The following is a 65,825-nucleotide window of genomic DNA, read 5'->3' as shown; positions in this document are numbered from 1 at the left end:
TTCACTTCTGAGGACTCCATCTCACAACCCCCATCCCCCACCTCCATCTTGTCCCTCTCAACTCATCATGTGAGGAAGGAGCTACGTAAAATCAAGGTGCGAAAGGCTGCTGGTCCAGACGGCATCAGCTCCAGGCTCCCGAGGTGCTGCGCAGATCAGCGGTGTGGCATCATGGGATACATGTTCAACCTGAGCTTGAAGCTGGGGAAAGTACCACAACTGTGGAAGACCTCCTGTGTGGTACCGGTACCAAAGACCAAACATCCAAAGGATCTTAGCAGCTACAGGCCGGTAGCCCTGACATCGCATCTAATGAAGATCCTCGAGAGGCTGGTCCTCAACCATCTACGCCTCATGGTGTCGTCTTCGTTGGACCCGGTGCAGTTCGCCTACCGGCCTGGTATCAGGGTGGATGACGCCATCATCTACCTCCTGCACCGAGCTCTGACCCACCTGGAGAAGCCTGGAAGCACTGTGAGGATCATGTTCTTTGATTTCTCCAGTGCTTTTAACACCATCCAGCCAGGACTTCTGAGAGACAAGCTGGAACTGTCAGGAGTGGACCACCACATCTCCGAGTGGATACTGGACTACCTCACTGACCGCCCACAGTACGTGAGGACACAGGGCTGTGTCTCTGACAGGCTGGTCTGCAGTACGGGGGCCCCACAGGGAACTGTGCTGGCACCGTTCCTCTTCACCCTCTACACTGCAGACTTCTCCATCAACTCCCCACGCTGCCATCTGCAGAAGTTCTCTGACGACTCTGCCATAGTTGGCCTCATCACAGGTGAGGATGACTCAGAGTACAGACAGTGGACTCAGGACTTTGTGGACTGGTGCCAGCGGAACCACCTCCTGATCAACGCCGCTAAAACCAAGGAGCTGGTGGTGGATTTCCGCAGGCGCAGACCCACCACACGGACACCGGTGAACATCCAGGGAGTGGACATTGAGATAGTGGACTCTTATAAGTACCTGGGTGTTCACCTAAACAATAAACTGGACTGGACTCATAACACTGATGCGCTCTACAGGAAGGGTCAGAGCAGACTCTACCTGCTGAGAAGGCTGAGGTCTTTTGGAGTGCAGGGGACACTCCTGAAGACCTTCTATGACTCTGTAGTGGCATCAGCCATCTTCTATGCAGCAGTATGTTGGAGCAGCAGCTTGTCTACAGCTGAGAGGAAGAGGATAGACAAGCTCATCAGAAAAGCCAGCTCTGTCCTAGGATGTCCTCTCGACTCAGTGCAGGTGGTGGGAGACAGAAGGACTCTGACCAAAATAACATCACTGATGGACAAGGTCTCCCATCCCATGCATGAAACTGTTGCTGAGCTGGAGAGCTCCTTCAGTGACAGACTGCTGCATCCTAAATGCACAAAGGAGCGTTACCGCAGATCCTTCCTCCCAGCAGCTGTAAGACTTTATAACCATCACTGCTCCCAACAAAAACCACAATAACCTACACAATGTAGGATAATATATAATATACTGTAAATAGTCCGGCCTGTTAAGGTTCAACACACAGGCACATCATGTACATTGTGTATATAGTGTTATTATTAGTAGTATTAAGGTTAATCTTGTTTGTTGATTTTATATATATATATATTCTTTTTCTTAATAGTGTAAATTATTATATTTTTATTTATATTTATAATAACTGCGGCTGCTGTTACACCCAAATTTCCCCTCTGTGGGACAATAAAGGCTGTTTCTTCTTCTTCTTCTTCTTCTTAGTGTCCATAATTAACCTTAGCGGATTCAGACTCCCCATTTACATGAACAAATTGGAGTCTGTTAGATAAATATGATTCAAACCACTGCAGTGCAGTACCTTTAACACCTATAGTATCTCTGTAATAAAATGTTATGGTCAACAGTATCAAAGCAGATCTCCCTCTCCCCAGCCACCTCTACCAGCTCATCCGGGAGGACCCCAAGGCATTCCCAGGCCAGCCAAGAGAGATATAATCTCTCCAACATGTCCTGGGTCTGCTCCAGGGCATCGTCTTGGTAGGACTGGCCCGGAACACCTCACCCAAGAGGCTCCCAGGAGGCATCCTAGTCAGAACACGCTGGAGAGATTATAGCTCTCGGCTGGCCTGGGAATGCCTCAGTGTGAGCTGGAGGATGTGGCTGGGGAGGGGGAGGTCTGTGCTTCTCTGCTTAAGCTACTGCCCCCGCAACCTGGACCGATGGATGGACAGCAGAAGATGACGGATGGATGGATGGATGGATGGCAAAAGGTGTGAATATTTATGTACATGTGACCACGAATTGGATAAGAGGAAGAAGAAGGATGGATGGATGGATGGATGGATGGATGGATGTTATATTTTTGTTTTTTTATATTTGATAAATTTTCACTTCACATTATGGGATATTGTGTGTAGAATTTTGAGCTGAAAATGAATTTAAGAAATTTTAGAATGAGGCTGTAACATGACAAAATGTGGAACAAGTAAAACACTGTGAACACTTTCTGGATGCACTGTATATCCAGGAGACCTGTCATGGAAATTGGATGAAACTCAGATAGGGTGACAGGTTGACAGGTTCCTGGCTTCAACTATGATCTGATGCAATTGAGCTTACCAGCAAAAAAATAAGAAATTTTTCACAATCTTCAGACAACATGGCATGAAAACCAGACCCAGTGGGATTAAGGAATATGCTGATGGTGTAAAATGAGAACCTAGGATTTTATTGTTAATCAACCCAAGTAGGATGTTCTTGCCTCTTTTATAAGTCGGTTAAGCATGGTTAATAACTACTTTATGTGTTCGTAGTGCACATGGAGGTTCGTATTTTTCCACCTCTGTTCAGTTTTTCTGCACTCACTGATCCAAGGTTAGGGATTGATGGCTGGAGATAAACTGGATTTTAAAGTGCTGCGTTATCAAGAGCTAATGTACACATATTATTAAACCAAATAAGTGAATCATTGATATTTGAAAACTTAGGTGTTGAGATGGACAAATAAGAGAAGAGAGCTAAAAATCTAGCTGCCAAGTTCTCACTAAAGATGGAAAGATGATACACTTATGGTCAGACAGTAGCTCAAACAAACAGAGGGAGTTTAAGGATAGGCCAAGAATGAACATAAGCTCCAGGGTGTGCCCATTGTTATGAGTTGGACTGTTAATATGTTGCAAAAATTTTACAATATTAAGAAATTCGGTAGCAGTACAATTAGAGGAATCAGTGTGTAATTTAAAGTCACGGTCCAAAATGAGCTTGTCAAATTTAAGAATAACAGATGAAAGCAGGTCTGAGAACTCATTTAGGAATTCAGTAAGGGGTTTAGGAGATCAGTACATAACAATACAACAAACTAGATTTTTACACACATTTATGAATGCTAGGCATTTGAATGAATGAAGCAAATTGGAAGTAAATGGAACACAATATAAGTTGTCCTTGTAAACAGCTATCCGCCCAGTATGACATGAACACATTGGGCATTTGAGAATTTGTAATTATGTGGACAAAATTCCACCAGGGGACAGCAGCTGGTTCAAACCAATGATACAAACCCCCCCACAAAAGATTCTGAGAGGTAATAAAATCATTTAGAATAAATGATTTCTTGGACAAAGATCTGCAGATCAGCCCAAATAGTTATGCTGGATTTGTAAACAATTAACTTAACTTTTAACTTCAGAACAGTTTTTGTTTATAAATTGTGAAGTGGTTAAAAAAAAAAGGGGGGGGGGGGGGTAATAGGAATGCTAAGTTCAATTAATTTGAAAGGGTTTTTTGTACAGTGTTTTGCATCGTATTACCTCTGATGTGTTTGTCATCCACAGTACAGTTACAAATGGGCAACAAATGTAAAGACTTTGAGAATAAGATGTAGAATTTATATTAAAAATATGTATATTTTCTTCCTTTGACAGTTGTAGCGTATGAATGAGGCAATGGTTCCTTTCCTTACATTCCATTAGCGTAAAAAGAGCCCACTATACACACACTCTCCACTGCTGCCCTCTGCTGCTGAGCTGCTGCTGCACAAAATACATTTTAAATCTTAAAATTAATTACACAGACAGAAATACATCAACTTTGAACATACATCACACCTTTGCATTGAATATGTGTATTATTGTAGGGTCTTTATCTCACAATATTAAGCACCTTGAGGCGATTATTGTTGTGATTTGGCGCTATATACATTGAAATGAACACCCAGTGGCTGACTGTGTACTGCTTTTATTTTTGCACTATTGACATGATTGTGTATTGCTTCACAAAACTTCTGCAGATCTGTCAGCTGCACATTTATGTTGCAGACCTCCTGTTGTAGATCGTCACTACAAAAAGGGCAATCTGCTCAGTTTAGATCTGGTGACTAGGAAGGCCACTCATGTCCATTAAACTCTGTCAAATTCATTGTGTCATGCTAGAGGTAGCCATTAGAAAAGGGTAGGTTGTGGCAATGAAGATCAAAGAAAACTTTCCCCACATTATTACACCATCAACAGCAGCCAGACTGCTGTTCCAGGCCAGCTTGGCCCCATGGGTTCATGCTGCTGAAACCATATTTTGAGCCAAATACCTGTAGCCTCAGTAGAAATGGAAATTCATCACAGTTTCTTGTAGCTAAGGACTCCACCTCCAAGACCTCTGTGATGTCTCTGATGAAAGTGGTGTGATACAACAAAAAGCAATATAAAAAGATAAAAGTAAGGAAGCCTTGTGTTAAGGTTCTTTTACTTTGCAACATATTTGTTTATAGTCTTTTAGGTAATTTGTTCGAACAACCCAACTTAGTTTTTAAAAAGTGCGAAATGCGCTCATTGATTTAATTTAGAAAAAAAAAAGAGTTTTGAGGATTTGAGTCCAGTCGCTCCTGATCCGCTCCTGTCTGTACCTGCTGCCGACCGCCGCACCCACTTTCATAAGAGTTTCCGGATGATTGACAGCTCTGCCAGCCACTCACAGGGCGCAAAGCGTCAGTTTTACGTTCACTCGGGGTCACTAACCAATCAGTACACGTGTTAAGCAATCACGACGCAATACGGGCTCTACAAACCGCCATGTTGGTGAGGGAAGGCCGGCGCTGAACAGAATAACTGCGGTCTCGTTAGAGAACCGTCAGTGCTTTACTTTGTAGTTCCAGTATTAACGTCTTACTGGGATAATGAAGAATTTGTTACGCATTATGTAAATGTCAATGGGTAATTTGTATTTTCACATTAACATGTTCACCTCATCTCTTCTTTGAGGCCGCACAGTACCTGCCCCCCCCATCCTGCCTCTGATCCTGCCTCTGGAGCCTTGACACCAGCACTACAACTGAGAATGAAAAAGTAGAAAAACAATAGAAACAAGTCAGTTTAAAAAGTTGGGCATGGATATTTTAGGCAATGTGTCAACGTGATCTGAGCACAGTGTAACACAAGTGCACCTATAGGCTAACATATTAACAACCTTTGGAACACAGTTATTGTATATAAATGTATGCAAGTAATGATTTGTTGATGTGCTGCTGACTGAATGCTTTTCTTCAAAGGAACTCTTACTGCATGCTCAGTGAGATTCCGATAAAGATGTCCTACTTTAAGGATGTACAATAATTGATTAAATCCGGGTCAAATTATTTATAGCACTGGCAACACAAAGGCTAAAGTTTGAAGCTTATACTAATCCTCATCAACAGTCTATAATTAATTAATGTGTATGATGACAGCTTAAACGTTTAAAATGATGACAATCTGCCGCTAATACTTTAGTATTTCTACTGAAGTACTTTCTACTGCGGGATCATGATTCAGTTGGGGAGTATGGGGTATATTACCTTCACATGACTCCTTCAACTTCACACAAATCTTAGGTGATGCTTCCTGCACCACTGAAAGCGGGACTTGCAGCAGGGTTTGGGACCAGTGGGACCAGGAGGAGAGCATTTGGATGCTGAACTTTTGAAACGGTTACACATGTAGTGTGTGTTAGTAACACAGCGTGTGTGAGGTTTATAGTGTATCTGTGTCTCCATGAGCATCGGGGAACAACACACACACACACGGAGGGCTGGCTATTGTTTTCCTCTGACCAATAGTAAGCTGAATATTTCCAAAGCCAAGCCACCAATCACAGCGCAGTTCTGGGCACCTTTCTCCTCCTACCGCCTATAAAGAAGGGCTCTCCGGCTGGCGGACACGCAGCTGACAGCACAACGGTTTTCTTATCACAACAACTGGACTATATACATCTGTTTTTTAAATTTTCTATATTCTGACAGAATAATAATTTCTGTGTCTATATCAAACATGGCAGACAGTCAGGTGGAAAGCAGCGGAGAACTGAGCGCCAAGGTAAGGACAATAGAAGGAGGTAGAAGGGCACAATGCTTTTTCTAACTCTTGCTTCCATTTATAACTGTAACCTGTTACTAATTTACCTATTTTAAGAAAAGTGTCTCCAAAAATGAAGACTGGCAATTTTCTAAAGACTAATTATTATCATCTGTTTATATACACAAAATTCTTATCTAAATCTACACATTTGTAGTCTATTGAAATGTCGGCGCTAAAGCATCCCTGCAAATGGATGAGCCATGAAGATAGGCTGATTAAGGTTCTAGATTTGGCACGAGAAAAAAATGATCAGCTTCGTCGGTGGGTAGCTTAATACCGCCTCCCTGTTTCATTTACAGTCAGGCATGAAGAGATTATAGCACGCCTGTCTGTCATTCACAAACTAGAACTGCGACCGCTGCACTTGGTCCGTGCTGGTCGCTCCTCCGTGTGCGCGGCTGCACGCCAGACTCACTGAATGAGGAGCCCGCTGCACCGGCTGCTGAGGACTCTGTCAAACTGTTACTTTCACGCTTTATGAAACATTTATAATTGCTGTAAATTGAGAAACGACTTTCATGAATGGAAGTGGGCTAGTAATAGCACCGACCGCAGGAATATTGACATGTTGGCTTAAAAAAGTTCTCTTTTTGATTTTTACATATTAAATATCGGGTTTATGAAAAGGTGACATATTTAAAATTGGTTATGATACGTGTCCATGTAATTATTTACAGAAACACAATGTGTGGGCCATTCCATAGTTCCGTTGGAGCTCCGTGAACTGTGTTTCGAACTGTGCAGTTTTGTCTTGTCTGGAACTCCAGTCGGTGACGCGATCGAGCAATAATCTGAGTTTATTCATCTGGAGCTCCACCTCACTGCCGGCACGGAGCTCCGTGGGAACGCGCACGACTCTGGATTTATGAGTGGTTTGATCACAGTGGAAGAAAGCTGCTGTGCTCCCTGCGCAGAGGCGCGCTGCTCCCGGTCTCCTCCTCGTTCCATTTCATTGATGACTTTCCTCGAGCCTCTCCTACCTGCTGGTGCGGAGTGATCAGAGGGGGCAGCGCTTCTGTTTCTGAGCTGCCCGCATTTAAACAAAGCAGGTCTCCTAAACAGGCTGCGAGCGAGCGACACGACTCAGCGAAGTACAGATTTTAGAAAAGCTCGTTTTCAAATAGCTGGCGCGCGATTCGTGTCGTGGAGCGCACTGAGCGCGTGTGTGGGCTGGCAAACACACGCGCTCCGCGTGCGGTGAAAGCCTCCCATTCATTTAACAGCGGGTCCCTCTGTATGAAGACACGGCAGCTGCAAGGTGACAAAAGTGAAGCCAGAGACGGACAGCGCAGCAGCGTGGACTCGTGTCCTCAGTCAGCCGTGGACTTCAGTGGCTGTGGGCTGATATACAGGAATATACTGAGCTTTGTGCCGTGGAGGACTCTCACAAGAAATATATTTACTTATTTTAGCACCTGCTTTGATTAGTTGACACAGAATAATGCTGCTGGGAGTTGTAGTCTTTGCACTTCTGTGTGTCAGCGGCGGTCTTGTAAAAAGGAAAAAAAAAAAAATGCCCCCCGTGACTGACGGTGTCGGGTTTCCACCGACCAGCTGGATTTGGGAGGGACTGAGAGGGCATTAACCAATGAGCATTAGAGCTCCGTGTCTGTGAAACGCAGCTGGCACCCCGTTTCCAACACGGTGAGGACGCAAAAAACACCCGAGAGTTGTTGCGCGTGTCTAACAATGAGAATGCACTCTGAGTATTTGTTTGGCGTTTGCTTTATAGCCAGCGATGCGTAAAATGAAACGTGATTTTTATATATATATATATATATATATATATATATATATATATATATATATATATATATATATATATATATATAAAAATCATATATATATATATATATATATAAAAATCATATATATATATATATATATATATATATATATATATATATATATATATATATATATATATAAAAATCATATATATATATATATATATAAAAATCATATATATATATATATATATATATATATATATATATAGTCTGCGTGCCCAGGTATCATTGTATCAAGTATTGTAGAAAAGCGCTACAGTCCAGTTACCAGGAAGGTTCTTATTTTTAATCTTTTGGTTTCTGGTGCCATTCTCTGTGGTGTTCTCCCTGGGTGTCCTCTGGGTACTTTGGCTACCACCATCAGCTACCCTAACACACGCATGTTGGGGTAGCTGCTGACTGTACATAGGCCATGCATGCAAGGTAGATAAAGTGTATAGGTATAGAAATAAAGGTATAGAATAAAGCCCTGTATGAATGTGTGGAAATGGGGCTTCTAGTGTAACGTGCTTTCTTTGAGTGGTCAGTAAGACAAGGAAAGAACTGTATAACTGCCAGTCTACACACACACACACACACACACACACACACACACACACACACACACACACACACACACACACACACACACACACACACACACACAGAGAACATTAAAACACACATCAGATCTTATTTGCTCTGTGATGTATTGGCAACCACTTCAGATGTTTACGGTGTTGAAACTGAGTCTACTTTACAAACTAGTATATATATATATATATATATATATATATATATATATATATACCTTTTTCTCTCTCTCTTTATAAACTTGACTGTAGAGATTATTAGATTTGGTCATTTGCCCATGTGCTGTTCATACACTGCATTCATAAATCTGGGCCAGTGTGTCTGAGAATATGTTTACTTTCAGGAGCTGAAGGAGAAGAAACAGGCTGAAGAGACAGAGAATGGAGAAGACTCTGCTGCCAATGGCAAAAATGTAAGAACAGCTCCCCTTACTTCTCTCACACCTTGTAGAACATGGATAGTTTGTGTGTGTCTAATGGTGACCAATATAAATCTGTCTCACCATGTCAGGATGAGGAAAATGGTGAGCAAGAAAATGAGGTAGAGGAGGATGAGGAGGATGTGGGCGACGAGGAGGAGGAGGAGGATGGAGAAGGTAGGTTTCTTTATGCCATGCTGACGAAGGGAATGAAGAAACAACAAAAAACATGTCAACATACCCAACAAATGGAGGGGGGGGGCATTTTTTTTTAAGAGAGAAAAAGCATACGTGGCATTATTTTTTAGGGTTTGGGTGCTGTTAGGGGTTTGGATTTTTGTGAGTATAATATAAAGTATGCTCATCCCTACCACGTCTGCTACCTGCTGCAGGTATGCTCCTAAATGCATAGTTTTAACAGGAATTTAAACAATATTCTGACACCAAAGAAGCTCATAGACATAGTGGCATAGTTATTATACTGGAGGGGTCACCTACGGAATCATGAGGTCAGTTGTATACATGACTTAAATTGAAAAATATTTGTACTCACAATTTCTTAATTGACTTCAGTTATTGCTGACTTTGAATGTGAGTATACCTTTGCTTTCATGGTAATGTCTATTAGAGGGCAAGCAGGGCTCTCTGTCATAGCCCTCAAGCACTAAGAGTCGTCAGTAGGGGGTTCAGAATGCAGGATCAACATGTGGTGCACGTAGAAAAGCTGTTCTCTTGTATATGCACGTGTTTCGTTGTTATAGTTGCTTATCAGCCAACACAGTGGATGCTTGTGCATCATCCCACACACTGCTACCTAGTGGCCAGTCATGGGGAGTTCTTTGTTATTTGAATGTAATTAACATGATCAGGATTAGTCAATGCTAGCAGTAGTGACAGTGGATCTGAGGATGCAATATCATTGATTTGTTAAATACATATTTCACTGGTTCAAAAGTCAAACACATGGTGTCCAGCTGGGTGGACATGTTTGTAACTCAGTGAAAAGCAGGTTCATAAACAAAATTTCAATTGCATTGTTTTATTTTCATGCCTAAAGAGGAATAAAAACACTCAGGAAAAAGATCTTGACTGAGGTCCTCATAATTCATGCATGAAAGGGTTAAGCTAAGATGAGGCCTGATTATTTAAACCTTGTATGTGAGAAGGATTTTAAATTCAGTTCTGGATTTAACAGGGAGCCAATGAAGAGAAGCCAATATGGGAGAAATCTGCTCTCTCTTTCTAGTCCCTGTCAGTACTCTAGCTGCAGCATTTTGGATCAGCTGAAGGCTTTTCAGGGAGCTTTTAGGACAGTCTGATAGTAATGACTTGCAAAAGTCCAGACTAGAAGTCATAAACGCATTAACTAGTTTTTCATCATCACTCTGAGAAAGGATGTTTCTAATTTTAGAAATATTGTGCAAATGCAAAAAAAAAGTCCTACACATTTGTTTAATATGAACAATGACTTCAAGATCGCTCACAGTGTTACTGGAGGCCAAGGTGCTGTGATCCAGAGTAAGAATCTTTGCGCAAATACAAAAAAGTGGTCCTACATATTTGTTTAATATGTGCATTGAAGGACATATCCTGGTCAAAAATGACTCCAAGATTTCTCACAGTGTTACTGGAGGCCAAAGTAATACCATCCAGAGTAAGTATCTGGTTTGACACAATGTTTCTAAGATTTGTAGGGCCGAGTACAGTGTCAGTTTCAAGTGAATTTAGAAGCAGGGAATTAGAGGTCAGGTCATCCAGGTCTTTAAATCTTTAAGACATTCCTGCAGTTTAATTAATTGATGTGTCATCTGGCTTCATAGCTAGATAAAGCTGGGTATCATCTGCATAGCAATGAAAATGTATGCTATGCCTTCTAATCTGTAACATCTGTAGGGCTCTTTCTCAGCATCAAGTCATACTGATTATCACCTCTCTTTAGCCTACCTTCAACAACTCTTTCCCATGGCTTCAGGATATGGCTCATTAGCTTTGTCCCTCAGTAGTTACTACAACTCTCCCCATCAGCCTTGTTCTTGAATATTAGTACCAGTACACTTCTCTGTTCCTCTGGCATCCTCGCACTCCAAGATTTTGCTAAACAATCTGGTTTAAAACGTCCACTGCCCTCTGTCCTAGATATACATATGTCCTCCTGAGGTATGTGATCTGGACTAGCTGCCTTCCCACTCTTCATCCTCTTCAAAGCGGCCCTCACTTTCTCCTTACTAATTCTCTGCACTTTCTGATTTACTAACTTTCTTCTATCTGTCCTCCTCTCTCTCATTTTCTTTCATCATCTCCTCCAAGTACTGCTTCCATCTTTTCAACACTTCATTCGTTAGTATATTCCCATCTCTATCCTTGATCACTCTGACCTGCTGCACATCCTTTTCCTTTGCCTTCTCTCTTTGTGGGGTGGCTTTGGCTCAGGAGGTAGAGCAGGTCATCTACTAATTGGAAGGTTGGTGGCTCAATCCCTGGCTGATCTAGTCTGTGTGCCAAAGTATCCTTGGGCAAGATGCTGATCCCCAAGTTGCTCCTGATGTGTTCATTGGAGTGTGATTGTGTGTGTTATTGTTGAGTGTTAGAAAGCACTTAGATATGTATAAAACACTTTGAGTGCTTATGTTGAGGAGAAAAGAACCAGTCCATTTGCCATATGCTTTGCCTCCCAGTACTCCTGTTTACTTTCTTCATCTCCCTAACTATCCCACTTCTTTGCTAATATCTTCCTTTGAATACTTTCCTGTAATTCTCCTTGTCATCTTTCTTCTGTCCAGAAGATATAACAAACACCTTCTCAGCAGCTTCTCTCACCACTTTTGCTGTATTTTCCCACTCATCTGCTAACTCTGCCCTGCCACAAAGAACCTGTTTCAACTCCTCCCTGAACTCTGCATTCTTCACCATTTAATCGTTGCCTCTGCCTTCAGTCATTTTTCCTTCTTGCTTTCCAAAGTCATTCTACAGAGGTTCCATGATCTGCCAAAAAAAAGCTCCATTGGAGTGAATGGATGATGCAACACTTACTATTTAAGAGCTCTGCTCTCTATCAGATGTCACTATTTACATACTTCCTCCAGAACACTTGTGTGCACAAAAGCCAGCTAATTTCACAATATTACACTGATTTAATAGAAGGATTGTCCTGCCACCTAGTGCCCAGATGTAATAACTGTGACACACATTTTGACCCAAGCAACTGTGACAAAGGGCCAGACTACTGAGTCTGAGCATCTCCAAAACAGGACTAGCAGCATTACGCAGAGATTGTTCATAATACTTTTGTTTCAGTGTATACAGTATGTATACCTCAGGGGACATTTTAGGTGCCCTTTCTTTGCTGTTGCTTTTTTAGGAGCCAACTGTCATAAAGCTGATCAAACATAATACCATCATACCATCAACGTAGCTATTTATACAGTAAATTTAGCAATGTCATAGTGCAACTAAAGGACACAAAGTTCAGAATTACTAATTAGCTCTTAAAACTTAGAATTACTTGTGTACTGTAATTATTATGAATAATTAAAAATAAATCTGCACTATGTCTGCAGTGTCCTTCAGTGGCCTACAGACAACAGTATACACATGTGGGTAACTCCTTCTGACTCATAAGTCACTGTTAGTATAGAAAACAACACAGTGTAGCTCAGATAAAAAAACTACTCATGGATGGCTCTCCTCATAACCACATCAGTTGTAGTGAAGGCATCATTATAAGGACATCTGCTAAAGTATAAGATTTATCCCATATTTTGAAAATTATTTTATTTGGCCCCGGGGCAGACCCCATACACACTGCAGAGATTATATTTCTTGGCTGGCCTGGGAATGCCTCAGTGTTCCCCTGGATAAGCTGGAGGAGGGGCCAGGGAGAGGGATGTCTGGGTTTCTCTGCTTAGACCGCTGCCCCTGCAACCCAGGCCCGGATAAGCGGAAGAAAATGAAAGGATGAATAATTCTATTATTATTATTATTAGCAGTATTACAACTTTTTAGTTCTTAGCTACTTCTTAAACTGTTTAGATTCTTTCTAAGTCAATCAATAAAGATGTGCAGATGTGTGAGCTGTGGGTATGTACAGCAGCAAAAATACAAAAATTGTGTCTTTGTCCAACAAATTATGGACCTAACTGTATGTCTTAAATGTGATTTCCATCTTGTGTATCAGTTCATATTTTAGATAACTACACATAAACCTAGATTATGCATGTGTGTAGACAGAGACTGGAATGTTGTCTGCATTATTTAACAAGACAGCTGCTTAGAGGTCGGAGCAGTGTTATCCAGGTGAGGGGATACATGGTGAACTGAAGCCTGGGTTTGTCCTACTATGTCAGTCTAACAGGCTTTATCTTTATGTATTCAGGTGATGAGGAGGATGATGACGAAGATGACATCGATGGGCCAAGGGGGAAGAGAGCAGCTGATGATGATGATGATGAGGTGAGAAAGTTTCCAAGATACAGTAGGTATTTAGTTTTAAAAAAAAGAGCAATGACTAAAGAACAGACAAAAGCTGTCTCTGTAATACTTCGCCCTAAACCTTAAACTCATTCATGGAAGATGTTACTTACTATGAACCCAAAATTTGCTTTTCAAAACATCAAGGGGGAGAAAAATTATCTCTGAATTCAAACAAGATCAGTACTGGATTAACCAAAGCAGTGAGCAGATATTACTGAGTCAGTGGCAGCTGAGAGTTTTATTAGGAATACACCATTATCACTGGTTTCAATTGATATTGATCCTGTTGTGTAACAACCGAGGACTGCAGTTTTAACTTAACTGTGAAGTTCAGTTCACTTTAGTTCAGTTTTCTGTAGTTTCACAATAGTTTAAATTCTGAAGACCCCACAGCTTTATGGAGTTATCCAAGATTCACCTAAATAAACATAAATACACAAGTTTAGACTTTCAATTTATAATAGTGAACAATAATAGTGAATACAGAGCTGTGGTTCATTAGTTCAATTCAATACAATTTTATTTCTATAGTGTCAAATCACAACAGTTGCCTCAAGGTGCTTTATATTGTAAGGTAACCCAGAGCTGCTCAAAATGGGTTCATCAGTGTGATTTTTGTGTGTGAATGTTAGCTAGAAAGCACTTAGATGTAGAAAGTGCTTGTGTGACTGAGACATGTTGTATAAAGCCCTTTAAGTGCTTGTGTAGATCAGAAAAGCACAATATAAGAACCAGTCATTTACCAGAACAGGCAACATGATAATAAACCAATTTCATATATAAACACTATCCAGAAATTCAGGTGTGCACAGTGTCCTGAGAGCCTCTTTCATACATTTAGTATGTATCGGGTGATTATCCATGTGTTGAAATACTGTTTGTTTTAAGTGAGAGGTAGAAAAGGTTAGGGCTGCAGTGCATGTGTGAACATGCCTAAAACATCATTAGTGTTGTATTTTTGTAAGACAGCACCTCTAACTTTGATCTTCATTTTCAGGATGAGACTGAAAGCAAGAAGCAGAAGACAGATCAGTAGTGTCTGCAGGGCCCACTTTGTATGGAGGACACCACCACTGAAAGACAGCCAGCAAACCTTCTACACCTCAGTCCTCCCTTCTTAACAAAAGTGTTTAAAAAGAGAATTTGTTTGTATTTTTATTTACATTTTATATTTTTGTAAATATTGTAAGGAGTTTGGCCATTTTGCAAAAGTTGGGTATATACATACAGTGGTGCTCTGAAGACTTTTAGATCCACATTCATCATCATCATCATCCATCCACATTCTGTCTCAACCAACTGCAAACATCCAGCCTGTCATCCCAAATACACACATTTAATGCAAGCGTGCGCGCGCGCACACACACACCCACACCCCCCTTATTTCTATGACAGTATAGGATTCTAGGGTCAGTAGGAACAAGTTATGTGTTGACCTGTAGTTGCATGGGAGTGTTAAAATAACTCAGCTTCTCCCAGTGCTGGGTATGTATTAGTGGTAGTTTGTATGAGATTCCAGAGTTGTAGTTTCTGTTGTCCATGTGTCTCTGTGTGTCTGTCATGGCCAGATTATAATGTTTTTATGTCTGTGCAGTTTAATTGAATAATAAACAGTCATTTGATTTCTTTGTTTATATTTGGACTCATTCTGCTTCATTGGTTTATAAGTTTGGATGACCAGGAATTCACAAAACACTCCTGGATGTTGTGCTCATGATTTGTTAGAAGTTCATTATATGTCATACTGCTGTTGGTGGAACAGGAAACTCAGTTCAGTTCAATTTATCCATCCATTTTCTATCCCTTATCCAATTCAGAGTTGTGGGGGGATGGGGGTGGGGGGGTTAGAGCCCTGTACCAGCTGTCATACGATGAGAGGCAGGGTGCACCCTGTACAAGTTGCCAGCCTGTCACAGTGGATATCTGTCACGGAGAGACAGACAACCATTCACTCACGCCCATGGGCAATTTTAGAATCACCAATTAACCTAACCCTACAGTCTTTGGACTGTGGGAGGAAACCGGAGTACCTGGACAAAACCCACGCAAACATGGGGAGAAAATGCAAACTCCGTACAGAAAGGCCTGGGCTTTAGACCCAGACCTTCTAGCTGTGAGGCAACAGTGCTAACCACTGCACCACCATACTTCAAGGTGCTTGCACACCTTGCACAAAATCCTTCATACATACAAGGTCTTGAATAATCAGGCCCCATCTTATCTTAAAGACCTCATAGTACCGTATCACCCCAACAGAGCGCTTCACTCTCAGACTGCTGGCTTACTTGTAGCTCCTAGGGTATTTAAAAGTAGGAGGCAGAGTCTTCAGCTTTCAGGCCCCTCTTCTGTGGAGCCAACTCCCAGTTTGGATTTGGGAGACAGACACCCTCTCTATTTTTAAGATTAGGCTTAAAACTTTCCTTTTTGATCAAGCTTATAATTAGGGCTGGATCAGGTGACCCTGAAACCCTTAGTTATGCTCCAATAGGCCTAGGCTGCTGGGGGGTGGGGTGTCTTCTTCACTCATCTCCTTTTACTCTGTGTTTATACCCCACTCTGCATTTAATCATTAGTTATAAATCTGTGGTTCTCTTCCACAACATGTCTTTTGCCTCACTCCAAACTATTGTGGCAGATGACTGCCCCTCCCTGAGCCTGGTTCTGTTGGAGGTTCCTTCCTGTTAAAGGGGAGTTTTTCCTTCCCACTGTTGGCAAGTGCTTACTCATAGGGGGTCATTTTGATTGTTGAGTTTTGTCTATAGGATCTTTATCTTTCAATATAAAGTACCTTGAGGCGATTGTTGTGATTTGGTGCGATATAAATAAAACTAAATTGAATTGCACCAAAGAGCAAAATAGTTAAATGTGACTGTCTTCTATGACCGTTAGTAAACGATTTAAAAAATTTATCAAATTATTGATTTTTTCTGTCTTAGAGGGACCTGGTTCCAACAGGATGAATAGTTTAAATGAATTAACACCCCGACACAGAGTCCTCCAAGCACAGGCCGAGGAGTAGTGGCAGCAATCTTCCACTTCAGCTTATTAATCAACCAAGAACCCAGTTTGAATTAATTTGAAAGCCTGAGTCCTACACCCGAATTGGAAAAGCCAAAAAACTAACACCCATCTGGACCCTTATAGTTTCTGATTTCTCACTTAAAAAAAAAAAAAAAATCTGATTTAGTCCTCAGTTCAGATAAAATAATTGTAGGTGATTTTAACATCCATGTAAACTTAGCACAAAAAGGAAATTTGTATTTGGTCAATTATGTCTTTAACAATGCTCCTTGGCAATAAAACTTGTACTGTTGGAAAGTCTGTTTATTTCTCCTTAAATTGTCCCACATTTGTAAGGAAAATATATTTATGGGTTGAGCAGCAGAGTTGAGTATGAGAGTTGCGCCCATGAAAAACTTGCCAAATCTGCATACACATTTTTATTGTGTTTTTGAAAACGACAATATCATCCTACTTTACAAAAACACTCAAAAAATGTTTTCCATTAGGTGCCTGTAGATTAATGATGGGAAAGAATTGATTTTTAGCATGATTGCAAAACATGGAGTATAACTAAAACATTTCAAATGGACTGTAGTGTGCATAGGAATTGTATTAGTTATATGCAATGTAATAGAGCTCTGAGAGTAAACAAGCATTTTTTTTTTAGGTGTTATACTTTCATTGGACTATGAGCTGTAGTTCATATAATATGAAATTCACACCAGTCACATTTATAAGCAACAACTTTATTTGGAGAAGTAAACTTTTCAGCAGCACCTGCAGAATGACCAACAATCCAACCAGATCACTGCAGTTCAGACTGAAATTATTTCAATATTCTTTAACATCTTTGGAAAGCAGACTGTTAGTCTGCATGACTTTTAGTAAATGTGTAAAATTATTTGTATGGAATGTCTTGATTGTGGTGGTGGAGAGCTCTCTCTCTCAGAAAAGGTCAGAAGTCATGTTGGTATGCGGCTGCGCAGATACTCCATCAATGCATCTGTTCCTTTGGCCACAATAGCTGCTCTGGGTGTGCGGAAAGGATTCCCCTCCAGACCAAGACACCTGAGGGACAACACCGAATTCAACTCATCTTGTGAAACAGATTATCACTTAGATTTTACAGTTCTTTAAAATAAAAAAAAATAAAAAATCCTTTACCAGAATTCCAAACAAAAACAAAAAAACAGACATTCCTGTTTTCAAAAATAAAAAAAAGACCCAGCGACGATTGGGATATCCTCCCATGATGAATGAAAATACGAAATAAATGTAGAAGTCAGGATAATATTACAGCCCCATTTCATATTAGAAAACTCTTTGACAGACATCTAATAAGATAAAATCAGTGCAGAGAAGAAGGATGAATAAAAAAATGAAATAAAATAGAATAGAAAAAACACTATATACATAAAATATATATCAATACACATATCAATATATACATTATTACCTTCTGCAAAACATTTGTGCCCGAATTTGGAGGCCTTGCCCTAAACTTTTATCCAAATATTTTTAGTCACCCCTGGGTTAGTAAAGATATAACACTTTAAATATTAACAATACTTATCAAATCAAAACAATTTTAAACTTGCTGTAAGAGACTGATATTCTGTGATTATCTCTAACATTTCTACAAATACTTTTTGGTAACCACATCCTAGAACAGACAAAAATGTCCATGGTAAACAAATCAGTGAAGCTGTTGACTTACTGCTCGATCTACCTCCCCACCCTCACCTATGGTCACGAGCTTTGGGTAGTGACTGAAAGAACGAGATCGCGGATACAAGCGGCGGAAATGAACTTCCTCCGAAGGGTGGCTGTCCTCTCCCTTAGAGATAGGGAGAGTGCAGCCATCCAAGGCAGGCTCAGAGTAGAGCTGCTACTCCACCACACTGAAAGGAGCCAGTTGAAGGGGTTTGAGAATCTGACTAGGATAACTCCTGGGCACCTCTTGGGTGAGGTGCTTTGGACATGTTAAACCATGAGGAGGCCCTGAGGCAGACCCAGCACACACTGGAAAGATTATCTCTCTTGGCTGGCCTGGGAACGCTTTGGTGTTCCCGGATAAACTGGAAGAGGGGCCGGGGAGAGGGAGGTCTGGGTTTCTCGGCTGCTGCCCCCGTGATCTGGCCCCGGACAAGCGGAAGAAAATGGATGGATGGAAATTAAAACAAATAAAAGACAGTACATACCGCACTGCTGTACAAGGGTGCATACTACATAATGTTTTTCTATTTACATACAGTCATCCCTCGCTATATCACAGTTTACTTATTGCAGCTTCCCTGTATCACAGGTTTTTAAAAAAAAATCTTTGTAATTCTGATTCGCGGGTATATAGGCAGGTATTCATATAGCACCCCAAAACCATGTTCATCACACATAAGATAAATTACGCCTACGCCTTTAGCGGAAATAGAAGTTACGACCGAGGGCGAAGATACTGCACCACCTCCATCGCCATCAGTACTGCACAGCTACGTAATTCATCATCTTCATCATTCAAGTTGTAGAAAGAGAGTGGGAAAGGTTTATAATTAAGTGGGAAGGGTTTAAAAAGAATTAAAATATAGGGATCACTGTAATCTGTCACAATAAGGCAGACATAATGCATCCTTACAAGGTATTCACATCATATTATACTCGTGTGTACAGGAATATTACTACATAATGCACCATATTACATAATCTGCTGAGCGCAATGCATTGTGTATAACATCACTATAATCAATAAGGCAACCATGTACAAAACATAATGCAACCATGTTTTTTTTTATATTTGTGCAATACTGCTCAACAGTAGGTATGTCTTTAATATTGCTCAATCATGAGTCATAGTCTGTACTATTTATGGCCTTGAGTCATTCCTGACCAATATGTTAGACAATGCCCAGCCAATCAGAAGTTGGCAGCACAGGCTAATCAATAAGGCTGCAGCCTAGAACTGATGTTACTATAAACAGGTTGGCTCTTTACCTAGAAATTTGGGATTCCCCAGTTTCTCACTATCTAGCTACTGCCAGCTGTTCAATGACCTAGGTCAGTTGCTAGATATGAGGAATCCTCACTTTCTCTATTTCAGTCAATAATGGTCAAGTAGGTATGTGTCAGTCACACAGCACAATATGATGACATGATTAGGCTAAGCCAATCTGGCATGAGAATGAGGCTGCATATCATTAGCATATATTATCATAGCATTAGCAGCCTGAAATTAGCCAAATAAAAAAGGGCACTTAAACATCCAGGAATATGAATATCATGTTGCGCATCGTTGAAGGGTAAAGAACACACATGCCAAATCTCATGGCTCAACTCCTTGTGGTTTTGGTGTGTACAGATCAGAAAGGTAAAACCTCACAGACCCGTACAGATGGAAAAATGGACATACGGTATGACGACAATATCCTCCCACTTTATTTTGCGCAGGAGGACAAAAAAAAAATCACAACTATACTGCTATGGTAAGAGGTCAGTTTCACATGAACACTGCAGCCAGCAGCTGGTGGTGGGCTGTACTTACAGAGGTCAGACATAAACACTTATTTGGGGGACAGTGTACAGAATTTTGTTTGGTTGGTCAGCTTCTTACCTGAGGCTGGTACACAGGCCCAGTTCAGGAGGGATGTTTAGCAGATCATTGTTTGACAGATCTAGTGTTGACAGATGAGCCAATTTCATCAGACGACTAGGGTCCACCCCAGACACCTGGTTATTACCGAGCAGTATAGTCTCCAGGGATAGGATCTCATAGAGGACTTCAGGGAAGGACTTGAACCTGTGAGCAGCACAAACAAACTGAGTAAACAAACATAAGTGAAACAGTCCAACTTGCTGAATCACTGTACTCATTCTACTTCCTACAGTTCTTACTTCTACACCTCATGACCCACAAAGTGAGGGGGAGGGGGGGGTGGACGCTTCAAGAACTCTTGATATAAATTTTCTTGCAGAGTGACAACAATATATAGTGACTGATAGCTGATGTGAGTTTCCTCTACACTATACTGCCAAAAGTATTTGCTCACCCATCTAAATCATTGAATTCAAGTGTTCCAATTACTTCCATGGCCACAGGTATATAAAAGCAGACTGCTTATACAAACACTTGTGAAAGAATGGGTCGCTCTCAGGAGCTCAGTGAATTCCAGTGTGGTACCGTGATAGGATGTGACACCTGTGCAACAAGACTAGTCATGAAATTTCCTCAATGCTAAATATTCCACAATCAACTGTTAGTAGTATTACAACATAGTGGAAGCTATTGGAAATGACAGAAACTTAAACCATGTAGTGTTAGGCCATGTACAATGACAGAGCAGGGTCAGTGGATGCTGAGGCGCATAGTGCACACACGTTGCCAACTTTCTGCAGAATCAGTCACTACAGACCTCCTAACATCAGATTATTAAGTACAGTGAGTAGAGAGCTTTATGGAATGGGTTTCCATGGCTGAGCAGCTGCATCCAAGCCTTACATCACCAAGTGCAATGCCAAGTGTCAGATGCAGTGGTGTAAAGCACACTGCCACTGGACTGTAAAGCAGTGGAGACGTGTTCTCTGGAGTGACGAATCATGCTTTTCTTTCGGGTAATCCAATGGAGGAGTCTGGGTTTGGCGGCTGCCAGGAGAACGGTTCTTGTCTGAGTGCACTGTAAAATTGGTGGAGGGAGGATTATAGTGTGGGGTTATTTTTCAGGAGTTGGGCTCGGCCCCTTAGTTCCAGTGAAAGGAACTCTTAATGTGTCAGCATACCACAATATTTTGGACAATTTCATGCTCCCAACTCTGTGAGAACAGTTTGGGGATGGCCCTGTTACAGCATGACTGTGCACTACTGCACAAAGCAAGGACCATATAGGCATAGATGAGCAAGTTTGGTATGGAAGAACTAGCTAATGTGTGGTATGGGGAAAAAGATGGCAGCAAGATGATGAGGATTTAATGTCAAGTTGAGTTACCTGTTGTAAATGAGAACAAGAGTGCGTAGTTTAGTTAAGTTCTTCAGTTCAGATGGTAGATCACTCAGATGATTATTCCTAAAACAAAAAAGCACAGCATAAAATCGTAACTCCTATCCCTGTTCAGAAATGGGTCATTCCATCTCAAATCAACATGGGCCTTCTGCTTGGCCTTCTCCAATTTGCATAAAAGTTCTATGTTAAAAAGTTTGAACATATATAATGATTGCTGTGAAATTTTAGCTTCATATATAAAATACCTTTCAAGATATACATTTCTGAAAATCGACAGCTCTGCTTATACACTAAGCTTTACTACAACAGAGTGGAGCAACGTCTGCATCACTGCAGCCTCAGCCCCAATCCGTCTGTCAATCTCCCGCTTCCCTCACACAATTCAATTCAATGTTATTTACATATTGCCAAATCACAAGATCAGTTGCCTCAAGGCGCTCACTGTAGGGTCTTTACCCACAATACAAAGCGCCTTGAGGCGACAGTTTGTTGTGATTTGGCGCTATATAAATAAAATTGAATTGAATTGATGAATATAACTCTGAGATACTTAAACTCCTCCACTTGGGGAAGAAACTCGTCCTTGTCCCAGTGTGGGCACTCTACATTTTCCAGCTGAGAATCATGGCCTCAGCTGAGGAATGTGATCTCACGATAGCTGGAGGACACCCTGTGGTCCCCCTTCTTGAAGATGGGAACCACAATCCCTGTCTGCTAATCCAAAGGGACCGCCACAGATCTCCACACAACATTGCAGATGTGTATCAACCAAGACAGCCCTACAACATCCAGAGCCTTCAGAAACACGGCGAAACTCATCCACCCCCAAGGAGTTGTTTAACTACCTCAGTGACCTCACCCTCAGTGATGGGTGAGTCATCCCCCTCGTCGCCAAACTCTGCTTCCTTTACACAAGACGTGTCACTGGGATTAAGGAGCTCCTCAGTGTACTCCTTACACCACCCACCTATACCCTTAGTTGAAGTCAACAGTACACAGTGTGAGTAGAGCACAGCTTTCCCCTCCTGAGTTACTTGACAATTTGCCAGAATCACTTCGAATCAGTCCAAAAGTCTTTTTCTATGGCCTCACTGAACTCCTCACACACCTGAGCTTTTGCTTTTCAGCCACTGCCTGAGCCGTGTTCGACTTCACCTGCTGGTACCTGTCAGCTGCCTCAGGAGTCCCACAGGCTAACCAAGCCTGATAGGACTCCTTCTTCAGCTTGATGGCTCCCTTTGTCTACAGCATTCACCATTTGGTTTGGGTATTACCACCACAAGAGGAACCAATAACCTAGCTGCCACAGCACCGTGGGGCAACCTCAACAATGGAGGTATGGAACATAATCTGTTCAGACTGAGCTATGTCCTAAGCTTCCTTCGGCATACTGTTGAAGTTTTGCCAGATATGGGAGTTGAAGATATTGTTTATTCCTGTTTGTTTAGGTGTGCAAGGTCTGTCCAGCATTCTTCCCTGACACCTGATCCCACTCACCACCAGGTGGTGAGCAGTTGACAGCTCAACTTGTCTCTTCGCCCAAGTGTCCAGAACATATGACTGCAGATCTGATGATATGATTACAAAATCGATCATTGACCTGTGACCTAGGGTGTCATGGTGGCATGTGCACTTATGGACCTCCTTATGTTCGAACATGGTGTTCATTATGGGCAAACTGTGGTTTTGCACAGAAGTTCAATAACATAGATCACTCGGGTTCAGCTCAGGCATGCTGTTCTTCCCAATCATGCCCCTCCGGTTCCCAATGTCGTCGCCTGGAGTCACCATATGGAGCACCCTCGAGCACCCTGCCCAGAAGGCTGGGTACTCTGAACTGTTGTTCAGCGCATAAGCGCAAATGACAGTGAGGACCTGTTCCCTGGTCCGAAGGTGGAGGGAAACAACCCTCGCATCCACCAGTAAAAAAAATCCAACATACGGGTAGCAAACTGAAGGGATAAAAGGATACCTACACTAACTCGCTGCCTCTAACTAAGAACCAACTGCAGACTGAGGTGCCGTTTACAGCATATCAAAGTGAATGCAATTTTTATTTTTAAATGAAATGAATAAAAATAAAAATGGCCTCTGTTCAAAAGTTCAAATAAGACTTCAACTTAAATTAAATAGTTTTTTCCACCCAAATCAGCTGAAATGTTTACAGATGATTCAGTTCATGCAGAGGTTTACTATTCAGAATGAACACTAATATTAATGCGAGAAAAAGTGTCCTCAAGTGCAGTCACAAAGACCAGTTTCATCAACATTATGATGAAACTGGCTCTCATCAGGACCACCCCAGGAAAGGAAGACCCAGAGTTAACTCTGCAGCACAGGATACGTTCATCAGAGTTACCAGCCTCAAAAAACTGCAGGTTAACAGCACCCCAGATAAGAGCCCACCTAAATGCTTCACAGAGTAGCACACACATCTCAACATCAACTGTTCAGAGACGACTGTTTGAATCTGGACTTTATGGTCGAATTGGTGCAAAGAAGCCACTTCTAAGGAAAAACAACAAGAAGAAGAAACTCTCTTGGGCCAAGGAACACAAGGAATGGCCATCAGACAAATGGAAATCTGTCCTTTGGTCTGATGAGTCCAAATTTGACATTTTTGGTTCCAAACGCCATCATGTCTTTGTAAGACGCAGACAAGGTGAATGGATGGTTCCTACATGTGTAGTTCCCATCATGAAGTATGTAGGAGGAAGTGTGATGGTGAAGTATTGCTGGTGATTTATTTAAACTCCAAGGCACACTTAACCAGCAACGCTACCACAGCATTCTGCAGTGACATGCCATCTCATCTGGTTTACGCTTAGTGGGACCATCATTTGTTTTTTTTAACAGAACAATGACCCTCAATACACCTCCAGGCTATGTAAGGCCTATTTGCTCAAGAAAGAGGGTGATGGAGTGTTGCACCAAATGACCTGGCCTCCACAATAAGGCAGCCCCAACTGAGACGGCCTGTAAAATTGTCTTGTCTTTTGCATAGGTGCCTTTTTTAAATGCTAAATTCCTACGATCAGAGTTAAGTGACTTAAACAGCTGGACTGAAAATGAGCAAAAAAGCAGCCAAGAAAGGAAAAGAACTTTAAACGACATTCAAAGAGCCTGGAGAACTACTGTTCTGGCTACTTGGAAGCAAAATACAAAGAAATGAGGGGTGGTTTAAGACTTTTGCACAGCGACATATTTTATGAGATATTTAGACTGCAAAGAGCAGGTCTGAATAGAAGCTTAAAAAGGCTGGATTCTGTTGTGATTATTTTGGTATGTTTTTCTTTTTTTGTTTTTTAAAAATGTGAAAATCTACAGGTTCTCTGTTTCACATAGTCAGGACTATTAGCTATATTGTTAGATATTTAATTGAAGTAGCTTTACATCTACATAGAAAAACAATGTGGTCCCTTTAAAACAGGTCCAAACCACAGGGGTTCAAAAGTAATAATGCTCTAGGAAAATCAGATTCAACCCCAAAAGTATGCATATTATTTAATAAATAGAATCTTCCTAAAGTGTAATCCATTTCTGAGTGTACCTGAGATCGATGTATGCAAGCTGGAGTAACTTGCAGATGTCAGGTGAACAGCAGGTCAGTCTGTTGAACCCCAGATTGATTTCCGACAATGAGGCATGGAACTCCACCAGTCTGCAGATAGCACAGTGTGATTAGTCTGCAATCATCTGTATTAAAATGGGCTTTTGTTAGGGTTTACTGCCTGCCACACAGTGGCCATGCTATGTGTGTACATAATTATTGGAACAAAGACAATTTTTGTAGTTTTGCCTCTGTATACCACCACAGTGGATTGCAAATCAATCAACGTGTGACTGAAGTACAGACATCAGGCTTTAATTCAAGGGGGATTTGTTAAAGTGTAGCATTAACTGTTTAAGAATTACAGCCATTTCTTTTACACAGTTCCCCATTTTCAGAGGTTCAAAAGTATTGGGACAAACTAACAAATTTAAATATATAAAGTCTTTAATAGTTGGATGAAAAAACTTTGCTACTAATGTTCAGTTTTAAGTATTTAATAACTGCAAAGGTGCTTTGTTAGGCTGAGATCAAGTGACTGACTTGGCCATTCAAGAATATCCCATTTCTTGACCTTGAGAAACTTTTGGGTTGCTTTTGCAGTATGCTTTGGGTCATTATTTGTTTGCACTGTGAAGTGCTATCTAATAACTTTTGCAGAATTTGGCTTATTCCCGATAAGTGTATTTATAATTGTGACATTTTCCTTAGATTTAAATAAAATTTCTTAGTTGTGTAAATATAACTTAAACATATTTACAAAGTGTTCATTACATCTTATTTATTTATGTTTTATTTATCTTATTCTATTCTGCTTTTATATACATTATACTATATGCCACACAATGGGAGAAATGAATTAACCTCCTGAGACCCTGCGTTCACATATGGGGACATTACATTTTGGTCTTGCTGCACCTTATACTTCATTGTGCTCAATAGAATTTTATACTTTGTTAAGTCATGTTGTTTTTGTTGTGTTATGCTATAAAATAATCCCAGTGTCCACATCTGAGGACATATTTTTTTCTCACAAAAGTATGTAGCAACCATGTAACAAAATACGACTTCCTGTTCAAAGTGGAAGCTTAGTATATATACATATCAGGTCCATCTAATCACAGATATCTAGGAGAAATTGAAATTGAAAATGCATTGCAAACAGGAGCTCGGGTGTCAGGAGGTTAAAGGTGAAATTCAAATATTGAATGTTTGATTTACGTTCCGCTGTGGTGGTGTACAGAGGCAAAACTACAAAAATTGTGCCTTTGTTCCGACAGTTATAGAGGGCACTGTACATGTGTGAGAGAAAGAGGGAGGGAACGTATGTGTACCTGGGAGGAACAGCGGTCAGCTGGTTCTTGCTGAAGTTCACAGTGGTAATGCTCTGATCAGCTGCAGCATCAAACAGCTCCTCTGGAATACAACCTGCTTGCTTGTCACTGACCACAAACACATTTACACTGGAGTTATTTGAAGTGAATAAATTGTAATAACCAATAATTACCCTATAAAACATAAAGCAACACTTGAATCTAAGCAATGAATCAAACTGTGATCATGAAAATCCACTTTGTGCTATAACTCAGCTACAGCCATTCACAGGTATTGTTTTCTCATCATTTTCACAGTTCTGATAAGCCAGGAAACACAAGCTGTCAGGTGAAAGAAGCATAAAACAAAAACTGTTTTGGAAGCTCTTAAATCAAAGTGAAAGTGAGTCAGGTTTTCTTCGTGTTAGCTGGCTGGACAAAACCCAAAACTCCAAATGGAGATTTATATCACGATTGTGACAATCTTTCTCTGTTAAGCCGGGCCTTCTGCTTCGGACTGAGCACACTTGCGTAAAAAGGTGTTTTACACATCATGTGATTCTTCTACAGAAAATTATACCCATGAGTACAGTCTACTCCAATGAGAGATATTATCAAACAATGATGATAAAATGGTGATAAAGAGCTATAAAAAACAAGAAATATAACAGTAAAAATGCAATATTGTTGCAAATAAGACAAAATTAATGCTGCACAAAATCTTTAACCTTGCGATTCTTCTTCCTCTTTGTTTGGCTGCTCTCTTTAGGGGTTTGCCTCCATCTCACATATCCCTGGCATCCTCTTCTGTCACACAACCCTCTGCATGTCCACCTTTGCTACATCCATGAATTCTCTCTGTCCTCTTCCTCTTTACACTACCTGGCAGCTCCATATTCAAAACCTTTTGCCCTCTGTGCATGTCCAAACCATCTCAGCCTTTCCTCTCTGACTCTCTCCAAACTTCTGAACCTAAGCTGTCCCTCTGATGTACTCACTTCTAATCCTGTCCATCCTGGTTACTGCCAATTAAATTTCTTAGCATTTTCAACTCTGCCACCTCCAGCTCAGCCTTCTGTCTTTTTGTCAGTGCCACCGTCTCCAAACTATACATCATAGCAGGTCTCACCACCATCTCTGCTTTCATTCTTGCGGCTCTCCTTCTGTCACAAATCACACCTGAGACTCATCTCCACCCTGCAGCACTTCCTCTTTAGATGGTTGACACCAGGTATTTAAACTCATCTACCTTCGCTACCTTTCTTCCTTTTGCATCTGTCTCCCTCACATTTATACACATGTATTCTGTCTTGCCTCGATTTGACTTTTACACCTCTAATCTGCAGAGCACACAGGGATTTAACTTGTAAAGATTCAAAGCCCGGTGGTATTGGCCGTATCCGACGACCAGGGGTGGGAGGGTCCCCCGATGGTATCAGATGACCATGGGCTAGTGCTAGGAACCACTCCCACTTGCCAATTGCGGTAAACACGAAGAGTTCCGATAGCAAGCCGGTGAAATTCTCAAGCTGGTGCAGTGCAATCAACCGCTGGCTACAGCCCTGGCATACCTCCACCTTTCCAGGTTCTCTTCCACCTGCTCCCTACTCTCACTACAGATCACATCCCACCCCTGATGTGATCCCACCCCTAGCTTGAACCCATCTGTCACTCCTATTGCACACCTCACCATAGGGTTGTGTGATATTGAAAAAAATGATATCTCGATATTTTCTGTAATTTTGTCGATAACAATAAATTATATTTTTGCATTATGTAAAAATGCGTTTGTAAAAGTCTTAAGTGTGAGCTAGTAAAATATAAGACTTTTAAGACTTAAAGGATATTAACATCCATCCATCCATCCATCCATCCATCCATCCATCCATCCATCCATCCATCCATCCATCCATCCATCCATCCTCCGCTTTATCCCACTAGAGGGGGTGGTGGAGCCAATCCCAGCGTTATCGGGCGAAGGTGAAGTACACCATGGACGGGTAACAAGTCCATCGCATGTCCAACACACACTCATGCACACATTCACACCTATGGGCAGTAGGGTGATCGATTAACCTAACATGCATGTCTCTGGGCTGTGGGAGGAAACCGGAGTACCCGGAAGAAACCCACACAAGCACGGGGAGAACATGCAAACTCCACACAGAATGGCCCAGACCAGGAATCGAATCCAGAAAGTCTTGCTCAGAGTGAAGATGATGGCTGTAGACTGTGAGGCTGGCGATGTCTGAATTTCTTCCCCTGGTGCAGTGTGTTCACTCATTTCCAGCTTTAGGTGTGTTGTTTAGGCAGCTATGCTAGCGCACAGTATGGGCACTCTAAATGTGCATGTGCAGCAGCCTATACTAAAGCATGAAGTAGTGAACGCATGGAGTCGAGGAGTTTTCATTGTTGTTTTTTCCAAGTCAGTAGCATACTCGATAACGTCAGCTCGCGCATTGTTAACACAGCAATTAAGATATCATCGTGGATATATATCGTACACCCCTACCTCACCACTGTCTCTCTGTTCTCATACATGTCCAGCACCACCCTCACATATGTCTCTGCCACTCCTGACTTCCTCATGCAGGATCACAGTTCCTCTCTTGGCACCCTATCATCTGCTTTCTTGAGATCCACAGACACGGTGAAGCTCCTTCTGACCTTCTCTATACTCTACACTCTCAAAGCAAATGTCACATCTGCAGTGCTCTTTCTCAGCATGAAGCCATCCTGCTGCTCACTGACCGCCACTTCTCTCCTTAGCTTAGTTTCTACAACTCTTTCCCATATCTTCAAGGTGAGGCTCATCAGCTTTGTCCCTCTGTAGTTACTACAACTCTGCACACCAGCCTTGTTCTTGGAAACTGATACCAGTACACCTCTTCTCCATTCCTCAGGCATCCTCTTGCTCTCCAACATTGTGTTAATATGGTTGAAAAGTCCACTGTCCTCTTTCCTAAACATTTCCTTGCCTGCACATGTATGTCATCTGGACCAACAGCTTTTCCACTTATTTCTGCTCTCACTTCTTCTTTAATAATCTTCTGCACTTCTTGATTCACTAACTTTCCTCCATATATCATGCGCTCTCTCATTTTCTTCATTCATCAGTACCTCAAAGTATTCCATCTTCTCAACACTTTTTTCACTTGTTATCACATCTCCATCTCTGTCCTTAATCACCCTGACCTGCTGCACATCCTTTCCATCTCCATCTCTCTGTCTAGCCAATCAAAACAAGTCCTTTTCTCCTTTAGTGTTCAGCCTCACATACAACTTACTGTAAGCCTTTTCCTTTGTCACCTTTCTCTTTGCTGTATGCCTAGCCTCCCAGTAGTCCTGTCTACTTTCATCATCTCCCTGACTATCCCACTTTTTCTTTGCTAACTTCTTCTTTTGAATACTTCCCTGCACTTCCTCATTCCACCACCAAGTCTCCCTGTCCTCTTTCCGCTGTCCAGATGATACAGCAAACAACTTCTTGGCAGTTTCCCTCACTACAGCTGTTTCACGAACATCTGGTAACTCTTCTCAATGACTCAGAGCCTGTCTCAACTCCTCCCTGAACTCTGTGCACCATTCTTCCTTCTTCAGCTTTCACCATTTAATGTTGTACAGCAGTGGTAGTACATTTGTAGTAGTGTGGATTATGGCTGCAGCTACAGATTATTTTAGCTATCAAGTATTCTTTGGAGTATTCCATCGATTTATCAAGTAATTGGATAAAAATATACTTTTGCCTTATTAAAAAACACAGGTCTTTTAAAATGAACTGCTATTGGTTTGCATTTTAGAAATTGCAATGCTTTTAACAGTTTAACTGGATACAATATCTATTAAAAAACATTGTATTTACATGCCATATTAAAATCATATTTTTTGAAGAAAACATTTTCTTAAATATACATGCAACCTAAACTAAGGCATAAAATAAAATAGCTTTTACCCTGTCTTATTGAAATGCTTTCTTGCATTAGTAGGAGGCCAAACAAGTTCAGACAATATTGTATCTTCTGGATGAGGTGGATTTGGTGTGTGTTCATGTGTATATGTTTTTGGGGGTGTGTGTATATTATATTTTTATCAATTAAATATGCATAATAATGTAGCTAAAGCTTTGAAATAAATATGGTCTAGTACACCCCATGGCCCTCTTTAGATTCACCCTTGCTTGCTGCAGGTATCATTGCAACAGAAGGTAGGATGGCTGCCGTCAGCCTAAGTTAAGTTCATCTGCATACAAGCACTGCTTTTTTTTAAATGCTAGAAAAAATTCTTTCACTCCACCTGAGCTCACAGTAACGGTGCCTCTTTGTTCTTTGCCGTGTGTGTGTGTGTATATATAGACAGACTCCTGCTCCAATTTAAAAGTCAACCTAAAAATTAGCAGCGTTTCTGACCTCTGTAAGGGCCTCTTATCCTGATCTTGTTTTTAACATTATATCTGGGTTTACAGGAACCAGTTTGTATCACTAACCTGTATGCCAATAGCTTGAGAGCTTTAATGTCATGGACACTGACTCTGGCCTGGCTGGGTAATGTCATAGCTGTATCTGCCCCATCTGCTCTTTCAGGCTCCTCTACAAAAAACACACATTCAATATGTTCAGTGGCACAGTCAGAAAATTATGTAAAGACAGATGAATTTGTAGATTTTAAAATTAAATTTAAAATTGTATAGCATGCAGGACAAAAGAAAAAGGAATCTTCTAAAGAGGGCTCTGTACACTTCTCCTATAAAAACAACAATGTAGTGACAAGGTGGAAACATGCTGTTTTTGACCACTCTCTCATATATATTTGGGTTTTGATTTGATTATTTATTACTTTCAATTTCAGACATACCCAAAAGAAAAAAGTGAAAGAAAAATTAAACCCATGAATAATGTGGATAGTCTCGTCTCTACCGTTTGTTCCAGACACATCCATATTTCAGTCCTCACCCTGTCACGAGCAAACATGGCCCATTTCTTCCACTTCTCTTGACTGTTCCTCATGAATTCTTATTTATGTGTAAACTGCTCCAAAACATGTGTTTCACTCACTGTTTTCAGCCATTCATCTTGTGCTGTTGGGTCTGGCTTGAACCAGTTCTTTGTGATAGGTTTTATTACAGGATGCTAACAAGACTGAACAAATGTCTCACTGCTCTTGATACAATATTTCCTGTCATATTATATAAATACATACCGTGGTATATCATAACCCAAGATTATAATATTTTTATAATATTTTTATTTTCATTTTAGAGAGTTTGATTTTCTGTTACATGGCACTGAACAGGAGTGGCCCTCCAATCTCATTGTACATCCTGTATAATGACAATAAAGGCATTCTATTCTAAAATTTTGAAAATAACTAAATGAATGTTAATTTCCCTGAAAAGGGATTAATAAAGTTTAATCTAATCTAATCTAATGAACGCTCTCCTAAAAATGTACAATGCTAAGACAGAGCCAAAAGACGTCAGAATGGTCTACATTTACTGCTCCACATTGTCTCCAACATGGCTGCGTTACAGATAAAAATACTGTCAGCTGCCAGTGCTCCGCATCAGCCTCCTGGCGGCAGAATCTTTAGGTGGCATGGACCCCCTGGAAGCACAAGCTCTACAACACATAACTACCAGGTCTCAGTGGCTCTTAATGGGTTGCATACGAACCTCAGTGATTTTACTCACCAAATCACTTCAAAAGCAAATGACTAAGAACCAGAAATAAGAAATGCTAAAATCTTAATAAATATAAACCACCAAGAATGCTGTCACTTTCTGTGATTGGCATTATTATGAGAACTAACTCGTCCAAGAGTTGTAGTAGAGACATCTTTCTCAAGTTATTGTGTTCACAAGATTTTCAGAAAACTTGACCTCTGACCTTGAGGTCAAGGCCGTGGAGATTCAAACTTGTCTGAAATTTTTGGTAGATGCATCTATAGTATCAATTTGAAAATCCTAGGTGACATCCGTATCGAGTTATCACATTCACAAAGTTGAAAGCTGGCTGCTTGCCCATATGGTGGGGTGATGGCAATACTCCATCAGCCTTTTTAGGCTTTTGATTCAGTATTTTTCTTGCTTCAAAACCATAATCTCTCTTTATGACAATCGGTCACTCAGGATCTGTTTCAGATGATTATGGGATTTTGGGTCAGTTTAAACTCAGAATAACTAACCATCACTGAAAGAAAGGATTTTGATGAGAGTCACACTGAGCCTGTCAAAAGCTCTTTACAGGTCTCTGATGGTTCCATTTGAGTCCTTCCAGGTTCAATTAAAACATTTTCCAGTTACTTCAAAAAAGAAAAGAAAAGCTTTACCTTTGACTCTTCCTCTCAAATATTTCAGAAGTTCACTGGTTCCTTTCTGTAAGAAAAGATAACAGAAAAGGTGCTAAACAGTTAATATGAATGAATGCTGAGGATTTTCGGTAGATGTCAGAATTTTGCACACAGGCCTGTGCATTCTTTGAAACCAGAAGATCCAGAGTAACATCAAAACAAGTCAGTGTTCCAACTAGAGCTGCAACTATAGATTATTTTGATCGTCGACTTATCTGTCAATTATTTTTTTGATTAGTTAATTACTAAACGATTATTTCAATCTTACCTCACCTGTTCAAGGCTGCCCACCTGTGAATATCACCTTGTTGTCTCTTACCACAATTAAAATAATGACCCATAAAAATACAAGTTTGAAACTAATCAAATGTATTTTTAACATTAATGTGAGCATCACAATAAATATCAAATAAACAATGCATATTAAAGTGAATGCAATTTGCAAATAAATAAAAATGGCCTCTGTCCAAAAGTTCAAATAAGGCTCCAAATAAAATCAAAAAGATTTTTTCCATCCAAAAACAGCTGAAAAGTTTTCAGATGATTCGATTCATACAGAGGTTTACTATTCAGAATGAACGCTGATATTAATGTGAGAAAAAAAAAATAAGAGACACCGTAGCTGCTCCTGTTGTCCTTCACTCGTTAGCTAACATAACCTACCTTCACTTCTGAGCAACTCTGCTTCTCTAAGATACTCATTTTATACCAAGTCATGTTAGTGACCTGTTGCCAGCTGCGGGAACATTTTGGAAGTTGCTTTTCCAGCCTTTTGTTGTCGTTGGCCCAACTTTTTTGAGACATGCTGCTGCCATCAGATTTAAAATGAGCTAAGATTTTTCATGAAATTGTAAAATGTCTCAGCTCAAACATTTGATATGCTTTCTATGTTCTATTGTGAATAAAATATTAAATTATGGCATTCGCAAATCATTACATTCTGTTTTTATTGATTTGGGTTGCATTACTCTGCTTTTGTATGTCTGTTGAGATCAGTCTGTTGAGATTTCTTTTCAGTGTCATGTTAAGATTTAGATAATAAAGCAAATGCAATAAGAAATAAAAAAAAATAACTATGTTATGGGTGTATTAGAAATCCAGTATACAATCCTGTAAATTTCCTTCCTCTTCCTCCAATCTGCTTTACCATGTATACTTTGTGTCCTCGTGTGTCACCTACCGAGAGGAGGTCTCTCCTGATTCCTCGCAAAGGGTTTCCCTCCAAAGACAGCACCTTCAGATTGGGCAGCAGGCTGAGCGACACTGGAAGGCTAACAAGAGCCAAAACGTAATTAATATGAAAATCTGCCTCCTAAGATTTATTCTCGAAGCAGTAGACACTGAAATAACATAACATTAAAAATACTTACTAAAAATAATCAGAAAATGCAAAATAAAGCACGAGTGCATCTACATATAAATGCATACTGATCACACTGGAATCCTGATGCAATTGCTGTGAGCACCGTAGGGTAGAGCAGTGGTTAAGTTGGCTACCCACTGAATGGTTTAATTACATGCCGACTACTCGTAGGTATAAACAGTTTACTACTGTGGGTGAGCATGGTGTCAAGATACTGAGGACCTACCTAGTAATGTCATTGTTGGTGAGGTCAAGGCGGATTAGCGTGCTCAGTAAAGTGATCTGTTCAGGAACTATTTTGATTTTGTTGTTCGAGAGCTCGAGCAGAGATATGGCTGCCAGGCAGGACAGCTGCTCCGTCTGTAACTGCTCAATTTGGTTGTTCCCAACGTATAACTCCTACACACACAAACAGACAAGACAAAAAGGAAAATTTGTAGGACTGCATTATCTAACTGCACTGCCAGGGTGCTGGATATGCAGAAGCATGTCTCAGAAACAATACTGAGCAAGTTGGTCATTGCTTTAATACCATCAGCATTACTCAAGCCACAAATGGGTCTTAACTCTGGAAAACCCATGTTGCTGTCAATACCTTGAGGGCAGGTGCAGGGAGCTTTGGGAGGAGGCGGAGTTTGTTGTCTCTAAGATAAATCTGCTCCAGAGCAAGCATCTGTGACAGGCTCTCGGGAATCTCCGTCAGCTGATTGTTACTGCAGTCCAACAGCTTAACATCTGTCAAACCAAGCCAGAGTTCAAACAAAGCTGGGCAGCAAGTGACTGTGTTTTTTCCCCCTACAATGAAGTAACACAATTTTCAGCTGCTCAAATATCTGTTTATTCAGGATATCAGTGGATTTCAAAGATTTGCCAGTTTGTAGTCTCAGCGGAGACTGCAAAGACATGCAAAATACAGAGAGAGATGTCCAAAATACAGCTCACACTGTACCAGTAAAAACAATTTAGAACACCTATTAATATTTTCCGTTGTGTGGAACAAAATGGAAGACATAAAAGCTTTGAAAATATAGTGATAAAAATAAGGACAAGATTCAAACTCAGAATGTTCTTTCCATCCTATCCAACTGAGCGCCCAGTGAGGCAGTCGTTTATTTTTCAGAAGAACAATGAACTAAAACAAACAAACAAGTTCAGGCTCTGTAACAGCTATTAAGTTATTTTACTGTTAATAAACAATGAAATCATAATTAATTATGTTTACTAATTGGCTAATAATTAGCCAGTGAATCACAACTGCTGTTTATAAAAATCTAAATTCGCCACAGGTGTGAAAGGGAGCATGAAACACTGCCCCCTGTTAGCCCTGTGATACAATAGCACCCTATCCAGCAGCTTTAAAAAAAAAAAAAGCACAATGCTCATTTTAGACAGAAGTTGTGGCCAAATGTTTTCAAAATGGCAAGTACCGGTACTGGTTTTTAACGAAGTATGCTGCTTCAGTTTTTATGATGGCAATTTGCATCTACTCCCCAGAATGTTAGGAAGCCTGATCAGATGAATAACAAATAATTGTAAAGTCCCTCTTTGCCATGAACCCATTTCTATTTCATTTCAGCACCGCCACAAAAGCACCTGCTGACATCATTTCAGCTGAGAGTATTGACAGGGACGAGGCTGGAGATCACTCTGTCATGCTGATTGAGTTTGAATAGCAGACTGGATGTTGTAAAAGGAGCGTGGTTCCTCGGTTAACCATGGTTACCTCCAAGGAAACACGTGCAGTCATCACTGCTTTGCATAAAAAGGGCTTCACAGGCATGGGTATTGCTGCTACTAAGATTAAACCTAAATCAATCATAGTTCAGATCAACTTCAAAGTTCAACTGAAGTGAAGAAGGCTCCAGGGTGCCCAAGAAAGTCCAGCAAGTGCCAGCACCATCTCTTAAAAGTGATTCAGCTGCTGATTGAGGCACCACCCGTGCAGAACTTGCTCAGGAATGGCAGGTAAGTGTGTGGTGTAAGTCTGCATGCGCAGTAAGGTGCAGACTTTTGGAGGAAGGCCTGGTGTCAAGAAGGGCAGCAAAGAAGCCACTTCTCTCCAAGAGAAACATCAAGGACAGACATTCTGTAAAAAGTACAGGGAATGGCCTGCTGAGGACTGGGGTGAAGTTATTTTCTATGATGAAGCCCCTTTCTGATTGTTTGGGACACCAGTCCTGTGTCATGCCAACAGTAAAGCATCCTGAGACATTCATGTGTGAGCTTACTCACAATTTGGCCTAAGAACACAGCCATGAATAAAGAATGGTTCCAAAACATCCTCTTAGGGTAGGAGAGTCCAAACATTTTTCACTGAGGGACAGATCTGACAATGTGAAAGTGCCCGAGGGCCAACAGTCCTTGATGACACTATTTTAAAGAATAAAAGATGCATATAAATATTGTTATTTAATACTTTCCATGCAGCAAACAAACATGAAGTAACCAAATGTAACATAAAAGCTTTGAATTTCTAGCTAAAATTTATAACATACAGAAACTGTAAAATACTGCTGTGCAATTCTGATAACAGAGCAACAGGTGAGCTACTGACACTAATGTGAAGGGCACACAGGTACACAGGGCAGGTCTGGCTCCAGAGCAGGGGCAGACGTTTGTAAAATGTCACGTAGGTGCAGTCACTTAGTCTGACATTTTCTTTGCAAATGTTCATCTCTGGAAACTTGTTCTTATCCAGCCGCAGGTTTTGTGCCAAAAACTGATCATTCGCCAAAAAGTGATTTCTGATGTTTTTATGTGTTTTTGATGTATAATGTCTCTGCTTATATTGGCAAATAGACTGTAGTCAACAGGATTTATGAAGGACTTATGAATAAAATAAAGAAATTACCTTTTTTGCAAGTATCTTTATGACTCTGTTATTGTATCAACCTGGGCCTTTTTGGCCACATCAAATATCTTTATAGAACTGTGATGCTATATTTGTTGCAACTTCTGCTGCCCCCTTGGCCAGATCTCAAAAAAAATATGAGTTTTTACCTATAAATAAAGAAGCAAAACCATAACAATGCGGTTACAAAAATCACATGCAAGAAGGATGTCATTAAAAACTCAGATTATGTGCTATGAAGTGCCTGAGAGCATGAACCTGCAGCAGCGCGCACAGCAGACACTCATGTGTGATGTTTCTTTGTGCGCGCAGCTGCTGAGTGCTACGCACGCGAGTTGTTGAATTTACTTGAGAGGAATGAATACCTGCGCTTGCGGAATGACATTATGTGCACAGATTATGTTTTTTTCTCTCATGTGACTTTTGACCTAAATATAGTTCCATACTCATCCATAATTGGAATTTGCAATTTTCCAGCCAAAACGCAAAACGGTGAGTGACAGGTCAGATGCTGACGTGCAGGTGGAGAAATTTTAATTTCAGACTTTCCGACTCATTTTCTTTCTTAATCTCATAAGCAAACTATTCAATCAGATTTTTTAAATAAAAAATAACTAATGTTTATAATTTCAAGCAGTTTTAAGCACTAGATCCAAAATTCAAGCACTTTTCCTTGAAAACACAATATTAAAATCCAAGCACTTTCAATGATTTCAAGCACCCGTACAAACCCTGTGATAAACTCCAAGCATTTATTATACAAGAATGGGTTGCTATCAGTCAGGATTTGGCCCAGGGCAAACTGCAGAGGTCTTGAAAAGGAAGGGCCCACACTGCTAATCTTGGCTCTTTGCATAAACATAATTTAATTGTCAAGCCTTTGAAACTTACGAAATGCTTGTCATTATACTTCAGTATACCATAGAACCATTTGCCAAAAAGTCTAAAAAGACTGAAGCAACAAACTGTGAAAACTAGTACTTCTGTCATTCTCAAAACTTTTGGCCATGACTGTATTCCAAGAGATATGACAGCTCAGGATGGGATGCTGAAGCCAGGACCATGTAATATTGACAGCTAGCTACATTCCCTCTGTTCACTTCATTTCAAGAGCAGCTTCTAATATGCATGCAAATGTCAGCAATCAGTGACAGACTCAGCTGAGTGAAAATGCAAACTGTGCTTTACATCTACTTTTTAAATAATAATTTTCAAATTAGTTGGTATCATGTTAATTTTTTGGAAAAACTAGCATTTCATAAAGCATACCTGGAAGCTTTGGTTTGCTTTTAGCTAAATTCTGGATTTAAGGTACATGTTTGGTGACCAAACACCACAAAGGCCTGTTGATTCATCAGACGATATCATACGCTCAATAGCAGCTGATCCCCTTGTTACAGATAGATCAATGATCTAGTAGTAAGCAAGTTGATTTTGTTTATCCTAATATGCACAGTATTACTACTGCACAGTATTTACAGTATTGTTTAGTAAAATATTAGCTTAACAAAACACCTGCCCAATTTTCCACCGGTTCTCCTCAAACCACAAATATATTTCTCACTGTTATTTCTTCTGATCCGCGTCTGTTTCTGGTCTCCTTTACACTTATCAGACTAATAATTGTACGGCTGTGGTGATTATGCGCACTGATTTAAATTTTTTTAATGTCCTGGAGTCAAAACTACTGTTTGCTTCCATGTTTTTAATTTGAATTAATTTTTTTGTGCATATACAGATATTTCATGGGAAATCTATTTTATTGCTTCATTTTCATGAACACCTAGTCACTGTGGTCACCAACCTGCAAACTGCCTTTGAAGAAAATGGATGAATCTATTTAGATGGCCATTACAAAGCTGTAACTTGCACTTATTAGTAAGCACTTCTGCCACTGGTCTTACTTGTGAGCTGGGCTAAGCTGTCTGGCAGATGGCTAAGCTGGTTGTGACACAGGTTTACTTTCTGCAGGCTGATGAGACACCCGAAGCTGGAGGGCAGGCCCTTCAATTGGTTGCTGGACAGGTCCTTCAATCAATCACAACAAAGCAGACAGAAATTGACCATCATTCAATTTCAGAGGTTTCACTGGATTCTAATTGCAATAGAAATCTTACAACACAGCACAGAGAGTGTCATAGAAGTAAGACATACTACAGTGCATGCATTATGCATTAGTTACCAGCTCTGTGAGGTTCTCCAGCTGTCCCAGTTCCTCCGGTAGGTTCTCTAGCAGATTCTGCTGCAGTGTGAGGCTACGGAGGTTCTTTAGAGTACACATCTCAACTGGCAGTGAACACAACTGATTATGACTGGGCACATAAAACAAAAACACAACAGATTCTGTTTAAACACAGATCAGATGTATTTTGCTCCTCGTTGGTTAATGCCACTTGGGCTTAATATTGATGTCAGAGATTTATGGACAGAAATTAATAATCAAAAACTGTTAAGAGTACGTTAATGCGGGTGCTATGACACCATGTGGTACTATGACAAATGGTCAAAATGGTCAGGAGTGTCACAAGATTTGTTCATCCTCCAGTTTTTTTTCCCCCATTTTCAATCTTTATTTATATTTTAATACATAAATTTTGGCAAATTCCACTGATACAAACATTGTTAACATGCTGTGGTGTAAAGAATAATGATTATGCTGTATCCTGTACGAATCCTTCACATTTTCCACCTTGGCTACTGAAATGTTACTGAAACAATAATCACACATAACAATACAGTGCAGTCTTGAGCCATCCTTAATTTCTTTATATTTTGCCTTATTGTAATTTCTTAACTTTCCTCTGGTGTTAGGGTTGGCACTGACCTATTTTTAGGTTTTAAATGCATAAAAGTACCATTTAAATTTGTTTATTACATCAAGGCTTTTGACTTTGTCAGGAACCATTATTTAAAAAAAAAACAAAAAAACTCTTTCTTCTATCACTGCAATTAGCAAGCGGGCGCGCACCCCGCAAACTCCAACCTGTTGCCAATACCAGACTGATTTCTTTTTTCTTCTGCAGCTAGATCGCTGTACTATAGTATTATTTCAAACTGGCCTTGCACGCACCATCTGACGATGGTCCTGTTCATGCTTGATTTTGCAGTGCAAAATAGTAACCAGCGTGAACCCGAGGGGGAAGTAGAGGAAAAAGGGAGCTCAAAGGACAATTTTGTGCTTCTTGTCTTCGTCAACTCACAAAGATAACACACTGCCATGTTGCTTAAGGAATGTTTATTACAATAGCTGCAGGTAAACATGAATCTTATTTTCAGAGCATCATAAATCCCACTAGAGGGATCCACACTCCCAATCATCAAGCCACATGGTCCTGTAGGACCCATAGACATATATACGTAGACGCCTCATTGACTGGGTTGGCCCGCTGATGTTACCCAACTGTGTGTTCGCCATACAGGAGGAGGCAAAGCTGTGCTGTGAACTAATACAAGTGAATGGACTGAACTTCATAAAGCGCCTTTCTTAAAGCATTATTTAAGTTAATGCATTCATTCACACATTCAAATATGCACTAATATACACTGGGAAACTGTTAGGCACAAAAAAATAATTTTGTTTTCAAAATGTTAAAATGGCCAAGTACAATCAAAAACAATTCATCAGTCTTACCTGTGAAAAGTAATGCCATGTGGTCCCGTTTTGACTGTAAAATGGTTTGAACAACTCCATACAGCACAAGAGTGCAGCATCTTTCTCATGTTATGTTGGCCGCTTTCGCCCCCTCCAATATGGCGGTGACGTTGACACATGAGTTAGCGATCAATGCGGCGTGTAGGTATATATGTCTATGGTAGGACCAACCATTATTACAGAATATTACATACATATTATCTAATTGTTCACCATCACTGAATTAGCAAGCATTTATCATTAGCAAGCTGATGCTAATTAGCCCCCAACACACACGTGCGCCGAGCTGAAACTTTTTCTGGCCAGACCCCTGTGGTTATAAGCTAACATAAATTTTGAAAGTTGTCAGTTTGATTTAAATTCGAAGCTAGATTGACAGAACTACTCACACAGATTACAGAATAGTTTTGTTTTTGAAAATTGGACTAGGGGTTCACATTCTAGAGGGACTTGAATCCAACAAATTTGGGGGCAAGTTGTTAATACATTTTAATAGTAAAACTCAAAAATTGTGATTTTATTCTATGTTTCTGGAATAAAATGTAGTACATCTTCAAATAGGATTTCAGTCACTTTCTTAGCAATTGGACAGGTACCTATCAGATTTGGGATTGCATTTACATTATGATCCTGGCATTTGCACTTAACCTTGACCTTTAACCTTCAAGGTCACAGGGTCATGACTGTGAAAATTTGATCATGTCCGAAATATAGCAAGTAGTATATCAAAATGAAGGGAATTTGACAAAGATTATGAATCTGCAAAGGAAAAAGGCTGATGGGCCCATATCAGCCAGCAATTACTTATTAAAATCTTATTTAGATTTTTGTATTAATCTGATCCATTACAAATTGCATATTTGGGGTAAAAACAATGAAACAAGTTCATGCACTAATCAAAAATAATAAAACTTTTTTTATTTTAGGCGTATCCTGGTACCTCGCAAACGTCACTGTGAAATGGCTGTGCATGGGAAAGTACCAACGCGGTCAAATTATTGTTTTAAACTTCATAGTTTTGTGATTAAGGGACCAAATAACTGTTATAGAGGGTTTTCTTGGTGGTATGGGGGTGTGAGGGTGCAAGATATTGGGCTAAAATTCACCTTTCTTGGCAAAAATATAACTTTTTTTTTTTTAGAGAAATTGGATGTGAACCGGACAAACTTTGGGGGAATCCCCAGACGGTGGAGAATGAAAATGATGTCAAATCGGGACATTGCGAGATGCAGTGTCCCGTTTTTTTTTTAGCATTTAGCACAGAGCGAGTCAACACGAGTCACCAATGCTTCTTCCGGTGTGTCGTAACACACTGTTGGCATGTGCAAACGGGTCTATCCAAGTACCTACATTATTCCAGCTAATGTTAGGCTCTAATGTCCTTAAATAAAAAAATTTAAAAAATCTTAATTTCCCTCTGATAAACAGTTTGATTACATTCTCACATTGTATGAAAGTGTTTTTGCTAATAGGCTAACAGAAACAAAAACAGCAGCGCTTACCAACAGAAAAGTTCAGAATATCCCCAGCAGCTCATCTCAGTATCGCTGCCGGACAGAGGTTTTACATCCTAAATAAATGTGGACACCTGGCAGCTGGGGTAAACAGTGGACCAACAACTTACACTCACTACAGACGAACGGTGGCCAGAGTTGTTTGTCCTACGGCAGCCACCACAGCTAGGATTATACACTTGAATTGGGAGGGGTAAGAAACCACAATTCAGTTGAATGCAATCACCTCACATGTAGTGGTGACATTTTACACACTGTAACTTCAAAGAAATTACAAGAAAGCTTGTCTAAGAGAGAATTCAGGTTGTGTTGAAAAATAAAGGTGGTCATCCCAACTTTCAAATGCGTTCGAATTGTACAAGCTCTTAAATACTTTATCTCCATCTATATTTGCACATTTCGATAAATTGCTTATTTTTAATCTTCCAAGCAAAACATAAACAAATGAGGGGTGGCTCAAGATTTTTGCACAGTACTGTAAGTTTAACAAGATGTTTAATTGAAATATTAAAGTACAAAAACGATTCAAACTTATGTATCAGCTCCTTGGTACAAAGTCCACGTGAAGTCAGAAGGCTCTGATTTTTGAAGCTCTGCTGTGAAACCCAAATAGATTTCCATAGCTTTATGGCAGAGAAGTACAACACAGTTATCTTTTTTCGTCCATGAGGCTTGGGGCCCGAGTAAAGACACTTATAATGATAGTGAAAACCCTGTGTGTGTGTGTGTGTGTGTGTGTGTGTGTGTGTGTGTGTGTGTGTGTGTGTGTGTGTGTGTGTGTGTGTGTGTGTGTGTGTGTGTGTGTACCAAAGTCGCAGCTGTTGGAGATCCTGCAGTTCTCCCAAAGCGCTGGGTAAACCACACAACTGATTGTCATGAAGCTGCCAAATCAAAAGTAACATTTTTGTTTATTAGCTAGATTTCAAATGATCATGTGTTCACCAAACATCAACTTCCATGGCTGAAAACAGGAAAAGCAAAATAGCAGAAGATGAAAACAACAGATAAACTACCAAGTTTATCTGTGACACATGTTTTCAAGCCAGTGAGTAGGGGGAGGTGCAGAGAGGGTGGACAACACCACCCAATGCAGGTGTGGACACTGATTAGAGATGCCAATGGCAAGCAAGTTAATGCACTGTGAAGAAGCTGCTATGGATCGCTTTCTTGGGGATCTTTCCTATATAACCGTACCACCAGTTACCAGATGCTCTGCTGATGTGTTGAAGTGGCTACACTCTCTTTGCATGGAGTGCTTGTGGAGGGTGAGCATCAGCAGCAGGCACTTTAACTTAGCTTATTAGCGTCTAAAACGGAACACAGCAGTGTTAGAAACATTAAATGAAACTGAAATATAAACAAGTCACCAATTTTAAGTTGACATTCATATCCACAGTTGCTGTTTGCTGTTAAGTGTTTCTTATTAGGGCTTCTCGCCCTATGGCAGCTGGGACAGGCTCCAGCCCCCCAGCGACCCTGAACTGGATAAGTGGGAAAAAATGGTGGCTGGCTGGTTTAAATGCCTGGTTAAGTAGCAGGTTTAATACGCCTGCTACTTAACCAGCAAGCTGCTTTGCTAGCTAGCAGTAGTTAGATTAGACTGAGGTCATGCAAGGGGGCAAAAATATATTTCATGTAAGAAAGAATAATGTTTCAGACTTTGTTTTACAAAAGAACACTTGACTTGTTTATATTTTGACTTGGGTTACTTCACAGCAGATGAAAGCTGCAGATTAGTGACCGCCTGTCTGTGTTTATTCAGTTTATGTGGAATCCTTTAGTTCCTAACAAACTATCCAATGTGTTCCTTTAATGTTTTTAAGCAGTGGATATCAGTGGATATCTGGCCTTCTCCTATTATGTTTATCCCTATCTCTACATTTCTATTGAACATCTATAACATCTACTGTTCAATATTCAATATTAAAATATCTAGAAGCTGCGCCAGTTTGAAAATCATTAGATGCCACTTCGGTACACCAGCAGGAGGGCAGTGCTGGAAGTTGTGTAAAATACAGGAGGTTGTATAACAAAATAACAAACCGTAATGTAATGTTTTCAAACATTGCACAGATATTACACTGGGATATTAGGACTCCTAGCTGTGCCATGGGATGGTTATGTTTGTGGTGTGATGCCCATCATGTAGTAACCTATTGTGTTTGGGAAAAGAAAGGCTTAATCCCAAGATAACTGGGGGTTAAATTACACCTTAATATGTCAAAATAGTGTGGATTAGACATGTGATCTGTCAGCTAATTGGGCAGAGCTACTTCTTTGCTAGGAAGTTGGTCTGTACACCTGACCTGATACGAGGAAAAATCCAACACAGATGAGACAGTATCTGACTTCAGCTTGCTGGTCTCAGACGTCCTCTCCCCCACACAGTGCTTGTTTATAAAGTGCTCTACAAACCCCAGCGTTATGGCTAACTCATGGATTCTCCCATTTCAGTTGAGTAAGAGTAGAAATACAAGTCCATTTACAACTGGATTACCACTGGATTGGTGCAGAGAATTACATCAGTCTTTCTGGTTACGATGCAGTATTCCGCTGGAAAATAAAGCTAACAGAATGCTAAATCAGCATTTAAACTCCCCAGTCCACTTCCATGATATGCTCTGGAACAAGCTAAAAAAAAAACCTGAGATGTCATCTGACATTCAACCCAAAGGATGTGGTGACAGACAACACTGGACAAATCCCAAGGTCCAACAGGTCAGATCCAACATGATCCAGCAGGTCAGAGCTGCTTCTGAAACACGTTGCAGGCAGGAGATTTTAATGATGTGGCTGACTGCTGTAATTTCCCTTCTTAAATCATTTCAGAACATTTTCAGTTCTTCAGTAACTTGTCAGAGAAATTTGTGTATTTGAACCAAAAACAACTAACATACAGGAACCTGAGGTGGATGCCACAAACCATGATTCTAGTGGAAAAAAGTAAATGAAAAACAAAATGATTCTGAGATGACTCGTTTGTTTTTCTGCAAACTGCAAGATCTGCAGCAGATGTCAAATGTTTCCTCAGTTCCTAAACAAATCTAACAATAGAACATACACTAATCTGAGTTTCAGCAACAATATCAAATTAATTTTGGACTTAACCATATATCAGTGTAGCAACCTATCAAGAGACCGTTGAATTGTCATATTTAGTCGTTTGATGCTACTTACATCCAGTGTAATCAGTCCAGGCAGCAGTCTGATGTCATCTGACAGTAACGTAATCTGATTGGATGAGAGCAGCAATTTTGTGAGATCTGTCTGCTCCCACCAGCGATCTGATGCTCCAAAGGACACATTCTGCTGGGCCTCCTCTGGTGTGTCAACATTTAGACGATACACGTTCTGGGGAACTGAGTCACATGTCAGTAGGGTTTCAACACAGTTAAGGTTAACCCTAACCCTGACCCTGATGTTAAATTGATTTAATTTGATATCCTGGAGACTTAGTCCTAAGTTTTAAATGCCTAACCCTAAACTTGAAACTTTCAGATTTACATAAGTGTCTACAACATGACTGCAATGAAAGGTTTATGTTTCCATAATAATAGTAAGAAAATTCTGAATTTCAACTTTGTGGTCACAGGCACAACATTGCCTACATGTACAGTACCAGTCAAAGTCTGGACACACTCACCCATGTCTAGTACTGTATAACATTATGTATACACAAACTGGGTCAGTAAAAATGTATATAAGAATTTAATATGAATCGCTACAACATTTTAATACCCCCCTTATTTAAAATTATATACATCCCCTTGAGCTGCCAGACCAGCTCTGAACAAACAAAGAACCATGGCGCAATTTGCTGCGGGAAGTGAGCGCTGCCATCAGTGAATATGCTGCCACGAAGGGGTGTACAATGTTTAGGTAGGTGGTACTAGTCACAAGTTAACAAAGCCACATAAACGCCTGAACCCAAGGTTTCAACTTAGCCTTCACAAGAGCAACAAAAAAAACAAACTTCTTCTAGCTGGGCCTTTTATGGGTTGCCACAGCAGATCATCTGCCTTCATCTCACCCTATCCTACCATCCTCCTCTGTCACACCAACCCTCTGCATGTTGTCCTCCTTCACTACACTGTCATCTTCCTATTTTCCTCCTGCCTGGCAACTCCATCTTCAATATATCCACTATCCCTCCTCTGCAGATGTCCAAACCATCTCAGCCTTCCCTTCTTTGTTTCTGAACTGCTGAACCTGAGCTGTCCCTCTGATGGACTCATTTCTAATCCTGTCCATCCTGGTCACACCCAGTGAAAATCTCAGCATCTTAAACTCTGCCACCTCCAGCTTGGCTTCCTGTCTTTTTGTCAGTGCCACCATCTCCAAACCATACATCATAGCAGGTCTCACTACTTTCCTATCTGTCACTCTTGCTGCTATCCTTCTGTCACAAATTACTCCGACACTTGTCTCCACCCACTCCACCAAATCTACAAATACACTCAGCAACTTCATTATTTACACCTTACTAGTACCGGATTGGACCTCCCATTTGGATTCCAAACTGCCTTAATTTATTATGGTGCGGTCCCATCTGCAAAGGAACTTATTTAAATTACTGTTGCCTTTCTATCAGCTCAAAGCAGTTTGGCCATTCTCCTCTGACTTCAGGCATCAACAAGGTATTTTTTGCCAGAGAACTACCACTCACTGGGTATTTTCTCTTTTTCAGCCTATCCACTGTAACCCCCTAGAGATGGCTGTGCAGGAAAGTCCCAGTAGATTAGCAGTGAGTGTCTGCAATACCAGAGCTTCTGGCACCAACAACCCTCCCACTTTTCACTCAAAGCACCTTCTTTTGATGCTCGATTTGAACTTGAACACCATGTCTAAATGCCTAAATGCATTGATTGCTGCCATGTTGTTGGCTGATTACATATTTGCTTTAGCAAGCAGTGTAAAGCGATACTGTATAGTTTACACTGACCTAAAATATGTTTTGGCAGGCACAATATCTGAGCGTTCCGGCTGATACAAACATAAGCCAAACACATATTTAAATTAAGCAGAGTTCAGCTTAGGAGAAAAACTTGTGATCATTTTCTTATCTCACAAGTCAAGATTTTAGATAGGTAATCTTTGAGCGGTGCTACTGTTCAGTTAGCGAATACTGAAATTACCTTCTTTCAGCCCACGGTCAGACAGGTTGAGTTGTCCGCTTTTCCTGGCTGCCTTTAGCAGTCCGCAGGGAACAGTCGGTTCTGCCGTTTTCGACCTAAAGCCCGCCAGAGAATCTACCTCACACCTTCCTTTGAACCGAGACATTGGCTATATGTGTAGTGAAACACACCCGCGTACCACTGGGCCGCTTCTTCACCCCAGGACCCCGAACAGCACAGACTTCCGCCAGCGACAACAAGCTTTTCCGTTTGAGATCCTTCAGAATAAGAGTGTTTCATTCGCACTCTGTCCTCTAATCAAACGATTTATGTGAGACAAGAAAGAAAATGCCCTTCAAACACACACGAGAGCCTTAAAGTCATTTTAAAGCTTAAAAATCTTCTAATCAAACTCTAACTGAATGTGGTCTGTACTAAAGTCAGTCGGGCATTATCAAAACTTTCAACAGGGGGCGCTAAATGGCCACAAACGTCAGCTTCATGGGTCCAGTTGGAGGTGCAGCAAATTTATTACAGTTCACTAAAACTCAACTCAACACTAAAACTAGACGTTTAGTTAACTGAAATAAAAAAATAAATAAAATAAAACTAGACTTCTGGAAACAATTAAATGAAGCGATTTTTTTGAACTTGGAAAACGAAGTCAAATAAAATGAAAAGAGAACGGGAGTACCTTTAGTTTTTAGTAATTGTTGGTAAAAATTTGTTATCACAGCCTGGCTGATGAGGATTTGATGGACATGTTTATTGAGGCTTTGGATGTCTATAAGACTGTGAGCCCACTCCGTTCAACAAGTTATGTGTTTTTATTACCTGTTTATCTATGCTGTTTCCCTAAATATCGTCCCAGCACATGCCTCCATATGCTGTAGAACCAAAATTGACACTGAAACAAATACAAACTAAACTAAAGCTAGATATTTTCAAACGACAAAAAATTAAAGTGAAACAAACAACTTTACAACAACCGCATTAAAAATAAAAAGTCAAAATGAAATAAAAATGAAAACCGATGAGAAAATACAAAATAACTGATCTGCAGCTGTGTTGCTTAAAAGACTCAATGAGTGACATGCATGGATCACCAGCTCAAAGACCCCTGGACACAGTGGTTCCCCCCAATAATTAGAGGGGGTACACAAAATAGTGTTTAATGATTATGGAGTACTACTGTAACTCACTGGAAAAAATAAAAAAGTAACTATCACAACAGAAATTCACTAAATGCTTTAAATCATCAGATGTGAAACTGAAAATGAAGAAGCCAAAGCTTGTTCATAACAGTTTAAACCCAGTCTTTCTGTGAGCTGCTGGTGAAGCATCTGGACAAGAATGATGTCAGCATGCTGAATACTCTCTCAGAAACTTTAATGCTGACTGGAATTTGCTCTCTCTGAATTTACTGAACATAAAAGTGAAGATAAGTGTCACCTCCCTTTCTCCCCTGTTCTCCTCTTTCCTTTGCTAACCTAACCTCAATTTGTTTCATTCAACTGAATAGCCTACAGCTAATTTTATTAGAGACCAACAGACTTGTTATGATTCAGCAGTGCTGGGTGGATTTGGAGCTTTGTGTTCCCTTTTTTTCTTCTTTCAAATTTCTCAGTGGATTTGCTGGGCTGGCTTTGTCTCCAGTCTCTCCTGAGGGCACAGTTGCTTGGTTTGGGTCAGCCCCTCACTTGTTGGTGTTTGAATCATCAGGGCTTCAGGATGAGAAGGACCGGTGGTGCCACAGTTCCCTTCCAGACTGTTCCCATCACTATGCTGCTCAGCTGAAAGCTCCACTTGGACTCTGCTGGTTCAAGAATCTGCCCACTCTCAGTCTGGTAAAGACAGAAGGTGCTCTGTTCCATCTCATCTCCACCACATTTGCGACCCACACCCAATCAGTCTACCTGCTCTCCACCTGCTCCTTGCAGATACCCACCAGCCTGCTCAGAACTCTTCCTGGGCTCTACCTCTTCGCGTTCCCAAGTAAGGTTCAGTCTGATTCAATTTACACACCAGCCAGCCATATACACTCCCTGGGCAGTGAATGAACTCTCTTCTCTGGCAGAGCTTCAGTGGTCCCATCCACTTCGAAGCAGTGCTCCATTCCCCGCCACAGTCCTCCCACTCCTCACAATAAAGTTTTCTTACTCAAACAGAGGGCCCCCAGAGGGCCTTGTAACATGACCAGCCTGGTAAGGGAGAAAAGGGCAGGTTGTTGTTGTTTTGTTGTGTGCCCAGAATGCCACTTGGATAATTTAGGCCCAGTAATCAAGATCAACTATTAATATCAATCAATCAATCAATCAATCAACTTTATTTATAAAGCACTTTAAAATCAAATGCAGTTGGCCAAAGTGCTGTACAAATCTAAGCACAAACAAACAAAACACAGACATAAGATAAGGAAAGGATTAATAAATAAATAAATAAAACCACAGCTAAGAAAATAAACAAAGAAAACCAACATCTCAAACTGAGTTAAAAGCCAATAAGAAAAAATGTGTTTTAAGAGAGGACTTAAAAGCAGAGAGTGAGTCAGCCTGCCTAATGTGCAAAGGAAGATCGTTCCACAGTTTTGGGGCAGCAACTGAAAAAGCACGGTCACCTCTGGACTTCCTCTTTGTCTTTGGAACAGTCAGCAGTGCCAGATCAGCTGACCTGAGTTAACGTGAAGGAACGTACAGGTGGAGCAGATCTGACAGATATGATGGGGCAAGGCCATGAAGACATTTAAAAACAAATAAAAGAATTTTAAAATCAATCCTAAAATGAACTGGGAGCCAATGAAGTGAGGCCAAGATCGGAGAAATGTGCTCACGTTTTTTGACCCAAACTAAAAGCCGTGCAGCAGCATTTTGGACCATCTGGAGCCGGGCAAGCAGTGTCTGACTGAGCCCAACATAAAGTGCATTGCAGCAGTCTAAGTGAGTTGTAATAAAAGCATGGATTAAAATCTCAAAATGGTAAATGGACTAGTTCTTATATAGCGCTTTTCTACTCAGGATGAGCACTCAAAGCGCTTATACAACCTGTTTGCATTCACCCATGCACTCCCATTCATACAAGCACTTCCATTTTTATGAAGCTAAGTGCTTTTTAATTACCTAACATTCACACACATTCATACTCCGACAGAACGGTCGGAGAGCAACTTGGGGTTAAGTATCTTGCCCAAGGATACATTGGCATGTAGCCCGGAGTAGCCAGGATTCGAACCGCTGACTTTCCGATCAGTAGGTGACCTGCTCTACCTACTGAGCTACAGCCAAATGATGCTGAGAAAGAAATGGTTTAACTTTGGCCAGTTGTCTTAGCTGATAAAAGCTGGACTTGACTACTGACTTAATTTGGGCATCAAGTTTGAGTTCACTGTCCAGCTTCACACCTAAGTTTGTTGCTGTCTTAGTAAGATGTTGAGTTAAGGGACCCAGGTCAATAGTCATTTTTGAAGTATCACTGGGCCCAAGCAGCAACACCTCTGTCTTTTTATCATTTAAGTGCAAAACGTTAGTGGACAGCCATGCCTTGATTTCTCCAATGCACTCGAGGAGATGGTTAGCAGAATATGCATTTTGCTGCTTGAGAGGCACATAAATTTGGCAGTCATCAGCATAAAGGTGGAATGCGATGTCATGCTTTCTGAGAATTGATTCCATCGGAAGTAGGCAGAGAGAGAAAAGGAGAGGACCAAGAATAGAGCCTTGGGGCACCCCACATGTAAGGGGTGCTGCGCAAGATTCAGCAGCCCCAATACAAACACAAAAACTTCTCTCTGACAGATAGGATCGAAACCAATCTAACGCCACACCCTTAATGCCCACCCAGTTTTCCAGTCGAGACAGGAGGAGCTGGTGGTCCACAGTATCGAAGGCCGCTGTTAGGTCCAACAGGACCAAAGCAACACAATGACCAGCATCTGTGGCTAAGAGAATGTCATTAAAAACCCGCAACAGTGCCGACTCAGTACTGTGGCGGGATTTAAAACCAGACTGGAAGTCTTCTAGGGTGTCATACTTATCTAAAAACAAACTGAGCTGGCAGTAGACAATCTTCTCTAGAATTTTTGAAATAAAAGGGAGTTTAGAAATCGGCCTGAAATTGGAAAGTTGAGAGGAGTCTAGGCCAGGTGTTTTGAGTGGGGTCACAACTGCCTTCTTAAGACAAGCAGGGACTATACCCTTTGCTAGGCTCCCATTAATAATACTAAGCACGTAAAATGCCAAAGTGGGAAAAACCTCCTTGAAGAGGTGAGGTGTCAAGGGGTCATTTGGAGACCCAGCAGGCTTCATATGACCAATGATTTCCCGCAGGGACGACGGAGTGACAGGCTCGAACTGGTCAAAAGCAGCCGGGCAAGTGACAGGGATAGAGAGGTCATAGGAGGAAGAACTAATGAGTGCCCTAATGCTAGCAACCTTATCGATAAACACCTTCATGAAGTTCTTACACAGTTCAAAGGAGTTCTCCAGGTAATCAGATTGAGGTGCACTCAGAACAGAATTTACAACTTTAAAAGAACACGAGGATTGTGACAATTAGAGGTGATGATATCAGAAAAATACTTAGATTTAACAGCCTTCACAGTTTTCTGATAAAACCGCCAACTATCCCGAAGTAACTGGAAGGACACCTGTACCTTGTCCTTTTTCCACTTACGCTCAGCTCTCCTGCACTCGCGCCTGGCAGAGCGTGTTCGGTCATTCATCCAAGGCTCAGATCGAGGTTTGGAAGGTCTCATTTTCAGCGGAGCTACAGTATCTAATACAGTCAGGCAAGTCGAGTTAAATCGAGAAGTGAGTACCTCAACATCTGAATTAAGGCCGAGGCACTCAGGGGAGCTGATTACAGTGTTAAAGACTGAGGTGAACTGAGCAGCAGTAGAGGAATTAAAGGCGCGACAGCGCCGTGTAGGAAAAACAGATTTCACCATATGACAGGAGAGAGGCATGTCAAAGACAACGGGCATATGGTCAGAGAAAACAGCATCACAAACCTCTAAGTTAAAAACACTAAAACCATAAGTTAAAACAAGATCAAGAGTGTGCCCACGTTCCTGCATTGGACTTGACACAGATTGCACAAAATTAAAAGAATCAATAAGATGTAGAAAATCATTGGCCAATGGCTTCAAAGGACAGCATACATGAATATTAAAATCACCAACTATTAAAATCTGATCATAGTTTGGCATTATTCCTGCCAGGAAATCAGCAAAGTCACTAATAAAATCCTTGTTATACTTAGGTGGTCTGTAAACAACCGCGCACAGCACTGGAGGAGCCGAGCAGACTTCAAATAAATTAACTTCAAAGCTGGAATAAAATGTTGACAGCTGGACTTGTTTACACTTATATCATTCTTTATAAACAGTGGCAGTGCCTCCGCCACGTCCTGACATTCTCGGAGAGTTAAAGTAAGAGCAGTCAGGTGGCAACAGTTTGCAGAAAACACTCGACTCACCAACAGTCAACCAAGTCTCAGTGATACACAGAAAATCCAGACCGCGGGACGTAAAGAAATCCTTGACGATAAAGGTTTTGTTAGCTAGCGATCTAGCATTCACCAGGGCCATCCTGACAGGAGCCAGAGCGATAGCCGTTTGTTGGGCTCGAGGAAGAGGCCGCAGATTATGTAGGTTCACCCCACGCCCACTGAGGTAATGAAAGGAGAGACCTGATGGTTGTACCACGACCGAGCCGACCACAGGAATCAGAGAGGAGGCAATCGGATCCAGGAAGCGCCGTGAAATGAAACGATGAAATGCCGTTCCAGCATCCGGCAGAAGGACGTGCCAGAGCAGCTCTCAGTTTTGTTAGCTTGCCGCCGCGTTTCCCACGACGTCTGCGCCTTCGGCGTGCAGCAGGAAAACGGCGGAGACATGCCGGTATACCCAAGTGAGGTGGGAGGTTGAAATTCCCCTGTCCGTCATGACTGAGCTGTTCCCAACACCCGCATGATTGGCGAATATTTAGGAGTGTTTGGCGATCATAAGCCAGTAGAGAGTTGACGTTCAATGTTAGAAGCATCCAAAACAGCAGGAAAACAACCAGAGTTCGCAGAGACAGATGGCCGGCCGCAGACACTGGCGCCATCTTGACTTTACTCACTAACTACGTATGTTGAATACGAGTGGGGAGATGAATATGGCAAAATGTAAAATATTTCAATGTCTATACAGATTCTTTGCAATTATACGAGGGCCACCTGGGACAGTAGGGGCAAGAAGGCACCATGACATACCAGGTGCATAACGGCAGCTTAGCATACCAGGGACTTGAAGACAGCCTGGGATACCAGGGGCATGAAGGGGTGCACTGCGGCCACAGCCCAAGTCCCAACCAGGATACCAGGGGCATGAAGACATCCGGGGATACCAGGGGCATGAAGGAAGCACAGAACACCAAGGGCACAAAGGCAACTTAGCATACCAGGCGCACGAAGGGGTGAACGCCGGCCAGAGCCCAAGTCCCAACCAGGATACCAGGGGCATGAAAACAGCCTGGGATACCAGGGGAACGAAGGCAGTGAAGCACCCCAGAGGCACAAAGGCACCTGGGATACTAGGGTCAAGAAGGCAGCGTGGCATACCACGTGCATAAAGGCAGCTTAGCATACCAGGGGCACAAAAGCAGCGTAGCATTCCAGGGGCACGAAGGGATGAACTGTAGCCAGAGCCCAAGTCCCAGCCAAGATACCAGGGGCACGAAGACAGCCTGGGATACCAGGTGCACAAACGCAGCTTAGCATACCAGGGGCACAAAGGGGTACACTGCGCCCAGAGACCAAGTCGCAACCAGGATACCAGGGACAAGAAGACAGCCTGGGATAGCAGGGGCACAAAGGCTGCACAGCATACCTGGGGCACAAAAGCAGCGTAGCATACCAAGGGCATGAAGGGACGCACTGCAGCCACAGCGCCAGTCCAAACCAGGATAGCAGGGGCATGAAAACAGCCTGGGATAAAAGGGGCAAAAAGGCAGTGCAGCATACCAGCAGCACAAAGGCAGTGCAGCATACCAGGGGCAGAAAGGGGTACACTGCAGCCAGAGCCCAAGTCGCAACCATGATACCAGGGGCATGAAGACAGCCTGGGATAGCAGGGGTACAAAGGCAGACTCGGATACCAGGGGCACAAAGAGGTTCACTGTAGCCAGAGCTAAAATCCCAACCAGGATACCAGGGGCATGAAGACAGCCTAGGATACCAGGGGCACGAAGGCAGCGCAGAATACCAAGGGCACAAAGGCAACTTAGCATACCAGGCGCACGAAGGAGTGCAGTCCGGCCAGAGCCCAAGTCCCAACCAGGATACCAGGGGCATGAAGACAACCTGGGATAGGAGTGGCACGAAGGCAGCGCAGCATACCAGGGGCACAAATCCAGCCTGGGATAACAGGGGCACGAAGAGGTGCACTACAGCCAGAGCCTAAGTCTAAACCAGGATACGAGGAATACCAGGGGCACCAAAGCAGCGCAGCAGACCAGAGGCAAAAAGGCCCCTTGGATACTAGGGGCAAGAAGGCAGCGTGGCATACCAGGTTCACAAAGCGGTGCACTGCGGCGGGAGCCCAAGTTGCAACGAGGATACCAGGGGCATGAAGACAGCGCAGAATACCAGGGGTACAAAGGCAGCTTAGCATACCAAGGGCACAAAGGCAGCGTAGCATACCAGGGGCACAAAGGCAGCGTAGCATACCAGGGGCACAAAGGTAGCTTAGCATACCAGGGGCACGTAGGAATGCACTGCGGCCAGAGCCCAAGTCCAGGCCAAGATATCAGGGGGACGAAAACAGCCTGGGTTAACAGGGACACAAAGGCAGCGCAGCAGACCAGGGGCACGAAGCCAGCCTGGCATACCAGGGGCACAAAGGCAGCCTGGGATACCAGAGGCTAGAAGGTAGCGTGGTATACTAGGTGCACAAACGCAACTTAGCATACCAAAGGGGTGCACTGTGGCCAGAGCCCAAGTCGCAACCAGGTTACCAGGGGCATGAAGACAACCTGGGAAAGGAGGGGCACAAAGGCAGCGCAGCATACCAGGAGCAGAAAGGCAGGGTAGCATACCAGGGGAACGAAAGGATGCATGACAGCCAGAATCCAAGTCCAAATGAGGATACCAGGGGCATGAAGAATGCCTGGGATACCAAGGCACGAAGGCAGCGCAACATACCAGGGGCACAAAGGCAACCTGGGATACAAGGGGCATGAAGAGGTGCACCGTAGCCAGAGCCCAAGTCTAAACCAGGATACCAGGGGCACAAAGACAGCCTGGGATAGCAACGGCAATAAGGCAGTGCAGCATAGCAGGGGCACAAAGGCAGCCTGGGATACCAAGGGCACAAAGGCAGCCTGGGATACTAAGGGCACAAAGGCAGCCTGGGATACCAGGGGCACAAAGGCAGCCTGGGATACCAGGGACACAAAGGGGTGCACTGCGGCCAGAGTCCAAGTCCAAACCAGGATACCAGGGACTTGAAGACAGCCTGGGATTCCAGGGGCACAAAGGGGTGCACTGCGGCCAGAGTCCAAGTCCAAACCAGGATACCAGGGACTTGAAGACAGCCTGGGATACCGAGGCACGAAGGCAGCGCAACATACCAGGGGCACGAAGGCAGCGCAACATACCAGGGGCACGAAGGCAGCGCAGCATACCAGGGGCACAAAGGCAGTGCAGCATACCAGGGGCACAAAGGCAGTGCAGCATACCAGGGGCACAAAGGCAGTGCAGCATACCAGGGGCACTGTCATGCCCTGTGGATTCTGGTATGTGAGGGACGGGGGGTTTTTTCCGGCTGGCATGGAGACAATTGACAAGGAGACACCTAGGCGGCGACCTCCTGAGATACCGCCCTCTGGGGCGGTCCCTCCATGGAGCTGCTCCACACCTGTTCCCCATTGAAGCAATCATCACAGCCTTCTTAAGCTGACAGCAGACCTCGACTCATCGCTGGATCATTGATTGAGTTACAGTCAGTGTCGGCTCAGTATCGTGCTATGACTTACCGGTTCTATTTGTCTTACCTTGCTTCTCGTCTCTCGCCTCAGGTCAGCTGTGGACTCCTGCCCGCGCTCCATCGCCGCCACCGTCTTGCCCTCCCGCTCCTGCGGACCCTTGGGACCACCGTCACTCTCATTCCTCATTGGAGGCAGTCTCTCCTCTCCCTCAGCAACTCCCGCTCCTGCTCACTTCCCTTCGCACATTCCTCTGTGAATAAACCTGTTAACGTTCACCTTCCGTGTGTTCTCTCGTTCTGTGGACGTGACAGAATGATCCAGCCACAAACTGACGCGACGACCGCCAGCCCCCTGGATGGGACCATGGCTCTACAGGAGGAGACTCTCCAGCGGCATGAGCACATGCTGCGGCTGATTTCCAGCCAGCTGGGCACCACCACGCAGCAGCTCGCGGAGATGAAAGTATGCTGGAGGCTACCGCATCACGAACGCCCTCCGCTCCCCTCTTTTCGGCTCCACCGCAGCACCAGCTGCCGCCGGGAGACCTCCCGGGACCAGCCGGACCAATCGAAAGAGCCCTTCCGACTCCGGAGCCTTTCCATGGGGACCTGGGAAAATGTGGGGGTTTTCTCACCCAATGCCTTTTTGTTTTCCAGCAGCAGCGGACCGCATTCGCCTCAGACGGCACCAAGATCGGCTTCATTCTCGGCTTACTACGGGAACGGGCGCTGGACTGGGGACACACGGTGCTGCAGAGGGACCCTGGGATTACTTACCATGAGTTCCTATCTCAATTCAAAGAGGTTTTTGATAAGGGCTCCTGTCCTGAGGCGGCCGTGCAAAAACTCATAAATGCACGCCAAGGGAAAAGAAGCGTTGCAGACTTTTCAGTGGACTTCCGGATCCTCGCGGCGGAGGCGGGCTGGGAAGAAAGATCACTCAGAGGTATATTTCTCAACAGCCTGAATGATGAAATCAAATATGAACTCGCCACCCGAGACCTGCCGCCATCCCTGGGGGGCTGTGATCTCCCTTTGTATTCACCTGGACGATCGCCTGAGCACTCGGCGCGGGCTGCGAAACTACAATTCCCATCAGGCCCCTCGTCGCGTGGCCCCGGCAGATCGGGATGACACTCCGGAAGAGGGAGCAGAGGTTGCGGGGACACCTGTTGGCCTGGTGGAGCAGCCCATGCAGCTCGGTCACTCTCGGCTGTCAGCAGCAGAGCGCTGCCAGAGGATGGCGAGCGGTGTGTCTTTATTGTGGACAAAAAGGGCATTTCATTAATTCCTGTCCGACTCGGCCAAAAGGGGCCGCCCGTCGGTAATGGTGGGGATACTGACGGGCGCGGTCAATGCTAGTCCCTCCCAACCCAGGTTAACCATCCAGGCAAAAATTAACCTTCCTCCTGCGCTCCTGCGCTCCTGCGCTCGCCTTAGTGGACTCAGGGGCTGAGCAAAATCTTTTGGACCGTGCTCTCGCTCACCAGTATGGTATTCCCTTCGTCCCGCTTCCTCAGTCGCTTCAGGTGGTTGGCCTAGATGGCGCCAAACTTTCCACAATTACCCACCGGACTGACCCCATCTCGCTCACTCTCTCAGGTAACCACTCTGAACTAATCTCATTTTACCTTTTCGAGTCTCCCCAGACACCCATCGTTCTCGGCTTTCCTTGGCTTCAATGACACAATCCACACATAAATTGGACTAGTCGGAGCATCTCTGGATGGAGCGCTCCGATGGAGCCCTAACCCTCCAGCCGCCTTTACAGCCTTTCCAAACCGGAACGAGACGCTATGGAAAAGTACGTCACTGAGGCCAGGGCAGCTGGTCTCATCCGGCCCTCCACGTCTCCCTTGGGGGCCGGATTCTTTTTCGTTGCCAAGAAGTCTCTCCGCCCATGCATCGACTACCGGGGCCTCAACGCCATCACCATCCGGAACAAGTACCCACTTCCTTTACTCACCTCCGCGTTCGAGCTACTACAAGGAGCCACCATCTTCTCGAAACTGGACCTCCGCAACGCTTACCACCTCGTTAGAATCCGCAAGGGAGACGAATGGAAGACAGCGTTTAATACACACCTCGGTCACTTTGAGTATCTGGTCATGCCATTCGGACTGACCAACGCCCCCACAGTGTTCCAGGCCCTCATTAATGACGTACTCAGGGATTTCATTAACCATTTTGTCTTTGTGTACCTCGATGGCATCCTCATATTCTCCTCCTCGTTACAGGAACATCAGACGCATGTGCGGCAGGTGCTGCAGCGGTTATTGGAGAACCGCCTTTTCATGAAGGGGGAGAAGTGTGAGTTCCATGTAGACACCACCTCTTTCCTGGGCTATGTCATTGAGAAGGGGCGGGTGAGGGCGGATCCTGTCAAAGTCAAGGCCGTGTTGGAATGGCCAACACCTGCTGATCGCAAACAGCTGCAACGTTTCCTGGGCTTTGCTAACTTTTACAGACACTTCATCAGGGATTACAGTCGGATCACCCTGCCATTAACGTCTCTTACCTCTCCGAAAACCCCTTTCAGGTGGACGTCTGCTGCGGCCGAGGCGTTCCAGCTCCTGAAGGACCGTTTTACCACCGCCCCGGTCTTGCTCCAACCCGACCTGTCACAACCCTTCATCGTGGAGGTGGACGCCTCCGATGTGGGAGTAGGGGCCGTCCTCTCTCAACAGGCAGCAGGTAACCTTCAGCCGTGCGCCTTTTTCTCTCGTCGACTCTCCCCCACCGAGAGCAACTATGACGTCGGGGACCGCGAGCTGTTGGCCATCAAGCTGGCTCTCGAGGAGTGGAGACACTGGTTGGAGGGAGCTACACATCCATTTCTGGTGTGGACGCACCACAAAAATCTGGTTTATCTCCGATCGGCCAAGCGACTCAACCCCCGGCAAGCCAGGTGGGCCCTGTTCTTTACCCGATTCAATTTCACCATCTCTTACAGACCAGGGTCCCGGAACGTGAAACCGGACGCCCTCTCTCGTCAGTATGCCTCCCCGGACCACTTCTCCCAGACGGACTACATACTCCCACCTTCCTGTGTCATAGGCTCTATCACCTGGGAGATCGAGTCGGCAATCCAGACGGCCCTCCGGACTGAACCGGATCCCGGTACCGGCCCTCCTAACCGCCTCTACGTGCCCTCCCAGGTTCGGGCCCAGGTTCTACAGTGGGGCCACACCGCTAGGTTTAACTGCCACCCAGGGGCTCACCGAACCGTCACCTTCCTCCAACGGTATTTCTGGTGGCCCTCGCTGATTAAGGACGTCCGGGAGTATGAGGCTGCTTGCAGTACGTGCGCTCAAAATAAGCCCTCGACCTCCTCACCCGCTGGTCTCCTCCAGCCCCTGCCGACCCCCAAGTGGCCCTGGTCACATATTTCTCTGGACTTCATCACCGGCCTTCCTCCCTCTGAGGGTAAGACTGTCATCCTTACCATTGTGGACCATTTTTCTAAAGCTGCTCATTTCATTGCTCTCTCCAAGCTCCCCTCAGCCCTGGAAACATCCCAACTGCTTACCGATCATGTCTTCCGCCTGCACGGCATTCCTGAAGACATCGTATCCGATCGAGGACCCCAATTCACGTCCCGAGTATGGAGGGAGTTTTGCAAGTCGCTCGGAGCCCAGGTGAGCCTATCTTCGGGTTATCATCCTCAGACAAATGGTCAGACAGAGCGCACCAACCAAGAACTCGAGGCAGCGCTATGCTGTGTGGCCTCCACCAACCAGGCCACCTGGAGCTCCCATTTGGCGTGGATTGAATACGCCCACAACTCCCTCTCGTCCAGCGCCACGGGCATGTCACCTTTCGAGGCCTCCTTGGGTTTCCAACCTCCCCTGCTGCCCACCATCGAGAGGGATCTCCAGGTTCCTCGAGGTCTGCTGACAGCAGACCTCGACTCATTGCTGGATCATTGATTGAGTTACAGTCAGTGTCGGCTCAGTATCGTGCTATGACTTACCGGTTCTATTTGTCTTACCTTGCTTCTCGTCTCTCGCCTCAGGTCAGCTGTGGACTCCTGCCCGCGCTCCATCGCCACCACCGTCTTGCCCTCCCGCTCCCGCGGACCCTTGGGACCACCGTCACTCTCATTCCTCGTCGGAGGCAGTCTCTCCTCTCCCTCAGCAACTCCCGCTCCTGCTCACTTCCCTTCGCACATTCCTCTGTGAATAAACCTGTTAACGTTCACCTTCCGTGTGTTCTCTCGTTCTGTGGACGTGACAGGCACAAAGGCAGCCTGGGATACCAGGGGCACGAAGGCAGCCTGGGATACCAGGGGCACGAAGGCAGCCTGGGATACCAGGGGCACGAAGGCAGCCTGGGATACCAACCACACAAAGGCAGCCTGGGATACCAGGGGCACAAAGGCAGTGCAGCACACCAGGGGGCATGAAGGCACCTTGGATACCAGGGGCAAAATGGCAGCGTGGCATACCAGGTGCACAAACGCAGCTTAGCATACCAGGGGCACAAAGGGGTGCACTGTGGCCAGAGCCCAAGTCGCAACCAGGTTACCAGGGGCATGAAGACAACCTGGGAAAGGAGGGGCACAAAGGCAGCACAGCATACTAGGAGCACAAAGGCAGCCTGGGATACCAGTGGAATGAAAGGATGCACGACAGCCAGAATCCAAGTCCAAATGAGGATACCAGGGGCATGGAGACAGCCTGGGATACCAACCGCACAAAGGCAGCCTGGCATACCAGGGGCACAAAGGCAGCCTGGGATACCAGGGGCACAAAGGCAGCCTGGGATACCAGGGGCACAAAGGCAGCGCAGCATACCAGGGGCACAAAGGCAGTGCAGCATACCAGGGGCACAAAGGCAGCGAAGCATACCAGGGGCACAAAGGCAGTGCAGCACACCAGGGGACATGAAGGCACCTTGGATACCAGGGACACAATGGCAGCGTGGCATACCAGGTGCACAAACGCAGCTTAGCATACCAGGGGCACAAAGGGGTGCACTGTGGCCAGAGCCCAAGTCGCAACCAGGTTACCAGGGGCATGAAGACAACCTGGGAAAGGAGGGGCACAAAGGCAGCACAGCATACTAGGAGCACAAAGGCAGGGTAGCATACCAGGGGAACGAAAGGATGCACGACAGCCAGAATCCAAGTCCAAATGAGGATACCAGGGGCATGGAGACAGCCTGGGATACAAGGGGTACAAAGGGGTGGACTGCGGCCAGAGTCCATGTCCAAACCCAGATACCAGGGGCATGAAGACAGCCTGGGATACCGAGGCACGAAGGCAGCGCAACATACCAGGGGCACAAAGGCAGCCTGGGATACCAGGGGCAGAAAGGCAGGCAGCGATACCAGGGGCACAAAGGCAGGCAGGGATACCAGGGGCACGAAGGCAGCCTGGCATACCAGGGGCACGAAGGCAGTGCAGCATACCAGGGGCACGAAGGCAGTGCAGTATACCAGGGGAAAAAAGGCAGTGCAGCATATCAAGGGCACAAAGGCAGCCTGGGATACCAAGGGCACAAAGGCAGTGCAGCATACCAGGGGCACAAAGGCAGTGCAGCATACCAGGGGCACGAAGGCAGTGCAGCATACCAGGGGCACGAAGGCAGCCTGGGATACCAAGGGCACAAAGGCAGCCTGGGATACCAGGGGCACAAAGGCAGCCTGGGATACCAAGGGCACAAAGGCAGCCTGGGATACCAGGCTGTCTGAAGACAACCTGGGAAAGGAGGGGCACAAAGGCAGCACAGCATACTAGGAGCACAATGGCAGGGTAGCATACCAGGGGAACGAAAGGATGCACGACAGCCAGAATCCACGTCCAAATGAGGATACCAGGGGCATGGAGACAGCCTGGGATACCAGGGGTACAAAGGGGTGGACTGCGGCCAGAGTCCATGTCCAAACCCAGATACCAGGGGCATGAAGACAGCCTGGGATACCGAGGCACGAAGGCAGCGCAACATACCAGGGGCACAAAGGCAGGCAGGGATACCAGGGGCAGAAAGGCAGGCAGTGATACCAGGGGCACGAAGGCAGCCTGGCATACCAGGGGCACGAAGGCAGTGCAGCATACCAGGGGCACGAAGGCAGCCTGGGATACCAGGGGCACAAAGGCAGTGCAGCATACCAAGGGCACAAAGGCAGTGCAGCATACCAAGGGCACAAAGGCAGCGCAGCATACCAAGGGCACAAAGGCAGCGCAGCATACCAGGGGCACAAAGGCAGCGCAGCATACCAGGGGCACGAAGGCAGCGCAGCATACCAGGGGCACAAAGGCAGCGCAGCATACCAGGGGCACAAAGGCAGTGCAGCGCAGCATACCAGGGGCACAAAGGCAGTGCAGCACAGCATAACAGGGGCACAAAGGCAGCGCAGCATACCAGGGGCACAAAGGCAGCCTGGGATACCAGGGGCACAATGGCAGCCTGGGATACCAGGGGCACAAAGGCAGCCTGGGATACCAGGGGCACAAAGGCAGCCTGGGATACCAGGGGCACAAAGGCAGTGCAGCATACCAGGGGCATAAAGGCAGTGCAGCATACCAGGGGCACAAAGGCAGCGCAGCATACCAGGGGCACGAAGGCAGCACAGCATACCAGAGGCACAAAGGCAATGCAGCATACCAGGGGCACGAATGCAGTGCAGCATACCAGGGGCACAAAGGCAGCCTGGGATACCAAGGGCACAAAGGCAGCCTGGGATACCAGGGGCACAAAGGCAGCCTGGGATACCAGGCTGTCTGAAGACAACCTGGGAAAGGAGGGGCACAAAGGCAGCACAGAATATTAGGAGCACAATGGCAGGGCAGTATACCAGGGGAACGAAAGGATGCACGACAGCCAGAATCCAAGTCCAAATGAGGATACCAGGGGCATGGAGACAGCCTGGGATACCAGGGGTACAAAGGGGTGGACTGCGGCCAGAGTCCATGTCCAAACCCAGATACCAGGGGCATGAAGACAGCCTGGGATACCGAGGCACGAAGGCAGCGCAACATACCAGGGGCACAAAGGCAGCCTGGGATACCAGGGGCAGAAAGGCAGGCAGCGATACCAGGGGCACAAAGGCAGGCAGGGATACCAGGGGCACAAAGGCAGCCTGGGATACCAGGGGCACAAAGGCAGTGCAGCATACCAAGGGCACAAAGGCAGCCTGGGATACCAAGGGCACAAAGGCAGTGTAGCATACCAGGGGCACAAAGGCAGCCTGGGATACCAGGGGCACAAAGGGGTGGACTGCGGCCAGAGTCCAAGTCCAAACCCGGATACCAGGGGCATGAAGACAGCCTGGGATACCAGGGGCACGACGGCAGCGCAGCATACCAGGGGCATGAAGGCAGCGCAGCATACCAGGGGCACGAAGGCAGCGCAGCATACCAGGGGCACGAAGGCAGCGCAGCATACCAGGGGCGCTAAGGCAGCCTGGGATACCAAGGGCACAAAGGCAGCCTGGGATACCAGGGGCACAAAGGCAGCCTGGGATACCAGGGGCACAAAGGCAGCCTGGGATACCAGGGGCACAAAGGCAGCCTGGGATACCAGGGGCACAAAGGCAGCCTGGGATACCAGGGGCACAAAAGCAGTGCAGCATACCAGGGGCACAATGGCAGCCTGGGATACCAGGGGCACAAAGACAGTGCAGCATACCAGGGGCACAAAGCAGTGCAGCATACCAGGGGCACAAAGGCAGTGCAGCATACCAGGGGCACAAAGGGGTGGACTGCGGCCAGAGTCCAAGTCCAAACCCGGATACCAGGGGCATGAAGACAGCCTGGGATACCGAGGCACGAAGGCAGCGCAGCATACCAGGGGCACGAAGGCAGCGCAGCATACCAGGGGCACGAAGGCAGCGCAGCATACCATTGTTACACATGTCTGATTGTTGACATGTGTAACAATAGCCTCAGGGATGCAATTCTTAAACTGCTCCAAAATGATCAGGTCACACAGCTTCTCAAAACTGTCTACCAGCAGGGCCGAACACCAACACATAAAATGCACAGACAAATCACGGGCAAATTCAAGATGTGTTTGCTTGTCACCCTTTCTCCACGTCCAAAACCATTGTCTGTAAGCCTCTGGAACCAGCTCATAAACCTTCAAAACAACTGCTTTCGCAACAGAGTACCTCTGGCTATCATCAGAGGATAAAGAGTAGGAGGCCTGCCTGCATTTCTCTACAGCCAGCTTGGCCTGCTCAGCCTCAAGCCGCATTCTCTCCATGGCCAACTGCTTCTCATGCTCTGCATTCTGCCTCCTGGCATCATACTCTAACTGCAACACAAGCAGTTCCTTCTGCTGCTCAAATGTCAATCCAGTACCCATATCCGAGAGACATCCACCAAAAATAGGAGAACCAAGCTCCTCCTCCTGAACAAGAGGCAACGCACCTTTTTCACTCAAATTTTCTTTCAAGATACTTTTGACAGTATCCGTCAACCTTTTGTCAGAGATTTCAATCCCATAATGATCTGCTACTTTTAACAGCTGGTCCTTAGTGTACTTGTCCTATAGCTCCTCCGCTGGAGCCTCAACAAAGTCAGCAATGTCAGCCATGTTCGACAATACACAAACAGAGGACCAAGTCAAGACCTCTTACACAACATGCCAAACTCGACAAAATCCAGGAGTGCAACAAGTGCTTTCATAAAACAAAGTACAAATCCCCTCTAATATAAACACCTACCTAAAAAAAAATCTAGCCTGACACCAACTCAGCCTAGTCTTCATGCAGTGTCAATGGCGGGTACTTAAGCACCAAATACCACCAGTGCGAAAAAAGGCGACCAATTAATGGCAATCCCCCTGCAACCACAGCTGTGCCCCCAAGAAAAGAAATGCTCCAAGCAAGCTCACTGCTGCACTACAAACAAAAGAAAAATGCAACAAACCCAAAGGGGCAGTGTTGCTACACCTACCAGGGGAACCAGTAGTCAAACAATCAAGCACCTGCTGACACCCACCAGACTCACTGGCACCATGTCAACACAACCAACAAGCACGGCAAAACAAAACACCCAGGCCCCCCACACAAAAACACTACACAAGGCCCAGCATACACAAACAACTCTGCAAGCCCACTCAAACAAAGCAAAGCCTCACCAATTGCAAAAGATGCGACGAGCCCCCAAATTTGTCATAGTCTTGCTCAAAGGCCATGACAAATGATAGGAGGGACACATGTTAAGTTCAAAATAGCAGTTTTTTTTTGCCATAAAAGTAAAGTACCCCAATATAAACCCAAATAAACAGAAAAATATAGGGCTGGTTGAAGGCAGTAAGGACAGGAAAACAAAAAAAAGCCTCCCAGGGCTGAGACAGCCAGCTCTTAAATGCTCCAGGGAGACTGGTCAGGTGCTCCCAGTTGCACTGATTAGCTCCACCCACCAGGAACCTGCAAGACACAAACAAACAAACAAGCAACAGCAGGCCCTGGCCAAGGCAGAGGGGCCGTTACACTATCGATGGTCTAACAGCCTCACTTTATTAATTTTTCATTATTTCTGCCATTACTGGATAAAAATGAGATTTAGAGAGAGACTGATTTAATGTTTCTAATCTGATCTAAG

The 65,825-nt window shown here is 43.7% G+C and overlaps 3 protein-coding genes across 3 annotated transcripts; 2 read left to right on the top strand and 1 right to left on the bottom strand.

The window, feature by feature from the left end:
* Positions 1–6,141: 6,141 nt before the first annotated feature.
* Positions 6,142–15,252, top strand: ptmaa (prothymosin alpha a). The gene is made up of 5 exons (XM_030728213.1): positions 6,142–6,323; positions 9,072–9,140; positions 9,239–9,323; positions 13,519–13,595; positions 14,614–15,252. Exons 1-5 carry the CDS (start codon positions 6,279–6,281, stop codon positions 14,650–14,652), a joined length of 315 nt encoding a protein of 104 aa, XP_030584073.1. The 5' UTR covers positions 6,142–6,278; the 3' UTR covers positions 14,653–15,252.
* Positions 15,253–17,349: 2,097 nt separating this feature from the next.
* lrrc40 (leucine rich repeat containing 40) lies at positions 17,350–47,553 on the bottom strand. The gene is made up of 15 exons (XM_030727452.1): positions 47,328–47,553; positions 45,370–45,551; positions 43,000–43,073; positions 39,209–39,338; positions 38,931–39,054; positions 34,771–34,910; positions 34,402–34,574; positions 33,993–34,083; positions 32,792–32,837; positions 30,951–31,053; positions 26,489–26,596; positions 25,155–25,265; positions 21,590–21,667; positions 20,221–20,406; positions 17,350–17,687 (listed from the first exon to the last, which is right to left on the bottom strand). Exons 1-15 carry the CDS (start codon positions 47,470–47,472, stop codon positions 17,582–17,584), a joined length of 1,797 nt encoding a protein of 598 aa, XP_030583312.1. The 5' UTR covers positions 47,473–47,553; the 3' UTR covers positions 17,350–17,581.
* A 13,369-nt stretch (positions 47,554–60,922) lies between these two features.
* LOC115779627 (cuticle collagen 10-like) lies at positions 60,923–61,966 on the top strand. The gene is made up of 2 exons (XM_030728391.1): positions 60,923–61,033; positions 61,880–61,966. The coding sequence occupies exons 1-2, from the start codon at positions 60,923–60,925 to the stop codon at positions 61,964–61,966; spliced, it is 198 nt and encodes a 65-aa protein (XP_030584251.1).
* Positions 61,967–65,825: the final 3,859 nt, after the last annotated feature.

This window comes from Archocentrus centrarchus, chromosome 4 (assembly GCF_007364275.1).
Source record: "Archocentrus centrarchus isolate MPI-CPG fArcCen1 chromosome 4, fArcCen1, whole genome shotgun sequence".
Taxonomy (NCBI): domain Eukaryota; kingdom Metazoa; phylum Chordata; class Actinopteri; order Cichliformes; family Cichlidae; genus Archocentrus; species Archocentrus centrarchus.
Note: the sequence above shows the minus strand (reverse complement) of the source record. Positions and strands in the feature narration are given on the sequence as shown.

Bases quoted from the DNA above. Each gene is read 5' to 3' on its own strand.
- ptmaa (XM_030728213.1), top strand. From the start codon at position 6,279: ATGGCAGACAGTCAGGTGGAAAGCAGCGGAGAACTGAGCGCCAAG. The intron at 9,141-9,238 runs GTAAGAACAGCT...TCACCATGTCAG, and splicing joins CTGCTGCCAATGGCAAAAAT to GATGAGGAAAATGGTGAGCA. The intron at 13,596-14,613 runs GTGAGAAAGTTT...CTTCATTTTCAG, and splicing joins CTGATGATGATGATGATGAG to GATGAGACTGAAAGCAAGAA.
- lrrc40 (XM_030727452.1), bottom strand. From the start codon at position 47,472: ATGTCTCGGTTCAAAGGAAGGTGTGAGGTAGATTCTCTGGCGGGCTTT. The intron at 31,054-32,791 runs GTAAAGCTTTTC...TGTTTTTTGTAG, and splicing joins TTTGAGAGGAAGAGTCAAAG to AGGAGCCTGAAAGAGCAGAT. The intron at 20,407-21,589 runs GTAACTCAACTT...TGCTGCTCACAG, and splicing joins CTTGTTCTCATTTACAACAG to GTTCAAGTCCTTCCCTGAAG.
- LOC115779627 (XM_030728391.1), top strand. From the start codon at position 60,923: ATGAGGATACCAGGGGCATGGAGACAGCCTGGGATACCAACCGCACAA. The intron at 61,034-61,879 runs GGGATACCAGGG...GGATACCAAGGG, and splicing joins CAGGGGCACAAAGGCAGCCT to CACAAAGGCAGCCTGGGATA.